Below are 72,089 nucleotides of genomic sequence, written 5' to 3' on the forward strand. Positions count from 1 at the left end.
GGCTATATGTTTAATCCAGTTACCAGTGTACCCTTATGTTGACTAATATCATACAGGGTTTTTAATAATATCATATTGTTTGGAATAAGTATATAGCGCTTTACCGTATATTTTTATATATACACCCGTTTCTTTATACCTGTATAAACCCTAAAATAGCTACAATGTAATTATTAATTACATTGTAGCTATCTTAGGGTTTATTTTATAGGTATTTAGATTTAAATAGGAATATTTTAATTAATAATATTAATATTAGATTTATTTTAATAAGAATTTAGTTAGGGATGTTAGAGTTAGATAGGGTTATTATACTTAATATATATATAATATAATAACGATATTAACTATATTAACCCTAATATAATTAGGGTTAATATATATAATAACTATATTAACTATATAAACCCTAATATAATTAGGGTTAATATAGTTAATATAGCTGGCGGCGGTGTAGGGGGATTAGATTAGGGGTTAATCTATTTAATATAGCTGGCGGCGGTGTAGGGAGATTAGATTAGGGGTTAATCTATTTAATATAGGTGGCGGCGGTGTAGGGGGATTAGATTAGGGGTTAATATATTTAATATAGTTGGCGGCAGTGTAGGGGGATTAGATTAGGGGGTAATACATTTATTATAGGTGGCGGCGGTGTAGGGGGATTTAGATTAGATGCAAAAGAGCTGATTACTTTGTGACAATGCCCCGCAAAAAGCCCTTTTAAGGGCTGGTAAAAGAGCTGATTACTTTGGGGAAATGCCCCGCAAAAAGCCCTTTTAAGGGCTGGCAATAGAGCTGTTACTTTGGGGCAATGTCACGCAAAAGGCCCTTTTAAGGGCTGGTAATAGAGGTGATTACTTTAGGGGGATTAGATTAGGGGTTAATGTATTTAATATAGCTGGCGGCGGTGTAGGGGGATTAGATTAGGGGTTAATTAATTTAATATAGCTGGCGGCGGTGTAGGGGGATTAAATTAGGGGTTAATTAATTTAATATAGCTGGCGGCGGTGTAGGGGGATTAGATTAGGGGTTAATTAATTTAATATAGCTGGCGGCGGTGTAGGGGGATTAAATTAGGGGTTAATAATTTTAATATAGCTGGCGGCGGGGTAGGAGCTCACATTAGGGGGTAGTTTAATGTAGCTGGCGGCGGGGTAGGAGCTCACATTAGGGGGTAGTTTAATGTAGCTGGCGGCGGTGTAAGGGGCTCACATTAGGGGGTAGTTTAATGTAGCTGGCGGCGGTGTAAGGGGCTCACATTAGGGGGTAGTTTAATATAGCTGGCGGCGGGGTAGGAGCTCACATTAGGGGGTATGTAATGTAGCTGGCGACGGTGTAGGGGGATCACATTAGGGGGTTATACTTTTAATGTAAGTGGAGGGGTTACATACTTTATTAGGGATTCCGGCGGGGGATCACGGTTGACAGGTAGATAGACATTGCTCATGCGTTAGGTGTTAGGTTTTATTTAGCAGTTCGCGGTTGACAGGTAGATAGACATTGCGCATGCGTTAGGTGTTAGGTTTTATTTTGCAGGTAGTTTAGGGAGTTACGGGGCTCCAATACACAGCGTAAGGCTTACTACGGCTGCAATTTGTGGCGAGGTGAAAATGGAGAAAGATTTCTCCATTTTCGCCATGTAAGTCCTTACGCTGTATATTGGATATCAAACTGCGCGGGTTTGGTATACCTGTCTATGGCCCAAAAACTACGGGCGAAGGCAGAAATATACGAGCGTAACTTCTAGGTTGCGCCGTATATGTGATACCAAACCCGCACAAAATTCGGCGTAGCCGGCTTTTGCGGGCGACGCTGCATATCGGATCGGGCCCCTAAGCTAAGGAGCCAGACAATTTTTGGTTGAGACCTGGACAGCACTTGTTTATTGGTGGGTTTATTCACCAATCAGCAAGAACAACACAGGTTGTTCACCAAAAATGGGCCAGCATCTAAACTTATATTCTTGCTTTTCAAATAAAGATATCAAGAGAATAAAGAAAATTTAATAATAGGAGTAAAATAGAAAGTTGCTTAAAATTGCATGCTCTATCGGAATCACAAAAGAAAAAATTTGGGTTCAGTGTCCCTTAAGTAGCTGTCTGGATACTTTGAACTTCCCCTTTTCTTAAAGATGTAGTAGTCTCTATTTTCTGAATATTACACTGACACTAAATACAATTATAAACCCCTAATCTCCCGTCCCCGACATTGCCGACACCTAAATAAAGTTATTAAAACCCTAATCTGCCATTCCCCAAAATCGCCGATGCTAAAACAAAGTGATTAACTACTAATCCGCCGCTCCCCGACATTGCCGACACTAAATAAACCTATTAACCCATAAACCACCAGCCCCCCACATCTCAACAAATAAATAAACCTATTAACTCCTAAACCGCCGGACCCCCACATCGCAAAACACTAAATTAAACTATTAATCCCTAAACCTAACACCCCCTAACTTTAAATTTAAAGTTACAATAAAACTATCTTAACATAAATAAAAAAAACTTACCTGTGGAAAAAAAAACAACTAACATTAAACTATAAATTAACCTAACATTACTATTCTAATAAAAAAATCTAACATTACAAAAAATAATAAGCAAAATTATAAAAAAATAAAAACAATTATACCTAATTTAATAGCCCAATAAAAATAAAAAAGCCCCCCCCCCAAATAAAAACACCCCTAACCTACAATAAACTACCAATAACCCTTAAAAGGGCCTTTTGTAGGGCATTGCCCTAAGTTAAAAAGCCCTTTTACCTAGAAACAGTATAACCCCCCACTCAACCAACCCCCCAAAATAAAAAACCTAAGTCTAAAAAACCCCAAAGCTACCCATTGCCCCTAAAGGGGCATTTGTATGGGCATTGCCTTTAAAAGGGCATTCAGCTCTTTTACAGTGCCCAAAGCCCTAATCTTAAACCCCCCCCCCCAAAAAAAAACTAACACTAACCCCAGAAAATCTACTCACAGTTCCTGAAGTCCGGACATCCATCTCCATCAAGGCAGTGAAAAGTCTTCATCCAGGCGGCGAGAAGTTATTATCCAGGCAGCGAAATCTTCATCCATCACGGGGGCGTCTGCTATCTTCATCCCGGCGGCGCAGAGCTATCCAGGACCGGCGATGATATCCTGCATGGGGCGTCCTCTTCATACGATCACCGCCGTACACTGAAGTTGAATGCAAGGTACCCGTTTAAAAATGGCGTACCTTACATTCCTATTGGCTGATTTGATTCTTCAAATTCAAATAAGCCAATATGATGAGAGCTACTGAAATCCTATTGGCTGATTTAGCTTAGTATTTTTTATTTCACAGGTAACTTTTTATTTAAAATTAGAGGGTGTTAGGTTTAGAGGTTAATAGTTTAATTTAGTGTTTTGCGATGTGGGGTGCCAGCGGTTTAGGGGTTAATAGGTTTAGTTTATTAGTTATGATGTGGGGGGGCTGGCGGTTTAGGGGTTAATAGGTTATTTAATGTCAGCTATGTCGAGGGGCGGTGGATTAGGAGTTACTAGATTTATTTAGTATTGACAATGTGGGTGGGCGGCGGATTAGGGGTTAATAGGTTTACTTAATAGTCGCAATGTGGGTGGGCGGCAGATTAGTGGTTAATAGGTGTAATATAGTATTTGCAGGAGGGTGGCGGTTTAGGGGTTAATAGGTAGTTTATGGGTGTTAGTGTACTTTGTAACATTTTAGTTATGAGTTTTGTGAATTATTTTTGTTTCGCAAAATCCATAACTACTGGTCTCAGTGGAATGGATCGTGTCGGTATAGGCTGTAACGCTAGCATTTTAGCCGGACCGCACAACCTGTAATACAGCGCTATGGAAAATCCTGCATTCAAATGTCATTTTTTGAGTGCAGAATGGACGTTGCATTACAAGCTAAAATGACTGTGGTATAGCTATACCGCTATGACTCGTAATATGCATTCCCGGCCATTCCACGTGCAATGGCCAGTTTTTCAGCGGTATAGCTGTAACGCACCGTAACGCAAAACTCGTCATCTAGGCCTTTGAGAATACATATTAAAATTGGAAATTATAGTGTGTATGGATGTCTGCATTGCAATAATGTGCTTGGCCACTAGATGGGGCTATCATACAACAAATTAAAGCTGCATAAAAAACTAAATTTATGCTTACCTGATAAATGTTTATTTCCGGTCCACGGCTTGAGTAATTACTGTTGGGAATATCACTCCTGGCCAGCAGGAGGAGGCAAAGAGCACCACAGTTAAACTGCTAAGTATCACTCCCTTACCCACAACCCCCAGTCATTCGACCGAAGGGAAATGGAGAAAAAGGAGTAACACAACGTGTAGAGGTGCCTGAGGTTATAGTCAAAAGAACAACTGTCTTAAAATGAAGGGTGGGGCCGTGGACTCACCATATCCGGAAAGAAAGAAATTTATCAGGTAAGCATAAATTTTGTTTTTCTTTCCTAAGATATGGTGAGTCCACGGCTTGAGTAATTACTGTTGGGAACCAATACCCAAGCTACAGGACACGGATAAATAGGGAGGGACAAGACATGCAGTCCTAAACAGAAGGCACCACCGCTTGAAGAACCTTTCTCACAAAAAAAAGCTTCAGCCAAGGCAAAAGTATCAAATTTGGAAAATTTGGAAAAAGTATGTAGAGAAGACCAAGTTGCAGCCTTGCAAATTTGTTCCACAGAAGCTTCATTTTTGAAAACCCAAGAAGAGGAAACATTTCTTGTGGAATGAGCCATAATTCTCTCAGGAGGCTGCTGTCCAGCAGTCTCATAAGCCAAACGAATTATACTTTGTAACCAAAAAGAAAGAGTAGTAGCAGTAGTTTTTTTACCTTTACGTTTCCCAGAGAAACAGACAAAGAGGGCAGAGGACTGGCGAAAATCCTTAGTCGCCTGTAAGTAGAATTTAAGAGCATGTAGAACATCCAAATTGTGTAACAAACGTTCTTTGGAAGAAGAAGGATTAGGACACAGAGAGGGAACAACAATTTCCTGATTGATATTTCTATTAGAAACAACCTTAGGAAGGAAACCTAACTTAGTACGAAGAACCGCCTTATCAGAATGAAAAATAAGATAAGGTGAATCACATTGCAGAGCTGAGAGTTTCGAGATAACAACTTTATGTCTATGGAAAGCAACGGCTCAAACAATGCCAGCTTTAAAACTTTAAGAACAAGGTTAAGGCTCCAAGGAGTAGCAACAGACTTAAAGACAGGCCTGATTTTGACCAAGGCCTGACAAAAAGATCGCACATCTGGCACATCTGCCAAACGTTTATGTAGTAAAACTGATAAAGCAGAAATCTGACCCTTCAGGGAACTCACTTACAATCCCTTCTCAAGGCCTTCCTGAAGAAAAGATAAAATTCTAGGAATTCTAATTCTACTCCAAGAGTAGCCCTTGGATTCACACCAATAAAGATACTTACGCCATATCTTATGGCAAATCTTTCTAGTAACAGACTTGCTAGCCTGAATCATGGTCTCAATGACCGACTCAGAAAAACCACGCTTAGACAGAATTAAGCATTCAATGTCCAAGCAGTCAGCTTCAGAGAAACGAGATTTGGATGAAGGGAGGGACCCTGATTCAGGAGGTCCTTCCTCAGAGGTAGTCTCCAAGGTGGGAGAGATGACATCTCCACTAGGTCTGCAAACCAGATCCTGCAAGGTCACAAAGGGGCTATTAGAATCAACAATGCCCTCTCCTGTTTGATACAAGCAATGATTCGTGGAAGGAGAGCAAACTGAGGAAACATGTATGCCAACTTGAAAACCCAAGGAACCGCCAGAGCATCTATCAGAACGACCTGCGGATCTCTTGACCTTGAACCGTACCTTGGAAGCTTGGCGTTCTGACGGGACGCCATCAGATCTAACTCCGGCACCCCCCATTTGAGGACTAAGCTGCAAAACACCTCCGGATGGAGTTCCCACTCCCCACGTCTCCCGGCGGTTACATAAACAATCATGCCGACCGGGAGATGACTGTTCTGTCTTCACTTTCAATGGCGCTTTATTTATTTAATTAGTTATTCTCCTTTCATACCCAGGAGATTATTATTTTTAGACATTGGGGCAATGTAACATTTGCAACTTCTCCTGGCGGTTACATAAACATCATGCCGACCGGGAGCTTTCCTTTATTGTTAATGCCCACGATGGGCGGTCCTTGGGGAGGCGGCATTTGCATAGTGCGCCTTTTTTCCCCTTCTCTTCCGAAGAGTTTTAAATTCCACTGCACAAGAGGAAGTTGTGCAGTTACCGGTCCTATTACGTGGTTTTACATACATTAAGCGTAATTAGGACCGGAGTCTGTCTTCCCTGTTGCGGTGCAGTTCCGGATCTGCATGTCCTACTCTGAGGGAGTTCACAATTCAGACAGGCACCTCAGCAGCTTCATGCTGAGGGATACTGTTAAATTGCACTTTTAGTTAGGAGGCTGTTTGGCCCTATTTACACAAGCATAATAAACGGAAAAGAGAATAGTTTCCTTTTTAAAATAAAGAGTTACGTTTATGATTTAAAGTGACAGAAACATTTTTTATGTGTACATTTTATTAAAAGAATTGCAGCTGTTTATTTGTTAATTCATCCTTTGTGACGTAGGATGGAATAAAAGCACACAAAATAAGGGGTTACTTTTAAGATTTAAAGAGACAGTAAAGTTTTTTCTGTGTACATTTTATTAAATGAATTTCAACTGTTTATTTGTTAATTCATCCTTTGTGACTTAGGATGAAACAAAAGTGCACAAGAATAGAGTTACTTTTCAGATTTAAAGGAGCAGTAACGTTTTTTATGTGAAAAATTTATTAAAATGTATTCCTACTCCCTCTAAGGCGATTGCTGTTTGGGAGTCTGTTAACAATGGTCAAGTTATGCCACAAATTTCTCCTATAGTGTCCCTCGAAATTTTATGGCCCACATGCAGTGCCCTGTGTTTCTTTCACACTACACTCAGAGTTATGATGCATTATATGTTTTTCCCACGAGGTAGAAAACTAAATTACAAGAGGAGTTGCTATTCCGAATGGTTCCTCCATGTTACTGAGGGAGGCAGATACTTTGGGATTATCGGAGAGAGAATTCTCAGTCTCAGATGGAATTGGTAGTTTAGGGGTTTTTAACTATCCTGGGCAACCCCGACATAGTACATCCAGTAAAGACACTTCCGGTGTAATCTATACTAGTGCGATTATAGGAATGGATGCATTTCCTATATTTACAAAATTGTTTTCCATTGCCGACTCAACTTAGCTAAGAGAACTACTAGACCCTTAGAGGATAGTTCGGTTTTTTAAAGGTCCTATGGACAAAATTTAGAAATGGGATGTACACCAGGGCTTACAATGGCAACCAACTGTGTACTTTGCTACCGTCCCTTGTGTGACGGTATATTGGTTTGATGCGTTGTCTGATGCTATTAAGTCAGAAACTTCTCTGGATAAAAGCTTTCAAATTGGCTAATTCCTTTTTTATCAAACTGGGAGCCTAGGTTGCTCTGTTCCAGATCATGGAACCTTATGGTTAGAGCCTTGTTCTACGGATATATGCTCTAAGCCTAAGCTTTGGTGATTCCTTACCAGGAGCAGACCTTGTTGGGACCTGGCTTGACGGAATTAAAAAAAACAAAAACAAAAAAACAAACACATAGCCTGCTGCTGAATCAAAGACAGCATGGAGGACATGCCCCCGATCCGGGATTGGATCTTGTTGGGGGCTGACTTTCCGTCTTCGCTCAAGTTGAGTTTCAAGCTCAAAAGTTTTCCTCCCAGAGGCAGGTTTCTGTTTTCAAGATTGTCTGCAGATCAGACAAAAGGAGAGGCGTTCTTACACTGCGTAGGAGACCTCTAAGACCTGGGAGTGATTGTTCCAGTTCCAATACAGATCTCAAGAGTCTACACAAAATTCTTAGTGTACCGTCCTTCAAGATGGAAACTATTCATTCGTTCCAGTCTTCCCTTGATCCAAGAGGGTCAATTTATGACAACAGCAAACGCTTCCTGTTCGTGGCTCTTCCTTTTGGTCTTGCCACAGCTCTGTGTTTTCACAAAGGCTCTGGAATCGCTGTTGGCGGTGCTTCAGTTACGGGGCATTGCAGTGACACCCTATCTGGATGATATACTAGTCCAGGCGTCATCCTTAAAGCAAGCAAGATTTACATGGACATGGTGTTATACTTCCCGCAATCTCACGGGTGGAAGGTGAATTTGAAAAAGTGTTCCTTAGTCCCAAGCACAAGGGTAACTTTCTTAGGAATCCTAACAAATTCCATATCAATTAAGATTTTTCTGACTGAGGTCAGGAAATCAAGGTCTATCAATACTGGTCTAGTCCTTCAGTCCACTTCTCGGCCTTCAGTGGTTCAGTGCATGGAAGTAATCGGACTGATGGTGACGGCAATGGACATCATCCCGTTTGTTTGGTTCCACCTCAGACCTCTGCAGTTAAGCATGCTCAGGCAATGGAACGGAGCCTATGCAGACTTGTCTCTTCAAATTACTCTGGGTCAGGAGACAAGGGACTCTCTTCTTTGGTGGTTGTCTCTGGATCACTTATCCCAGGGAACATGCTTGCAGACCATCCTGGGTGATAGTGATAACGGACACCAGCCTTCTAGGGTGGGGAGCTTTCTGGGGTTCTCTAAGGGCTCAGGGAGTGTGGACTCAGGCGGAGTCTGTTCTTCCTATAAACATCCTGGAATTGAGCGCAATCTTCAATGCTCTTCTGGTTTGGCCTCAGTTGGCTTCGACTCAGTTAATCAAATTTCAGAAGGACAACATAACGACAGTGGCTTACATCAATCATCAAGGAGGAACAAGGAGTTCCTTAGCGATGACCGAGGTAGCCAAGATAATACAGTGGGCAGAGGCCCATTCTTGCCATCTGTCAGCGATCCATATGCCAGGGGTAGACAATTGGGAGGCGGATTTTCTGAGCAGACAGACTTTTCATCTGGGAGAGTGGGAACTCCATCCGGAAGTATTCTCCAACCTGATTCTCAAATGGGGTCGGCCGGAGTTAGATCTCATGGCATCTCGCAGAATGCCAAGCTTCCGAGATATGGGTCAAGGTCCAGGTATCCCCAGGCAGAACTGACAGATGCTCTGGCGGTTCCTTGGTCATTAAATCTTGCATGCCTATTTCCTCCATTTGCGCTTCATTCTCGAGTCATTGCTCGAATAAAACAGGAGAGGGCATCAGTGATCCTCATTGCTCCTGCGTGGCCTCGCAGGATTTGGTATGCAGACCTGGTGGATGTCATTCAAGGGCCCTTTTTCACCTACATCTAGTTTCTTTGAAGCTGACTGCTTGGAGATTGAATGCTTAATCCTATCCAAGCGGGGGTCAGATTCGGTCATAGAGACCATGATCCAGGCTCGGAAGCCTGTGACTAGTAAGATTTACCATAAGATATGGCATGGATATCTTTTTTGGTGTGAATCCAAGGGCTACTCATGGAGTAGAGTTAGGATTCCTAGAATTTTGTTTTTTCTCCAAGATGGATTGGAGAAGGGTTTATCGGCAAGTTCCCTAAGGGGTCAGATCTCTGCCTTGTCTATTTTGTTACATAGAAACATAGAAACATAGAAACATAGATATTGACGGCAGATAAGAGCCATAGGCCCAGCAAGTCTGCCCCACCTTACCTAACAGTATAAACTTATCTAGTTCGTAGGATAGCCCTATGCTTGTCCCATGCATTTTTAAAGTCCCCCACAGTGTTTGTTGCTACTACCTCTTGAGGAAGTTTATTCCATAAATCAATCACTCTTTCTGTAAAGAAGTGCTTCCTCAAATTACTCCTGAATCTACTACCCTTTAGCTTGAGCTCATGACCCCTTGTTCTTGAATTTTCCATTTTATGTAAAATACCCACAGCCTCAGTTTTACTAAACCCTTTAATGTACTTGAAAGTTGCTATCATATCACCTCTTTCCCTTCTCTCCTCTAAGCTATACATATTTAGGTCATTGAGCCTATCCTGGTAAGTTTTATTTTTTAGACCATGTACCATTTTGGTAGCCCTCCTTTGCACAGATTCAAGTTTGTTAATATCCTTCTGAAGATATGGCCTCCAGAACTGCACACAATACTCAAGATGAGGCCTAACTAATGATCTATAAAGTGGCATAAGAACCTTACTATTTCTGCTGCAAATACCTCTACCAATACATCCAAGCATTCTGCTAGCCTTACTCGCTGCCTTACTACATTGTTTACTAAGTTTTAAATCATCTGAAATAATAATTCCCAAGTCCTGTTCCTCGTCTGTAACAGTCAGTAAAGTGTCATTGAGTCTGTAATTAACATTTGGATTTTTCTTCCCTAAATGCATTATTTTACACTTTGCTGTGTTAAACTTTAGATCCCAGTCGTTTGTCCAATCCTCCAATTGTTGTATATCACTTCTCATTTTGTCTACCCCCCCTGGAACATCCACTCTGTTGCAAATTTTTGTATCATCTGCAAAGAGACATACTTTCCCCTGTAGCCCTTTGCTGATATCGCAGATAAATATGTTAAACAAAACAGGCCCCAGAACTGACCCCTGAGGAACACCACTAGTAACAGCCCCCTCTGCTGAATGAACTCCATTTACTAAGACACTTTGTTTTCTGTCCTTAAGCCAGCATTCCACCCAGTTCACAATTTTTGAATCTAGACCAAGGAGATATAGTTTGTGAATAAGTTTATTGTGTGGGACGGTGTCAAATGCTTTGCTGAAATCTAGATATGCTACATCAACTGCTCCTCCCTTGTCTAATACTTTTGTTACATAATCAAAGAAGTCAATTAGATTAGTCTGACATGATCTCCCTGAAGTAAAACCATGCTGATTTTGGTCCTCTAAATTGTTTGTCTTTATGTAAGTCATAATTCTTTCCTTTAAGAGGCTTTCCATTAATTTCCCTACTACTGAAGTTAAACTAACTGGCCTGTAGTTGCCAGATTCTTCTCTACTGCCCTTTTTATGAAGAGGTATTACATTTGCTATTCTCCAATCATCTGGGACAGCTCCTGTTAATAGTGACTGATTAAACAGATCAGTTAATGGGACAGTTAGCACTGAACGAAGTTCTTTTAAAACCCTTGGATGAATATTATCAGGACCCACTGCCTTTGTAACATTTATTTTTGATAATGCTAACAAAACCTCATCCTCTGTAAAAAGATTACTGTTAAGCTTGTTTCTATTTTGCATAGCATCCCTTAATGTAGACATTGTATCTTCACAATCTTTAGTGAAAACAGAACAGAAGTAATCATTGAGACAGTCTGCAATCTGCTTATCTCCTTCTATTATTCTACCATCAACTGATTTCAATTTTACTATTCCTACCTTATTTTTTCTTCTTTCACTGATATATCTAAAGAATGTTTTGTCCCCATGTTTTACTGACTGTGCTATCTTCTCTTCTGCATCAGCTTTAACCTTCCTAATTAACTGCTTAGTCTTTTTTTGTTGGAGTCTCCATATTTTACCCGCATATTACAATACAATTCTCCTTCCCTTATTTTTCATTCGGATGAGGTAGTTTTACGTACTGACCTAGGGTTCATTCCTAAGGTTGTTTCAAACAGGAACATTAATCGGGAAATTGTGGTTCCTTCCTTGTGTCCTAATCCTTCTTCTCCAAAGGATCGTCTTTTGCACTATGTGGACGTGGTCTGTGCTTTAAGAGTGTATTTCTAAATGTGAAGCGCTGCTTTATATTTTTGTATGTCAGTTTAAACTTGAATTGTTTTGTCAAGTAAATATGTGTCAGAAAATAAAGCCTAAGAAAAACATTTTACCCTTTCTTTTTAAAAGAGTTTAAATATTAGTCTCACACATGCTACAGTGCCTGCTTCATGCCCCAGTGTAACCCATACAACAGGATTATCTATGTCCCAATAAAAAAGCAGTGTCTTTTAATTTGTTAAGTGCATGGTCTCCCCAACTGGAAGAAAAAGCACTTACCTGCTCTGCTGTCCGGCATGTAGACAGTTACAAGGTATAAGAAGACACAGTTCTTCACAGAGATCTTTGAAAAGAAAGAACAGAGTAGCCAACTCTGGCTTTCTAAACTAGGACAGCAATTGTTAGGAAAATGCAGTAAGTTCCTCTTTACAAGTTCCTAACTGCTTTAAAGCCACCACTACCTTACTGCAAGGAATGATGTGGAATACTGCTATACCCCAAAACTTGCTTGTAGATTAAATCAAAATGTTTCTTCAGACACCTAAACTTCACCGCCTCCATGCACCGAAGGCAAAGAGAATGACTGGGGGTTGTGGGTAAGGGGAGTGATACTTAGCAGTTTAACTGTGGTGCTCTTTGCCTCCTCCTGCTGGCCAGGAGTGATATTCCCAACAGTAATTACTCAAGCCATGGACTCACTATATCTTAGGAAAGAAAATAAGTTTTACTTTGTAAGTTGCGACCCCTATACTTTTTGCTGGAGCTGTTGTAATAGTAATTACAGTACCCTATGACAGTTGCTGTTATGTCTAGTAGCCCACATGGCTGCTGCAGGTCCTTCTGCTTTTAAATACAACTCAATGCAAAAGGTCATAAAGAAGTGATCATCTGTACTGCCTTAACATGCCAGCACAATAAACCCCTAACTGTTCCAAGCTGCTCATCACAAATAAAGTTAACCATGACTCCAACAGCGCAAGTAGCTTCTACGCCCATCATAAGTTAATGGTAACCATTACCCCATCAAATTAAACCCTAAATGTGTTAACCCAAAGCAAAAAGACCTATTACCCACCCAGCCCAAGTAACTCTAACATAGACAACCCGATGTTATCCCTAAATCTCAAGCCCATAACCAGAACCATAAAGTACAAATTAACCATAACAGTAAGCAAAACTTATCATAATTTGCCCCCTACAAAATAAGAAATACCCTAGATTGAAGGAGTTGATAGGCAAGCTGTGCAGCCAAATGAAAATAGAATAACATGATATGTAATTAACAACATAGGGCTAGATGTAGTGCTGTAGGTCGAGGTGTCGGGTTAGCTCGCAAGCGATAAGTGTTAGTTTTCTTCAGGGCGCTCCATTGAAGTCTATGGGGAAAAGAAGTTAACGCAGTTGCACTATCTGAAGTCCTGAAGATAGCGCGTATCGAGTTTTGCTTGCATGCAAACAATTTACTTTCAACTTGTAATACGTGTGCTAATATGCCCATGTTAAAAGTTTACATTGAGCGGTGTTTGCGCGTGAGGGGAAAAAATAAATAGAGCACTAAACGTTCTAGCGACTGCTAGTGTCTTCTCTTATAGGGACTGTTTTTTTTATTAGTTCAGTAGTACTAAGTTAATAGTTAAAAAACAAGTTTTCTGTTGTTCACAAAGTTATATTACTTGTAAGTTGAAAAAATTCTTCTTACCTTTTGTTGCATTACTGCTTGCAGCTTCTGGTGGACTGCATTAATTTGCACTTAGTGTCACTTAGAGTAGTTTCATGGAAATTGGGGTGGAGGAGTTCTTGAACATGTCTTCAGAAATGCCTTAATTTAAGAGGTAAATGTATAGTTATATGAACACAGTAGAATATGTTAGTGCATTGACAGCACAAAACTTCTTACGCTGCTATAGGAACAATGCTAAGTTTGTAAATGGGTAATTGTTTAAGGCACAACTCTCAGAGGTGATGGCATCTTGCTTTGCAGAGACATGTGTGACACACGCGACACTATCCACTATTTGTGTTTTCCAGAAGCCATCTACAGGGACAATAGGGTAATCATGCTGCATAGTGTTTCTCTCACTGAGTGATAGGTCCAAGTCATCGCTAGGCAGAAGTTCTATGTCTCTAGGTCCATCATCCTCATAAAAGGGTTGATGTTCTAGCTGGTCTGCTTCCAAAGAGAAGCCAGGGTGTGCTCCCTCAAAAGCTGCCATCATCAGTCATTCCAACTTTTTAAAAATATGTCAATGCTTTTATTTAGAGTAAGAAAAAGGTGTTATAATTTCAAATTGAATATCACAACAGGGGTGGGTTTTAAAGAGCTTATTATGTTATAAAGTTACGTTCAAGATACTGTTAAAATAAGTCATTGCACAATGTCCATATAATCATGAAAGTACTGCTAAACTGTAATCAGGAAACAGAACAACTCTCATGAAAGCATTATAACAATTTTAACTTAATGGGGAATATTTATCAAAGCTTTAACTATGCTGCATTCGCCGGCACCAATACGCTCGCCTAACATTGCGGCCGCGGACCTGAATACGATCTCCATATTTATAAAAAAAAGCCGGCAAAAAGCCGCGCACCAAGTACGGGGTGATGAGCATCGGACTGTTATTAACTAAGAGTCATCAATCTCGCTGCTATTCAGCTTTTTACCAACTTTATTTATACCCTGTCACTAAACGCTGCCACTACATTAAAATGTTTAACCCCTATCCTGCCTCTCCCGGACCCTGCCGCAACTTTAATAAAGTTATTAACCCCTATCCCGCCGCTCCTGGACCCCGCCGCAACTTTAATAAAGTTATTAACCCCTATCCCGCTGCTACCAGACACTGCTGAACCTAAATAAAATTTACTAACCCCTATCCCGCCGCCACTAAATAAACATATTAACCCCTAAACCTCTGGCCTCCCACATCACTACCATTAACTGAACCTATTAACCCCTTAACCGCCAGCCCCCCACATCGCCATAAACTAAATTAAGCTATTAACCCGTAAACCTAACATTCCGCTAACTTTACATTCCACCATGAAACTGTGAGTATAGTAAAGTTCTGTGTGCAATTCTTGAACCTCATCTTGCGAGATGTAATTAGTCATACCATTCTGGAATTGGAGTAGGTGTCTTGGTAAGCGAATAGGCAGACATCAACAAATATATGTAAGTTTAGGAAGGAAGCTCATCTTTAGTACTGCTATTCTGTCTAGCCAAGATATTGATGCAGTGGCGGTTCTAGACAAATTTTACTGGGGGGGGGGCAAGGTGGGGCCAGTGTTTAATCAGAGGGGCACATTAAAAAAACGGAAACAAACTACTAGAAGAAGAAAAACAACGTAGAGGCATACGTCCCATCCTTCCCTACTTAACACGGGCAGCTACTGTTGATTACTTTACTCAATAAATGTATTATTTATCGAAATGCAGTTTAAAATACTGGACATTTAACTGTCCATTATTTCTGTGAAGATTTTACTGGACAGCTGGCAACCCTAGCATCATATTGAGCCTTCCGAACAGCCTGGAGGCAAGCACCTCAAATCAGCTCTTCAGTCTTTAAAATATTTTATGGGCATAAAAAAATTGTCTGTGTGCATACCCACCCATGCAGGCTTCAGAATATTTTTTATGGGCATACAAGAGAGACCTGGAGGTAATTACGCTATATTAATCCACTTCAGCCTTCACAATAGTGGTATAAGGGTATAAAGGAATAACCTGTTGGATATCATATTATAAAATCCCACTATTTACATAGCATATGGTATATAGGAATACATTGAGAGCAGATCACATAAACCTAAACCATTATTAATATTTTCTAGTAATATTTAACCAGCATGGGGACAATCACCCCCTAGTTTAATATCTAGCCCACAAAAAAACTAACAAAACTGAAAACATTAATTGGAATGGTCCAAACTAAAACTTCTTGGAGACAATAAAAATGAAAGATAAAAAACATAAGAAATGCATCGTATAGATTTCAAATTAGTGAACTTAATTTCATTGCTGTTTGGTTTCATCTGCAGTAGGTAGAAGCGAGGATCAGTCTGGCTTATAACATTGCTGCAGACAATTATACACAGAATGTTATTCAAAGGGTGACTGTATAATGCTCATATATTCATAATATTTTTGAATGCGGCTTATTTTATTTATGAGGTAATATATTCCCTATAAGACACACAAATACACACAGATTTACCATTCATAAACGCTAACTCACCCGGGTCACCCCTGTTTTACGGGTACTCCCCTCATAGTGTGAGTCTTCTCGCTGACGTGACGTCACAGGCTCACAGCACGCATAGGTCAGGAAGCAAGCTGTGCCTGCTGTCTGCTAGACTAGTAGTCCAGACTCAGTCCTGCTCCAGCTGAGTAGCAGGCTAGAAGGGCTGTTGGTTGTGCGTGGAAGTGGAACACAGACTGGGTAGATTGGGTACTGCTAGATGTGGCCTGGTCCAGACGTAAAAAAGTTGAAACAAACTATGAATCCTGTTAAGAGCTATGTCCGTTTTTTTTTAATAGATATTACTGGGCAGCTCAGGGGGGGGGCCACAGGGGGGGGAGGGACATTTTTACAGGGGCACTGGCCCCTGTAGGCCCCAGTGCACAACCACCATTGTATAGATGTAAAGTTCCCTTTATTTTTAAGTGTTCTTTATTCTGCTAGGAGTGGGACGTAATTTTCCTAAATCCCTCTAGTAATGTCTTTGGATATAAAAACTCCAAGGTGTTTAAGTGAATTGCTGGACCATATTTGTCTTGAAGGGACTGGGTATATGCGTTTTGGAATCACCATATAAAGGCTTCAGTTTTGGTGTAGTTAAGCTTGTAAAAGGATAATTCCCCAAATGGTTTTAACATGTCAAATAAGTGCGGTAGAGTCTCTGATGGTTTGAAGAGAAGATAATAATATCATCAGCAAAAAGTGTGGTTTTATGGTTAGTACCAAATAATCACCTAAATTATAAGTTTTGTGGTATGGTGCGGTAAGGCTATACCACTGAAAATGTGGCAATTGCGTGTGAAATGGCAGGTCTTCCGTATTACAAGTCACGGCGGTATAGCTATCCCGCAACCATTTTAGCCTGTAACGCAATGATCCATTCCGCAAAAAATGACTTTTGAATGCAGGATTTCCATAATGCTGTATTACAGGTTGTGCGGTCCAGCTAAAATGCTTGCGTTATAGCCTATACCGCCATGATCCATATCGCGATCTGAGACCAGTAGTTATGGATTTTCTGAAACAAAAATGTTTCACAAAACTCATAACTAAAATGTTGAAATGCCATTCAGTTTCTCTGTCTCATTGCCCTAGTATTGAGTGTATCTTGTGGGTGTGCCTTGAACTATATTTTTGGATATTGAATTCTGGCTTGTGACCTGGACCTCCTTTTGACCATTCTTCTGCCTGCTGATTCCACTCTGTTTGTTTGTTCTGTCCTTGGATTTCCCTGACTAAGCTTTTAGACTCTGATTCTGTTTCCTATGACTGTTTGGTTTGACCCCTGGCTTCTCGACTCTGTTTTGACCTCACCGGTCACTCCCTGGTATTTAGCTCCTTGCTATTCTCCTGATACTAAGGCATCCTTCTACTGGATTCTTCCTCTACTATCCCAAAGATTTTTCGTTATCACTCCACTTGATAACAAGACTACTGGCCAGGATTGGTTTGATGGTGAAATATCTGAATGATTCTAACAGGCCTTTTACATAAGCAGTAGGGGAAGAGTAAATTGTTCTGAAATGTGTTCCTACAATATGACATTGCTTATTGTTATGTCCTTAACCTCTTAAGGACATATGACGGAATTTTTCCGTCATAAAACAATTGAGCAAACTGAAAGCTGTGTCCTTAAATAGCAAAGATGTATTTGTTATGATTATTTTCTTTATTGTTGTATCTTATTTAATTGAAAATAAAATAAAACATATTTAAAAAAAAAAAAATAGAGATATTGCTATGTAATCCTTCCTCCATGTCAGTTATAAAAATATTAAAAAGAACAGGGCCCTGTACTGATCATTGGGGGACCCCATTAATATTTTTTGTCCAATCTGAGTATGATTAATTTTCTATAACACATTGCTCCCTGTGGATTTTTCAGTCCTGAAAACTGATAAAGCACAAGACAGGCTTCAGAATCCCAATCTCTACCTAATTTGCAGTTTATATTATAATTTCTGTTGTAGTCAAACAATGGGGACTTTGTTAACAAAATGATAGTGGTAAGCCCTGTCATTTCCAGACTCAAGTCCAGGCTTGCTCTTCCAAATAAACAAATATGGAAAGTGGTGGGTAGAGTGTAACCATTTAAAAACATTTAAAGCAAACAAGATGTTAATCTGTATTAAAATAGTTAAGACTCTGTTGAAACGGGCAGTTCACAACTCCAAGAGCTGCTGAGCTGTGTATGTGGCCCAGTGCTCTGAATCGGACCATTGGGGCTTGAAGCGGCAGCCTCTTATAAAGCCTCAATACTCTCCCACATTACCCCCCCCCCCCAATTATCTGGGTAAAACAGCCAGCTTGGAGCTGGTAAATTCTATTGAAACATGCCACATGATTGTTTCTATTATCACAATATAGCTATCTATATATTCAAGCTTCACCTGATCTATTTGGGAAGAAAAATCCTACACATCCTAGATGTCCACTTTTTATATATTAGAATGACTGGGTGCGGAGCTAACCTCAAGATGGTAAGAGTGGATGCTCTGGAGCCTAAACAAGATGACTTAGTGGTAAATAACAATAACCTCCTTACTTACTCAGAATGTGTCGCAGAACAAATCAATCAACTAGAATTCAAACTTGCAGATTTAGAGGGCAGATCCCGGAGGAACAACATTGGATTCCGGGGAGTCCCTGAATCAGTCCTGGCTTCTGATCTCTCTGATTATCTCATAAGACTATTGAAAGAGCTATTTGGACAATTTGACAATAGTACTCATATAATTGAGAGAGCCCACAGGGCCTTAAGACCTAGATCCATTCCCTCTGACAAACCAAGAGAAGCCATTGTATGCTTTCACAGTTTCACCTTTAAAGGAAAGGCTTCTCCAATCAGCATTTACGAATCCTACCCTCTTATATTAGTTAGTCATTACAGTCTAGTTATGGTACAATTATTTTGAACAAGTCCATAATTGCTTCCTATATTGTTGATATTTTCTTTCTTTTTTTAGGAACTTGTTTTCTTTTTTTTTTCTTTTCAGATTACTGTTGGCTTGTCCATACCTTAGGCATTAATTCTTAAAAGAAATTAGTGTTAAGCTTGGGAAACCTTATATACTGAAGGATATACAAAGCTTTTGGGAGCAGGGTCATTTTTGTTGCATTAATCCTACCCAGCCAGGAGATGTTCTTGGGGAGCCAGGTGGATGTGAGGGTCTTAAATTCCGAAATTAAACTATCATAATTATGTAAGCGTAAATCTGCTTTATTTGGTGTGATGCGAATACCTAAGTATTTTAAATATTTTATCTGTTGTTTGAGTGGACAGAATAAGCAATATTTCTATTTTTGTAGACGATACAACCTTGCATAAGATGATTAGGTCAGAATAGGATGTAATTGCTTTGCAATGGGATTTACAAAAATTGGAGCAATGGGCTGGTAAATGGCAAATTAAATTTAATACTGGTAAATGTAAGGTTCTACATTTTGGAAGTAAAAATATGCAGGCTACCTATTATTTAGATGGTACTAGACCTATCAAAACAGAAGAGGAAAATGATTTAAGTGTACTTATAGATAACAAGCTAAGGTTGAGTGTGCAATGGAAGGCAGCAGCTTCTAAGACTAATAAGATACTAGCATGTATTAAAAAAAGGCACTGATGCAATGGAGGAAAGCAAAATTCTGTTGCTGTATAAATCCCTGGAGTGTATGAGTATGGAGAGCAGTTCTTGGGACCAATTTTAAAAAGGGACGTTGCAGAGTTAAAAAAAGTAAAGAGAAGGGCCACAAAACTAATAAGAGGAATGTAGGATTTAAACTTTGAAGAGAGGTTAGCCAAACTGGGTCTGTTTGAGACATGATATGATTACTTTATATAAATATATTTAAAGGGACAGTCAATCCAAAAAAAATTCTTACTCCTACAGATAAAGTTTACTAGGATAAATAGTTCAAACTGTAGCACAAATTTGCTAAATATATAGTTTTCAAGCAAAATTCATTTTACATGTCCCTCGGCTGTTTTGAAATGGCCGCCAGCCCCTCCTCTATTTCGTCATACCTATCTTCCTTCCTTCCTTCCTCTTCTGCCAGTAACTTTGCGATCCTCCGCATTCCCGTTTTTGGGTCATGCGCAATGCACCGATTTAAGTGAAGGGGCCTTTTGAAGCAGGAACTAAAAATAACCGCTCAGTATCCTAGCGTTCCTATATGCGGCGGACCAGTTGGCTTCTCTTCATCTACCACCACATATAGGAACCACTGGGATACTGAGCGGTACTGATGTTCCTGGATTCTGCAATATTTTCTAACTTTATACAAACTGAAGATTCAATGAAATAGTGCTCCATTGTGCTAATTTATATATACATACTATTGCTTGGCTTGACCATGTATAAGCAATGGAATGCTGAGACGGTTGGCTCTGCGCTCACTTATCCTGATTGGTATAAGAATACCATAACCATAATCTCATTAATAGTATCAAGTATGAGAAAATAACGTTTTAAATTTTACATCTATAATGTCGTTTATGAGTAGCCACAAGTTCTGTGCTACGGCACGATAAAAATATGTCAGAAAGTGGCCCTAAGATTATAATCTGCTAAATACAGAGAGACAGGGGATCAGATTGAACACTAAATAAAGACTATGAGGCCTATTTACTAAAGGTCTTGCGGACCTGATCTGACAGTGCGGATCAGGTCCGCAAGACCTCACTGAATGGGGAGAGCAATACGCTGTCCGTATTCCACATTGCACCAGCGGCTCACAAGAGCTGCTGGTGCAACACCACCCCCTGCAGACTCGCGGCCAATCGTTCCCTGCACCTGTTACTCTTTAACACACTCATATTAGCAAACTATGACTCAATTAGTATTTCCTGTGAGCTGCTGCAGTTAGTCATGTTCATTTCTTGCTACTGTTGTGCAGAGGGAGCGGCTCAGCTTTTTGCATCTGATCTTACACATTTACAGATTTTACATTTTACAGATTTAATCACTGCCTGAATTAATGTGTATGACACAGCTCTTTTTCAGGGTTGTGGTTATTGGAAATTGACACAGTTCAATCTCCTGCAGTGATTTCCTGTCCCTGCAGTGCGCGCAAGTGAGCTGGAGTGTGTGGTTCGGGAGCGTGCGCGCGAGAGAGACTCAGAGACAACGTATGGGAAGTCGGGAGAGGGAGGAGAAGGAGAGGCAGGGGGGTAATAAATGTTGGAAAAGTGTTCTGGGAGGGGGAAAGGTATTGAGGGGGAAGCAACACTACAGAAAATTGGGTTTGAAATAAAAAAAGAAAACTATTTTTTTTAGCAAACTGGGCACTGGCAGACAGCTGCCAGTACCCAATATGGCGGCAAATAGGTAGAGGGGGGAGGGTTAGAGAGCTGTTTGGGGGGGGATCAGGGAGGTTGGGGGCTAAGGGGAGATCCAACACTGCCTTTTATTTTAGTACTGGCAGACTTTCCCCAGTACTTAAGATGGCGTGACAATTGTGAGGTGGGGGAGGGAAGAGAGCTGTTTGAGGGGGGTCAGGGAGGGGAGGCTGATCTCTACACTAAAGCTAAAATTAACCCTACAAGCTACCTAATTAACCCCTTAACTGCTGGGCACAATACACGTGTGCAGCCTTCTAATTACCAAAAAGCAACGCCAAAGCCATATATGTCTGCTATTTCTGAACAAAGGGGATCCCAGAGAAACATTTACAACCATTTGTGCCATAATTGCGCAAGCTGTTTGTAAATAATTTCAGTGAAAAACCTAAAGTTAGTGAAAAAGTTAACAATTTTTTTTATTTGATCGCATTTGGCGGTGAAATGGTGGCATGAAATATACCAAAATGGACTTAGATCAATACTTTGGGTTGTCTACTACTCTACACTAAAGCTAAAATTAACTCTACAAGCTCCCTACAAGCTACCTAATTAACCCCTTCAGTGCTAGACATAATACAAGTGTGATGCACAGCGGCATTTAGCGACCTTCTAATTACCAAAAAGTAATGCCAAAGCCATATACAGGTAATGCAGAATTATTAGGCAAGTTGTATTTTTGAGGATTAATTTTATTATTGAACAACAACCATGTTCTCAATGAACCCAAAAAACTCATTAATATCAAAGCTGAATAGTTTTGGAAGTAGTTTTTAGTTTGTTTTTAGTTATAGCTATTTTAGGGGGATATCTGTGTGTGCAGGTGACTATTACTGTGCATAATTATTAGGCAACTTAACAAAAAAACAAACATATACCCATTTCAATTATTTATTTTTACTAGTGAAACCAATATAACATCTCAACATTCACAAATATACATTTCTGACATTCAAAAACAAAACAAAAACAAATCAGTGACCAATATAGCCACCTTTATTTGCAAGGACACTCAAAAGCCTGCCATCCATGGATTCTGTCAGTGTTTTGATCTGCTCACCATCAACATTGCGTGCAGCAGCAACCACAGCCTCCCAGACACTGTTCAGAGAGGTGTACTGTTTTCCCTCCTTGTAAATCTCACATTTGATGATGGACCACAGGTTCTCAATGGGGTTCAGATCAGGTGAACAAGGAGGCCATGACATTAGATTTTCTTCTTTTATACCCTTTCTTGCCAGCCACACTGTGGAGTACATGGACGCGTGTGATGGAGCATTGTCCTGCATGAAAATCATGTTTTTCTTGAAGGATGCAGACTTCTTCCTGTACCACTGCTTGAAGAAGGTGTCTTCCAGAAACTTGCAGTAGGACTGGGAGTTGAGCTTGACTCCATCCTCAACCCGAAAAGGCCCCACAAGCTCATCTTTGATGATACCAGCCCAAACCAGTACTCCACCTCCACCTTGCTGGCGTCTGAGTCGGACTGGAGCTCTCTGCCCTTTACCAATCCAGCCACAGGCCCATCCATCTGGCCCATCAAGACTCACTCTCATTTCATCAGTCCATAAAACCTTAGAAAAATCAGTCTTGAGATATTTCTTGGCCCAGTCTTGACATTTCAGCTTGTGTGTCTTGTTCAGTGGTGGTCGTCTTTCAGCCTTTCTTACCTTGGCCATGTCTCTGAGTATTGCACACCTTGTGCTTTTGGGCACTCCAGTCGTGTTGCAGCTCTAAAATATGGCCAAACTGGTGGCAAGTGGCATCTTGGCAGCTGCAAGCTTGACTTTTCTCAGTTCATGGGCAGTTATTTTGCGCCTTGGTTTTTCCACATGCTTTTTGCGACCCTGTTGACTATTTTGAATGAAACGCTTGATTGTTTGATGATCACGCTTCAGAAGCTTTGCAATTTTAAGAGTGCTGCATCCCTCTGCAAGATATCTCACTATTTTTGACTTTTCTGAGCCTGTCAAGTCCTTCTTTTGACCCATTTTGCCAAAGGAAAGGAAGTTGCCTAATAATTATGCACACCTGATATAGGGTGTTGATGTCATTAGACCACACCCCTTCTCATTACAGAGATGCACATCACCTAATATGCTTAATTGGTAGTAGGCTTTCGAGCCTATACAGCTTGGAGTAAGACAACATGCATAAAGAGGATGATGTGGTCAAAATACTAATTTGCCTAATAATTCTGCACTCCCTGTATGTCTGCTATTTCTGAAACGAGGGGATCTCAGAGAAGCATTTACAACAATGTGTGCCATAATTGCACAAGCTGTTTGTAAATTATTTCAGTGAGAAACCTAAAGTTTGTGAAAATGTTTGTGAAAAAGTGAACAATTTTTTTATTTGATCGCATTTGGCGGTGAAATGGTGGCATGAAATATACCAAAATGGACCTAGATCAATACTTTGGGTTGTCTACTAAAAAAATATATAGACATGTGAAGCGTTATTCAGGGATTCCTGACAGATATCAGTGTAACAATGTAACTATCACTAATTATGAAAAAAAAATGGTTTGGAAATAGCAACGTGCTACTTGTACTTATTGCCCTATAACTTGCAAACAAGCAAAGAACATGTAAACATTGGGTATTTTTAAATCTAGGACAAAATTTAGAAGCTATTCAGCATGGGTGTTTTTTGTTGGTTGTAGATGTGTAACAGATTTTGGGGGTCAAAGTTAGAAAAAGTGTGTTTTTTTCCATTTTTCATCATATTTTATATATTTTTTTATAATAAATTATAAGATATATGAAAATAATGGTATCTTTAGAAAAGCCATTTAATGGTGAGAAAAATAGTATATAATATGTGTGGGTAAATACGTAAGAGGAAAATTACAGCTAAACACAAACACCTCAGAAATGTAAAAATAGCCCTGGTCCCAAACGGTAAAAAAATGAAAAATGGTCTGGTCACTAAGGGGGTTAAACTCTGTTTATGTTGTTATGAAAAAAGGGCAACATAATAAATTAATTAATATTGCCAAGTTGTTTTACTATTTATAATTTAGTATTTTATATTACAGACTCACAGGACTAAAACTCTCGTCAACAAGATTAAAAAGTATTAAAATTGAGAAAAGTAGGAGGTGCCAGGGACTGTAAATAGGAATATGTGTTTTTATATATATATATATATATATATATATATATATACATATATGGAGAAATATATATGTGTTTCTCTATATCCAGTGGTGGCTGGTGAAGTTTGAAGTTGGGGGGGGCACTAGACCACACACCATGAAACAAAGCCCCACCCCTCCCTCAGATGGCTCCGCCCATGAATTGTTTTATATTTATATATATATATATATATATATATATATATAGTAATAAGGGAGGGAGAAATATGTATAATTTACTACCCATTTCATACAATTACATGTACCTTATAAATCTACACATTTATGCTCTCAATTCATTCACATATGCCTTGTGCCACAATGCATTATGCCTGTTTCCCTTTGTGAAGCAGAGTGCATAGAGCCAATTTAAATAAAAGCTGAAAAAATTATAAAAAGGTATATCCTGAAACACTTTTTATAACCCCATTATGAAACTTATTGCCAAATATGAAACTCATTGCCAAACATGAGTCAGAAAGTGCTTCCATAGGGAAATGGTTTTGCGTCTGCAGTTCTGCTCAAATTAAATGTACTAAAACAATTTTGTTCCTGATCATGAATAGTTAAACAAGGCAGCCAGAAAGGGCTCTAACCCCCCCCCCCCTTCCCCTGGAATGTATTAGTCTGCAGGGAGCTGCATTTCATATCACACAGATAGGAAGCTTTATGCTGTATAAGTTACTTAGCTGTTGTCTAAATCCTGCCTGTCAAGATAATATGCAGCCTGAGATAACTCACACAACATAAAGCTACTAAGCAGTCATTAGTGTATATTAAAAATAATGTTGTTATTTGCCCATCATATTGATGCTATTGCCCCCACCTATACTGCCAAATATATATACACCTACAGGACCTAGATGGAACAGGAGTCATTTAACAATAAAAAAACCTTGTTTATTGTGGTCACCTTTCACCTTGCTAAGTTCATTGCTATCCTGTATTGCGTTCCTCTGGCTCCTACCCATTCTCTTCTGACTCTGCAGCATTAACCTTGCTCTCCGGTTCGGCTCTACTCTAACCTCCCCCTTCACAACTTGCTCAAGTTAAGTTAAAATTAAACCTAACACTACACTATCATTAAATTAATTAAATAAATTAACTACAAATAACTACAATTAAATACAATTACATAAACTAACTAAAGTACAAAAAAAAAAAAAATCTAAGTTACAAAAAAAAAAAAAATAGGTTACAAACATTTAAAAAATATTACAACAATTTTAAGCCAATTACACATAATCTAAGCCCCCTAATAAAATAACAAAGCCCCCCAAAATAAAAAATTCCCTACCCTATTCTACATTAAAAAAGTTCAAAGCTCTTTTACCTTACCAGCCCTTAAAAGGGCCTTTTGTGGGGCATGCCCCAAAGAAAACTGCTCTTTTGCCTGTAAAAGAAAAATACAACCCACCCAACATTAAAACCCACCACCCACATACCCCTAATCTAACCCAACCCCCCCTTAAAATAACCTAACACTAATCCCCTGAAGATCATCCTACCTTGAGTCGTCTTCACTCAGCCGAGCAGCGATGGAACCGAAGAGGAGATCCGGAGCGGCAGAAGTTATCCTCCAAGGGGCGCTGAAGAAATTTTCCATCCGATGAAGTGATCCTCCAGTCGGCGCTGAAGAAGTCTTCCATCCGTGCGATGTCATCTTCCAATCGGCGCTGAAGAAGTCTTCCATCCGGGCGATGTCATCTTCCAAGCGGCGCTGAAGAAGTCTTCTATCCGGGCGATGTCATCTTCCAAGCGGGGTCTTCAATCTTCAATCTTCATCCCGCCGACGCGGAACATCCTTCCTTCCCGACGGACTACCGACGAATGAAGGCTCCTTTAAGGGACGTCATCCAAGATGGCGTCCCTTCAATTCCGATTGGCTGATAGGAATTGATAGGGGATTAGTGTTAGGTTATTTTAAGGGGGGGTTGGGTTAGATTAGGGGTATGTGGGTGGTGGGTTTTAATGTTGGGTGGGTTGTATTTTTCTTTTACAGGCAAAAGAGCAGTTTTCTTTGGGGCATGCCCCACAAAAGGCCCTTTTAAGGGCTGGTAAGGTAAAAGAGCTTTGAACTTTTTTAATGTAGAATAGGGTAGGGAATTTTTTTATTTTGGGGGGCTTTGTTATTTTATTAGGGGGCTTAGATTAGGTGTAATTGGCTTAAAATTGTTGTAATATTTTTTAAATGTTTGTAAGCTTTTTTTATTTTTTGTACTTTAGTTAGTTTATGTAATTGTATTTAATTGTAGTTATTTGTAGTTAATTTATTTAATTAATTTAATGATAGTGTAGTGTTAGGTTTAATTTTAACTTAGGTTAGGATTTATTTTACAGGTAATTTTGTATTTCTTTTAGCTAGGTAGTTATTAAATAGTTAATAACTATTTAATAACTATTCTAACTAGCTAAAATAAATACAAAGTTACCTGTAAAATAAATATAAATCCTAAGATAGCTACAATATAATTATAATTTATATTGTAGCTATATTAGGGTTTATTTTAAAGGTAAGTATTTAGTTTTAAATAGGATTAATTTAGTTAATAATAGAAATATTATTTAGATTTATTTAATTAATATTTAAGTTAGGGGGTCTTAGGGTTAGTGTTAGACTTAGGTTTAGGGGTTAATAATTTTATTACAGTGGCGGCGGTGTAGTGGGGGGCAGCATAGGGGTTAATAAATGTATTATAGGTGGCGACGGTGTAGGGGGGGCAGGATAGGGGTTAATAAATTTAATATAGGTTGCGGCAGGGTCCGGGAGCGGCGGTTTAGGGGTTAAACTATTTAGTTGCGGCGAGGTGCGGGATCAGCAGGATAGGGGTTAATAACTTTATTATAGAGGGCGACGGTGTAGGGGGGCAGGATAGGGGTTAATAAATGTAATATAGGTTGCGGCGGGGTCCGGGAGCGGCGGTTTAGGGGTTAATACATATATTATAGTTGCGGCGGGGTCAGGGAGCGGCGGTTTAGGAGTTAAACTATTTATTTAGTTGCGGCGAGGTGCGGGATCAGCAGGATAGGGGTTAGTAACTTTATTATAGAGGGCGGCGGTATAGGGGGGGCAGGATAGGGGTTACTAGGTATAATGTAGGTAGGTTATAAGAGTTGCGGCGGGGTCTAGGAGCGGCGGTTTAGGGGTTACTAACTTTATTTAGTTGCGGGGGGCTCCGGGGGCGCCGGTATAGGGGGTAGAACAGTGTAGTTTAGTGTGGGTGCTTAGTGACAGGCTAGCAAGAAAGCTGTAAAAAAGACGAAGAGCAGCGAGATCGGATGAGTGATAACTCTCACAGTCCGCTGCTCATCGCCCCGTACTTGGTGCGTGGCTTTTTGACAGCTTTTTTGATAACTTAGGCAAATTTTTGCAGGTCCGCGGCGGCTATGTGAGGCGAGCTTAGGCGGGCGTATTGGGCCGGTGAAGGCAGGTAAAGTAGACACGTTGATAACTACCCCCCTATGTATTGTGTGTATGTATCTGCATGTGTAAGTGTATGCTATGCAGTGTGTGTATGTATCTGCATGTGTAAGTGTATGCTATGTAGTGTGTATGTAGTGTGTTACTGTGCATTTTTGCTAACTTTAAAGGCCAGAATCTAGAATATTAATGAGGAAAGCAGAGAGCAGTTTTAAAGAATCTATTATTAAATGTCCAATTAGGATAAAAAATATTTAGCACTGTTTCTGCAAAGGTTAATTAAATTACAGAGCTCACATAGCTATACCAGTGGTTTGAGCTTGTGTTTGATTTGCTGCCTAAGAGTATTAATAGATATGACTTTATTTAGAATTTTATTTATATTACTTTGGTCTTATGATTTTTTTAAGCCCCGCCCCTGCTCCTGCCCACCACATTTCAGGGTGTCCCTCTTTTGAATTTTGAAATGTTGGGAGGTATGAAAAAGAGGGATATTAGTTGGCATGTAAAGTGATGTGTGTGATGTGCATGCAAAGGATACATAATGGTGTTAATACAGATCCTGTCTAAACTGTCAAAAGAAGTGCATGAAGACATGAATGTCTAATGAATGACAATAAGATGTGACAAAGCTATTAAAGAAATAAATGGCAATGTGCTAGAGCCTAGAGGATGAATTGTGATACACAGTTATAAATTAAATGATAATAGTTATAAATGAAATAATAATCAATGAAATAATAATATTATTGGTAATAATAGTAACACTACTAATACAACCTTGATAATGTGTGCCAGTGGAGTGGATGGCGTACTGGTAAAGTGTGTGCTGGTATACCATGATGATGTTCTTGTGCATGGTGCCTTGAAACACTTTGAGGCCCATTTATCAAGCTCCGGATGGAGCTTGAGGGCCCATGTTTCTGGCCCATGTTTCGCTGCTCCATAACCCTGTCCGCCTGCTCTGATGAGGCGTACAGAGATCATCACAATTCAACCCGATCGAGTACGATCGGGTTGATTGAAAACCCCCTGCTGGCAGCCAATTGGCAGCAAGTCTGCAGGGGGCGGTGTTGCACCAGCAGCTCACAATAGCTGCTGGTGCAATGCTGAATATGGAGAGCTTATTGCTCTCCGCATTCATCAAGTTATGTCGGACCTGATCCGGTCCGACAGACATTTGTTAAATAGGCCTCTGTGTATTATATTTTTGATATTTTTGAGGTGCTTGCTCCATCTGGTGCAGACCTTATGTATCGTATACCCTAAATACTGTAGGCTACAACCACAAGTCAGGACATATATTACAAATGAGGTGTTACAGGATAGCCGACCCTTGATGTGGACCAAATCTCCTGTGGTATTTACTAAAATGCTACTGGACCTATGTCTGATATACTTACACATCAGACATCTGCTATGTCCACACTTGAAGGCTCCTCCTAAATCTGTGGTTGCAGTACCCTTATTGATGCCCAAGTGTCTGGATATGACCACTTTGCTTGGTGCCAATTTCTGTTTCAAAGTTGGTGCTTTTCTAAATGTAGTATTAAATATATATAAAAATAAATCTTCAACTAGTCTTTTTTGTTATACCGCTTCTAGATTAACATGCTGCTTTAACTAGTCCTTCCCGCTAGTCACTACTGTTAAGTATTTCCTGTCAGTTCTCCGTTAACAAAAAATTAGCCCCCTCATCACTACAACCCCGATCATCAACTAACAATTTTCAAGTGAGGGGTCTATTAATTAGATGTGACAATGTTTCTTGATGGAGTTCTTGATGGCCCTATAATTTGACTTGTATTGGGTAACAAATCTAGGTTGATGTAACTTTTTCTCTTTCAGTTCTTCTATATCTTTCTTGTTGACATTTGATTTCAACATCTGTGCTCTATCTATGAGTCTAGCTCTCTCGCAGCTATTTTCTATGAGGGAGGGATGGTAACCCTTCTCGATAAACCTTTCAACTAATATAATAGATTGTGTATTGTAAGTTTCTAGAGAACTACAATTCCTCCTTATTCGACAGAATTGGCTGAATGGGATATTAATTTTCCAGCTTTTTAAAGGGACAGTCTAGTCCAAAATAAACTTTCATGATTCAGATAGGGCATGTAATTTTAAACAATTTTCCAATTTACTTTTATCACCAAATTTGCTTTGTTCTCTTGGTATTCTTAGTTGAAAGCTTAACCTAGGAGGTTCATATGCTAATTTCATAGACCTTGAAGGCCACCTCTTTTCAGAATGTATTTTAACAGTTTTTCACCACTAGAGGGTGTTAGTTCATGTTTTTCATATAGATAACACTGTGCTCATGCACGTGAAGTTATCTGGGAGCAGGCACTGATTGGCTAAACTGCAAGTCTGTCAAAAGAACTGAAACAAAGGGGCAGTTTGCAGAGGCTTAGATACAAGATAATCACAGAGGTTAAAAGTATATTAATATAACTGTGTTGGTTATGCAAAACTGGGGAATGGGTAATAAAGGGATTATCTATCTTTTAAAACAATACAAATTCAGGTTAGACTGTCCCTTTAAGTGGTTGCTTGTGAAGTGCAAGAAATTGTTACTGTCTACAGGCTTGAAATAGGTGGAAGTACTCAATTCTCCATTAAGTCCCCAAGCAAGTACCACATCAAGAAATTCTATCTGTTGTGTTTGCAAATTGTGAGTGAACCTGATACCCATATTGTTGTGATTGAGGTGTGACAAAAAGACTTCTGCCTCCTCTGCTGATCCCTACCATATAAATATCAAGTCATCTATGTAACGACCATAGAACACCAGATTTGCAGCCCATCTGCAGTTGTAGATGTATTGGTCTTCAAACACCCCTATAAACAAGTTAGCAAAACTCGGTGCAAACCTGGTGCCCATGTCCGTTCCTTTCACTTGCAGGTAGAACTCATCTAAAAATTGGAAGTAATTATGTTTAAGTTTATAATCAATCAAAGTGAGCAAATATTCTTTTTGAAAGTCTGGCATGTATATGTTTCTATTCAAATACATCTTGATGGCATCCATACCCAGATCATGGGTGATTAAAAAGTCTCATCATTACTGCAAGGTCCCTCAAAGAATTTTATAAAGGAAAAGTTTAGCTTGAAAGCTGTTTCTGTCACTGTGCATGTTCTGGATGCAAAGGAAGATACACATACGTATAATGCTCAACCACCCCCCACCCCCCTAAAAATAGATTTAGTGTTATTTCTTCCATGACAACAAGTTTTAGATCAACAGGCCCTAAGTGTTTACTGTTCCTTTAAGGATTTTTGGCTACTCTTGGTCATCTAAGATGATTATTCCAGTTTTACCTTTTTGTCTTTTTTTTTTGCATCCCTTTATCCAGGGGAGGATGTTACTGTAATCTAAAGAGTTATTATCAGAATTCTATTTCTGGACAACATGCACTGTTTTTGCCCCTTTACTTTGGTAAAATGAGCCTTATAGGATTTAATGCCCATGGCAAATTGTGTCAGATTACCTTCCTAAATGAAACTATTGTAAATATAGAAGACCAGAAATTAATTATAGTCTCATCTGAGAATATTAAGCATGAGTGTTAATGAGCTGTACCCTATGCTAAGCTGTATGACACATATTTCTATTCTTACCTGTTTGTTATACTCATTCACATTGAAAAATAATATTTCTTAGAAATCACTGGCAATCTGTTAAGTGGGCCCAGAGCTTCACACTTTCCTTGCATAGTGTAATTATCAGAAAATATAGTTAAGGGACAATCCTGCACATGTAACGTGTGACCCCAGGGACAAAGACGGACTATAAGAGATTAAGTGAGAATATAGTAAAAGGCTGTGAATCTCCAAATGATAACAAACCCATAGAGGATTAGGTGGTAAATTATGTAAAGCTTTATGGGAAAAGGGAGAGTCTATGGCTTGTTAGCAAGTATATATGTTTACCATAATGCATTTACGCATAACAATTGGAATGAGAGAGAGAAAGAGAGGTAGAGTGCCAAACACAGACGGATATTTAGCTAAAGGAATATAGATTATAGGTGTGTATGTAAAATAGGCAGGAAGGTTCATAAATTTCCTTAATGTCACATTTTATATTGTTTACAATTTGTGTCATGGTGTGGGATGGTTTCTGGCTGTATTAACAATAGTTTTAAGTTAATAAATAATAGTTTATATTTAAACTGAGATGCCAGTTTTAAAACTGATAAATATTGAAACACCATTTAGAAGTTGCATACAACAGGACCCTTTAATATCCAGCTTGCAAACTGCATGTAGAGTAGATCAATAAGGGTAGTGCTATCAGCTGGAGAAAGCAAGTGTGGGACAGACATTTGAAGATATGATAAACTCTGACTGAACACTTACGGGCGCATTGGTGACTGAGAATATGGAACCTTTTCTGCTTTCAGTGATGATTTATGGAATGCTCATTTATGGTAAGATTCCTAAACACTTCTACTTACCGCTCATATGTTGTTTTACAACACATATTTCATTTGACTTTTTTGATCAACAAAAGAAAACACAATACAGATTACATCAGAAACTATATGGTAAATAGGGGATTTGCAGGCCAGCGAAATTTTAAAAATATTTCATAGTGTGAATTATTTGTATATGTGGTGTTGCAGTAAGTGCCACCACAGAAATAAATCTAAATAAATAAATAGTTATCAATTTGAAGAATTTGAAAAGGTTTATATTATTAATAGTAAATAAACACGTGTTAGTAAAAAATAAAATAAAAAATATATTCTTAATAAATAAAAAACTAAACTAAATTTACAAAGGCTTATTTTGAAAACTAAAATGTTGTAACTGAGGTGGCATTAGATCTAAAAAATATACAATGCATATTTTGGTGCAGTGATAAATCTGTTTTACATAAATCATATTGTAATATTAAAATCTAAAAAAAAAAAAAAAAGGTTTATGAAAGCTTTTGGGCAAAGCTTTTTTTTACTTTTTATTTTATTTATTTCTGATGTGGCATCCTAATTCCTGTACATTATCTTGTTATCAAATAGCTCACTTTTAGTAACTATAAGCAGCTCTTTAGTATTGTAGGGCAAATGTGGTGTTTCTGAACATCTAATTTAAGAAATGCTCTACTCCTATGTTTATTTTATTTTTTGTTTTATAGATCATTTGAATGTGTAGTTAAAACGTGTATATTATGCTGACATTTGATGTTTATCTTGCAAAAAAAACTATTAAAAAACAAACAAAACAAAGTTTGTCAAATATAGTTTAGTAATATTTTTTTTTAAATGTCAGTAACATTTAGGGCTAGATTGCGAGTGGTGCACTAACAGTTGCGTGCAAGCAATAAGGGGTTTATCGATGCTCTTTGCGCGTTGGAAGTAGCGCGGGTATTACAAGTTGAAAGTCAACGCGTTTGCTTGAGCGCTCTTGAATTTAACATGTCAGGATAGCACGACTTCAGAGCTCTTGTTAACTGTTATGCGAGACAAAAAAGTTGCACAAAAACACTCTTATTAACACTATCTAATAAAAATTATTTAAAACAAAATTGCAATAGAAAGTTATAAGGGATATAAGGTCTCAGTTGTTAGGAAAAAAATTATGTATATGTATGTATATATTTATATGTTTATATTTGTGTATATGTATTTAAGTATCTATTTACAGACAAATATACACATATAAGCGCTTAAATACACACACACATATATATATATATATATATATATATATATATAGATAGATAGATAGATAGATAGATAGATAGATAGATATAGACATATATAAATACATTGGAGCCCTAAGCAATCAAGTAGCTGAAAACATGTAAAAAATCATATTTATGTAATATTCATATTTTATAAAGTGTTGACTATATATTTACTGTAAATATTTCACATTGCAATGTTCTCCAGGGGAATATGTTCTAAGTAGATATTCCTATATATGTCTTTATATATCTATATCTGTATCTATCTATCTATCTATCTATCTATCTATCTATCTATCTATCTATCATCTATCTATATATACTGTGTATATATATATATATATATATATATATATATATGTGTGTGGCAAGAAACTTGCACTCACTGGACTTTTTTCAAAACACCAAAATTTAATGTGACGTTTCAGAGATAGAGTATCCCCTTCCTCAGACAAAAAAAATAATATAGATAGATAGATAGATATAGGTATATATTTTACCAAACAAAAATCATATATATACATAGAAATATGTATGAATAAATGGAACAAATTCTTCTAAGTGAAGAATATTGGAATGTGAAATATTAATATTTTGTGTCGGGTTTTTACCACTTTTTTGCTCCATTGACTTCTATGGGGGAATACGTTATCACAGTTGAAATATTTGAAGTTCGGCTTTTTGCGTGTGTCGGATTAGCACGTGAGTGAAACTCTTTCAACATGTAATATGCACGCTACCCGACATGCAAAAAGCCAAAGTCTAGCAGACTTAATGCACCAGCAGGAGCGCAAACTACCACTCCACTTGTAATCTAGCCCTTAATGAATTTATGTTAGACCACCACAGTATTGAGGGCTGGACTGGGAATAAAAAGCAGCCCTGGAAAAATTGTTGAAGACCAGCCCACCAATCTGTCAAGGCCATATTATATATATATATATATATATATATATATATATATATATATATATATATATATATATAAATATATATTATATATAATGTTTGTTTAATATTTACATGTTTATGTGTGTCTATATATATATATATATATATATTTATTTATATACACACACACAATTGTAGTCATTGCAATTGTTGTATTGAGCCAAATGCTTAACACTAACGGTTAGACATTAGATATAAGATAGGAGTGCAACTACATATATTACTATTTGTTAAAAGTGTATGGCCAGGCGATACTGGTAGAGCAGCTAGGTAGTAAGCTAGGAGTAAGTTTGAGATTCTAAAGTGAGAGCAGGAGTTGGTCTACTATACGTTTGGAAGCAACTATATCAAGTAGGGTGGCAGTGAGTGGTATAAACACACAACACACAGTGGTGCGCAGGGTATCAGTCTTTACACTCTCAGATCCTGGGTGCCTCTCCCACTCTGTCTTCTAAAGCTTCTCTGTATGTGTCTCTGCTGACATCACCGAAATTTCTACCTGAATTGTCTTCTCCAGAGTTGGAAACCAAACTAAAAATACATGCAATGCATCATGGTATATGTAGTCATTGTGCAATACAATAGCACTAACTGTTGGCTACCTTAGCGTGCACCTCTATAAGTGACAATCGGATTCGGATAGGCTAGTCAATGTGCCTGACAGTGACATTTTAGTGCTCAAACTCGGCCATTTCGCTCTGCTCTCTAACTGTGTTGTGGCGCTGGTATTGCTGTGCTCTGTAACTGTTGCTCTCCAGCCCAGCCCACCGGGATTTTTCCTGGTATCCCGGTGGCCCAATCCAGCCCTGACAGCATTAGATATGACAAATGTAAATTTGTTGCAGATTTTAGAGACTGGGTGATCACCCAGAAAGAGATTTTCCACAATTTAAGTTTTCATTTCATTATGGGATTTTAGGAGGACAGACCTCATACAGCGTGTGACTTAAAAACTCTAGATATGACAGGTGAAAGGGGAATGACATACAAGTATAGAAACTATTTAGGAACCAGTTGTAACATACCTGTACCTTTGAATCCTAAATATCTTCCATTCTCCTCTCTCCCTTTAAATTCCCTGCTTATCCAAATTGCTTGATTATTGAGCATACCTTGTGCCTAGTATTGTTCTCTAACTCTGAGAGTTGCTTTTGCTTACTGAACTTTGTTACCATTGAATCCCTGGAAGTTACTTCATCTGCACACAGACACCGTCTGTGTACAACCAACTCTCTATTTCCTATTGTTACCAGCAGTCCGGAATTCATCTCCTCCTTTCACAGACTTACACAATGTTCAGTCTCTCACAGACGCTGTCTGTGCACCTCCCGCTCAAGTCATTTCACCTGCACGCTGTTCAGTCTCTCACATTTAGCTGCACGCTCTCTGGTCTTACCGCAAGTACTCTGTATAACAAACTGTCTTGTCAAACCTTTTACATATTATATTGAAACATCTAATAATGTACTGAGCTATATATACCTCGCAAATCAATGTGTTTAAACCTACCTACTCTAAACCGTTGCTTCACTACCAGAGTTATTTCACCTAACTATTATTTGATTATCAACTATAACGTTATTGTAAACCTGCTTCTTAAACTGAAAGTAACTTACTCTGACTCAACATTGTCAGTGAGTAGTTATCAAAGTGAAACTTTGTTTCATTTTGTTAAGTATCACTGCTACATTTCAGGCACTTGCTCATTAACCGATTCAATAGTGAGCAGAGTTCACCTGTATCCAGTAGCTACAAACTTACATTTATTCACTCACTGAATAGTTCTAGTCTAAAATAATATGTTGAATCGTGACACCAGTTAACAATTTCCCTTATTTTTTTCTTACCTCTGTAAATTGTGACTTGCTTTTCCAGGACCTGTGCAGAGTGCTGAGCTGCAATGTTCAGGATCTCAGTTGGGCCCTTCATATGAGTCCCTGCTGGATGTCTTTGCTAAGAAATCTTTCCGTCCAACTCTAAATTACAGTCATCCAACCAGTGTGAACATCTCCTTCACTATATATGCTGTTCTTGGTGTGGTGAGAGATGCAGCGTCAAGGCAAAAAGAGAGGGGCGGGATGTAGAACAAGCACAAAGAACTGTGGGCTACATTTTGAATATGCTATAAGTAATCAGGAAGAACACAGCAATATAATAATGATGTGTAATTCCATGTAACGTGTATTCAGTAACCTAGCAAATCATAGCCATTATATATTCCTGATATATTCCAATATATTCTTCTAAATATGTTGTTACAGTTACCTACATTACCTGCATACTACATTTTTTATAGTTTGTATTACTCTTTAAACTATATGATATAAAGAAATGCATTCTCCCTCCACAGTGACCCCTTATGCTTGTACAGCATCCTGTCTTCTCTTATATGTTTCCAGAATTGAAACAAAACTTCACCTCTTATATTTGTTATTCTGCCTTTTGTGTCTCTAAATTATATCTCTTCTGTTTAGAATGAGAAAAGCCAAATACTCACCACATTCATATGGCTGCGCCTGGTAAGTTGTGAATTCTACAGCAGCTAAATAAATACATATAACACAAACATCTTCCTGTCTATTAAATGAGTGAATCAATGCTTTCATTTAGAACATACAACAACAACAGCATTAGAACAAATGGAAGAGGAAATAACGAAGTAGGTATTTCTTGGCATTTATGAGCAAATACTTAAAGGATTACTTTCTGTTATAATTTTTAAGCTAAACAACTAACATATTAAAGTTAATAAACATTAATTAAAACCTACTGACTTATATTTTCTCCAAAACGAAGTTTCATAACGTTCTAAAAGTTATATCTTTTATTCGCCGATGATGTCACGTTATCCTGCCCACTATTTTCAGCACTGCATGTTCAAAATACTTAAACCAATAACTTTGTGTTTAAAGCGCCATTTTGAAACCTAGGTATTGTAAACGGATTGGTTCAGAGCAAAGGATACCCACTGAGTGGGTTTGGAAAACAATTAAATTTGCAGACAAGATTTCTGATATACGGTAGAGATATGTTAATGAAATGCTATTGATAAAAAGCGTATTTGGGGTAGTTAGTTAGTAACAGGCATAGAAAATATTTACTTACAGTGGCCCTTTAACAGAAAATCACAGCACTTGTGTTCAAGCCCAGTCCACAGAAATAAACCTTGCCTGCCATAGACAGATGCAATGAATAACAACTCTCTCTGTCAGTTACAGAATTCACAGAACACCTACAGTGGTAACAAATGAGGCAGTACTCATTGACTCCATCGTCACATTTAAAAATCATACTTGTGGGACTTTTATACCATTTAGTTATCATAAACCTTAAATTAACTCTCTTTATCTTAGTCAACAAGTCTATTTAGATTAGATAAAAGACAGGATATAGTATGACATAAATGTTCACATTTAACGGGACATTAAACTGCTGGGCGCAACTGCAATAACATGGTTACTACTCACAATGTTGTGGTGAGTTCAAAGCCATTCGCTGTATTAATAGAGAAAAAACAGCAATGCCAAGATGTTATATTTGACAATGCATTTTCAAAAGAAATGTGAGCAATTATATATATATATATAGTGACAGAGCTAAAGGGATTGTGTATAATGGAATCTCTGTTTCCCCCCCACAAATTCTAAAATGTTCTTGGTGATATTGAAAATGTACTATTAATTGCCAGCAATCCACTCCACAGTTTGGATGTGACAGAGAATTCCAGGTGAGGAATCCAGTTTGTAAGTTTGAAAATTGTTTGTTATTTTGCAGTTTAGTCAGGACTGCTTTATTTTGCTTAGTAAGCACTAGTGGGCAAGGATTTATTTTGTTTTTGCTTATGTTAAAACTGTATACCTGCAAATTGTCTCTGAATAAACAGTCCAAAGCTTTTACATCTATTAGCAGTATGTGTGGAGTACTTTCTGCTGTTCCCAGGGCAAAATCTCAGGTAGAGGGGTATTTTTGTCAATATATATATATATATAATTATTTTTTTATATATATAGCAGAAACACTGCAGAAGATGGTAGACATGTAATATGAAACACAGCAACTGCTCTTGCAAAAGATAAAACAACAAACATATGTATAAATGATACAGTGAAAACAGTGAAGCAAGGGGCCAATTAGCTGTCTGCACATGCACTAAGCTAAATAGCATCAAAACAAGCAAACATATACTTTGACTGTCTGGACATGTATATATAGCTCTTAAAGGGTTAAAGAATCTTTGCTGGAATCACAGAGTGGTCCTCACCTATTATTACTATTCTTATTATTATGAATTATTTGTAGAGTGCCAATAGATTCTGCAGTGCTCACCTTTCAATCCAATGCATTTATTGACCGTTATTATTCATTGTACAAAGGTATTAATATACTATTTGGGACTCAGTTTTGGCAGCACGAGTTCTTGACTTGGAAACCGGAGCAATGTGGGGGTGTGCAGAAAATTTCTCTGCCTGTGGAGGATATCTGGACCCCGGATATTATTGTCTATGAGTTGTAAGTGTTACACATGAATTGTGTTTTTTAGTGACATAAAAAATAGCCAATGCAGAACAAAGACCACAAACAATGTAGCATTAATATTATTTATATTTCAACAATAATTTTTATGGTTGAATAAATAGTATTTTTTGGTGCATACCCTTAAAGCAAGTATTTTTAGAAAAAAATCTCGGACAGGTACCATGATCATGAACACACAATGGCAAAGGGTTCAAAATAAAGACAGGGCTTTCAGCACATCTTTTAAATAAAGTTATAATATCATATGATATAACTTTATTTAAAAGATGTGCTGAAATCTCTGACTTTATTTTGAACACTTTTCCATTGTGTGTTCATGATCATGGTACCTGTCCGAGATTTTTTTCCTAAAAATTAATATTATTATTAATTATAATTTTATTATATATACTGTATATATATGTCTTCACATGTTTTAGCAATGTTTCTCAATTTCTCGATTCCAGTCCTCAAGGAGCTCAGAAAGAGCATGTAATTTAAAACAACTTTCCAATTTACTTCTATGATCAAATATGCTCTTTTTTCTTGGTATCCCCTGTTGAAATGTAAATTTAGGTAGGATGATAGGAGTTTAGGGGGTCCATTTATCATTGTGTGGACGGACATGATCCGATATAGCGAACCATGTCCGCCGCACATCGATAAATGCCGACAGCATACGCTGTCGGCATTTATCATTGCACCAGCAGTTCTTGTGAACTGCTGGTGCAATGCTGCCCCCTGCAGATTCGCAGCCAGTCGGCCACCAGCAGGGGGTGTCAATCAACCCGATCATTTTGGATCAGGTTGATTTCGGCGATGTCTGTCCGCCGCCTCTGAGCAGGCTGACAGGTTAAGGAGCAGCGGTCTTTAGACCGCTGCTTCATAACTTGTGTTTCTGGCGAGCCTGAAGGCTCGCCAGAAACACAGAGCATCAAGCTCCATTCAGAGCTTGATATATAGACCCCTAGGAGTGTCTTTGGAAATCTATGGAAGCAGTATTTGAAACATTGTATAACATTGCTATAAACATTGTTGCATATACTGCTACCAGATTGCTAAAGACTTGTGTTTTTGTATTATTGTACAACTAGACTAAGGGGTAGATTTACCAATGTCTGACCACCATGATACGCTGTAGTGTATCATGTCCGAAAGACATCGCTAAATGCCCACAGCATACACTGTCGGCATATATCATTGCACAAGCAGTTCACCAGAACTGCTTGTGCAATGCTGCCCCCTGCAGATTCAGGGGCCAATCAGCTGCTAGCAGGGGGTGTCAATGATTGAAGACCGCAGCCTCAAAGGCAGCGGACAAGTTATGGAGCAACAGTCTTTAGACCACTGCTTCATAACTGCTATTTCCGGCGAGCCTGAAGGCTTGCGCAGAAACAAGGAAAACAAGGGCCAAAGAAAAAATGGATATCTGTTGTATTAATTGTGGATTATGACCTGCGGTATTTTATACTACAATAAAGCTTACCTCTTTAATATGTTGCCCACAGCATAGATGAAGATAAATCTCAACGTACTCCCTTTGTGTACGTGAATCATACAGGCCGTATCCGCTATGACCGTATGCTCCGAGTGGTCAGCTCATGCAACCTTGGCATTTTCAACTTTCCTTTTGATGTTCAGAACTGCTCATTGACTTTTGGCTCCTACATGCACACAGGTATGACGGAGCAATGATATGGGCTTTATAAGAAGATTTCTTTTTTGGTCCATGAAGGCTAGTGTTCTAATAATATCAGTAATGTGAACAGCTGCCAGGGAACCATAAAGATAACCTAAATATGTCTATGAACGTGTTATATTTATATTAATATGGGGATATCAGAAACTTCAGTTGTGGCTGCAGCCCAAACTACTGAATAGTAGATAGATTAATCTCTTGATGGTTTCTGGTGCTTGTCATACACAAGCATATTACAATAAAGTTTATTGAAAATACACATTATTAATATATTAAGCTGCTGTATTTTAACAGATAAAATATATATAATGCATTTTATTCAGAATGCTAGGGAGAATAAAATATGTAATCTTACAATACTATGGTATATTTTACAATTAAACAACATTTTCATTTCAGAGAGGTATGTATGTTCTTAATTGTACCAAAACTACTTGCTTAGTGAATATATATATATATATATATATATATATGTGTGTGTGTGTTTAGTTTCAGAAGTCAAAATATGTGAGCTCAACAATCAAAGCGAAATGTTGCTAGCAGTTGCTGCACAGCTATAAGAACATGAAATTATTTATTTGAATGCAGATTCTCATGATATTCAGTTAGGATAGATAGAACATATTTAAAGCCATTCAAGGTCCCCAAATAAAAATAAAATAGAAATGCTGCAAAGTATTTGTCTTGCTGTTCAAGTGCTTGTCTACCTCTGCCACGCCTCTGTCATGGTGAATATATATGAATCCTTTGGTGTCTTACTCCATTTTCAAAAGAGGAATTCCTTGTTCTATTTTGGAGGTTTTAAAACCCAGACCATCCCCGAAAATGATATAATTGACAAGTGCTTACTTCTCCTCAATCAATCATATACTATCTAGTAGGACATGAGTACCCTTACTCCTCAATCAATCATATACTATCTAGTAGCACATGAGTACCCTTACTCCTCAATCAATCATATACTATCTAGTAGGACATGAGTACCCTTACTCCTCAATCAATCATATACTATCTAGTAGGACATGAGTACCCTTACTCCTCAATCAATTATATACTATCTAGTAGGACATGAGTACCCTTACTCCTCAATCAATCATATACTATCTAGTAGGACAGTACCCTTACTCCTCAATCAATCATATACTATCTAGTAGGACATGAGTACCCTTACTCCTCAATCAATCATATACTATCTAGTAGGACATGAGTACCCTTACTCCTCAATCAATCATATACTATCTAGTAGGACATGAGTACCCTTACTCCTCAATCAATCATATACTATCTAGTAGGACATGAGTACCCTTACTCCTCAATCAAACATATACTATCTAGTAGGACATAAGTACCCTTACTCCTCAATCAATTATATACTATCTAGTAGGACATGAGTACCCTTACTCATCAATCAATCATATACTATCTAGTAGGACATGAGTACCCTTACTCCTCAATCAATCATATACTATCTAGTAGGACATGAGTACCCTTACTCCTCAATCAATCATATACTATCTAGTAGGACATGAGTACCCTTACTCCTCAATCAATCATATACTATCTAGTAGGACATGAGTACCCTTACTCCTCAATCAATCATATACTATCTAGTAGGACATGAGTACCCTTACTCCTCAATCAATCATATACTATCTAGTAGGACATGAGTACCCTTACTTCTCAATCAATCATATACTATCTAGTAGGACATGAGTACCCTTACTCCTCAATCAATCATATACTATCTAGTAGGACATGAGTACCCTTACTCCTCAATCAATCATATACTATCTAGTAGGATATGAGTACCCTTACTCCTCAATCAATCATATACTATCTAGTAGGACATGAGTACCCTTATTTCAAGAAGGGGATTCATATCTTTTATACAAATAGCGCTGTATGCATATGCATGGTGTACACTGGTTATAGTGGACAAGAATGTATTGGGAGCTTGAATCTCCCACAGAGTAAATACTTACCAGGTGTCTACTTCTTAATATAATAAACATCCCCATTTCCTTTATTTTTTAGAAGACATATGACCCCTTATTCCAAAAGTTGAGGTTTTTGTTCTTAAAAGTGATCCTGGTGTCTTTAAGCGATTGCATGTCAAAGAGCAGAATCTCCAATTCTAAATAAGTGTTTGCTTTATAAGTGGAGCACAAAATCATCAAAATCGATATTTGCACTCCACTTTGTAATACCAGCGCAAGAAAATAATATGCGCAGGTATTACAAGTGATGTGCAATGCTAATGCAAGGTCGCATACACATTACACAGAAGCATTGCGCTCATGAGAGAGCGTTTCCTTAGGCTCCAATGGGAGCCTCATTCTCATGCCCTGAGACACTGGAGTTTGCAGAGTATCACTCAAGTCATAGATGTTTTCTACACAAATGATGTAAAGTGGAGGAATTCTCTGTAATAGATTTATCAAAGCGTCAATTGTAAATACGCTGGAATCAAATTCAACGCGAGATTAATCTGTCGTAGTTAACAAAGCGTCAAGATAATCAAATGTTGAAATGTGTGATGTAATATACGCTCCCGCAATATCAATCCGTTGCAGATTGATGCTTGCGTCATTCCAGATGTTAAGAATTAAAAATCGACTCTATGTGACCCTTTTCCCAATTTATCAAACATTCAACAGGTACACTCGCGTCAATTCCGACGCAGCATACCTATCGTTCAAACCGCCACCCTTGAGGCCGTAAATGCCATAAAAATTAATGGGAGTCTAAAAACAAAGAAAGGTTATGTTCGATGTTGCAAATAAATGAAGCATATTAGATAATAAAAGTAAATTAGAAACTTTATGAAAATTATATACTCTTTCTAAATCAAACAATATTATTGCTCCAAATTTGGTGCACTAGTAGATATAGGGATACAAATTAAATACATCACTACTTATGGATTATCTTACATCTTTGTCTCTCATTACAAAGCAAGGGGACAATAATATTGCTCTAAACTTGTTGCACTAGTAGATATAGAGATAAAAATGAAATAAATACATAACATAATATAGCTAACTTCCTTTTTTTTTTTTGATAAATCTATTTGCACCATGTTTAAGGCATGTAATACAAGTTCCACTCTCTATATTTGACGCAACACTTTTCACACCAAATTTGACTCAATACTTTTCACACCAAATTTGACGCAATACAACCCACAAACTAGTGTGAAATTACCCACTTTTGATTGGGAAATGCATAATCACATGATTTATGACATCAGCCAATCTGATTGAAATATACATTTTATATTATCACTAACAAATCAAATTTCTCGATACTTGTGTCATTGATCACTCATCGGAACTTTTAAGTTCCATTTGTTACATTGTGTATTCTACTTTGAAAGTATGTATATGTGAAATTAGTATTAAAGTTAAACATTGATGATGACGTTAGGACACACAGACAATGATTTTAAAATTTAGACAATGATTTTAAAATTTAAATGATGTTTGATTCAATATAATCTAAAGCTGATAGCTCAAAGGGATAGTTTACCTAACATTAAACTGTCATGATTAAGATATAGCAGAAATTAAAATCACATCTTTACTGGTATGCTATTTTCAGTGTTTTTCTTCCTTCTCTTGAATTTCATTTTCATTAAGAAATGTAATTTTATATGCCAGCCCATTTTATAACTCCTGTGTAGGGGTGGTGTTTAAAACTAGACTGCAATCAGGAGGGGTTACACAGGTGCAGAGATAAAACAGAATAATAATATATACATATATTATTATATATACATATAGTGGTATAAATAAACACAGAGGTATGAAGGACAGCATTGTTTAGAACAAAAAAAAGGAACATGTAAATATGTTTGCAAAAGATTTTGGACATAACACACAGATATATATATATATATATATATATATATATATATATATATATATGTACAAATTCCAGCATTAATAATCATTTTAAAAACAAAAAAAACATGAGATAGGCATATCATGATTTCTAGAAATACAAATACGCATGTGGAAATATCATATATCAGTTTTTTGTATAACAAATACATAGAAAATAACTTTCTATTAGATATTATTGTTTGTCCAGGTATAAATCTAGCTATTTTTTGGACATTAACAGATGAAAAATAAAAGATTAGCTTTAGAGAAATGTGCTTGTTCATGGACAGTAATGAAATAGTATAAATAAAGTTGGAAAAAAAATGAATATCCGCAACATCGATGACTCTTATTTATCAACAGTCCGATTCTCATCGCTCCGTACTTGCCGCGCGTGTTTTTGACAGACTTTTTAAAGCAGCGATGTCTGGCGAGTGTATTGACTCCATTGCGTCGAGATTGACGCAATGATAAATAGGCCCCTCTGAGTGGTCCTCTAAAACAAAAAGTTAAAGGGACATGTAACACAATTTTTTTCTTTTGCAATTCTGACAGAGCATTTGCTTTTTGAAAAGTTTCCAATTTATTTATATTATTAAATTTGCTTCATTCTCATAGTATTCTATGTTGAAGAGATACCTAGGTGGGCAGCATACACATCTGGAGCACTACATGGCAGGAAAAAGTGCTGCAAATATATAGCATTCTTGCAAAACTGTTGCCATATAGTGCTGTCGACATGTGCACACTCCTGAGCTTACCTCCCTGCTTTTCAACAAAAAATACCAAGAGAATGAAGAAAATCTGATAATGGAAGTAAATTGGAAAGTTTTTTAAAACTGCTCAGTCTGAATCATGTAAGAAAAATGTTGGGTTTCATGTCCCTTTAATACATAAGATGATCAAGAGAATCTTATCACCAATATCTTATCAAGTTAGGCAGTTTATCTATTATCTATGTTTTAGAAGTTTTATAATATTCCCATATGAGAAAAGATTTATTATTATTATTATTGTTGTTATTAACAACAACAATAATAATAATAATAATGATGATACATTGAAATCTCCAGAAATTTTCTGCTGATTTCATATAGACGTTTTAGTTTCCTCTGTGCAGGTAAAATGTATTTAGAAATACCTTCTATATGCATATCGCTTTATAGTAGAAGCAATAGTTTAATGTCAGTATAAACATACTGTTTTCAGTTGAAAATGTTGTGTGAATGACGCCAACATAATTGTACAAGATTTAAGAGATACATTTTGCTTATAGTATTTTGGAAGCATATTAATGTTGTGATGTATTCACTTCTTTATGACATATACTTTTGCAGTGAGGGATGTGCGTTTGGGGTTGGCTCTGCCTGTGGAACAAATTCTACAAAATTCACTGCAATATTTGGAGACAAGTGGAGAATGGGAGCTTTTGAGGATTGACGGGAATCCTGATATTCTGAAATTTGGCATTGATGAGTGGGATATAATCACATTTTGGGTGAGTAGGAAGAGAGATTACAGTAAACTGCAAATGGTGATTAATGATAAGTGTGAAATGATGCATTAGTCCTGCAAAACTTAATACCGAATACTTGTAGATACTTTACTGAACGGGGGATATTTATCAAGCCGTCAACCGCAAATACGCTGGAATTCCACAGCGTAATTGTGGCTAGCTTGATACGACCTAGTTATAAAAGCCTACAGACCGGCAAAAGTTGAAATCTGTGACGTAACATACGTTCCGCCGGTCTCAATCCGACACAGATCGATGCTTACATCATTACAGATGTTCCGAATACACATTCGGCACTATTTGACACTTTTAAAAAAAGTTATCAAATAGTTAACCGGTACGCTTGCGGCTATTCCAGCCCAGCGTACCTGGTTTTCAATCTGCCACCCTGGAGGCCACGAATGCCATAGGAATCAATGGGAGTCTGAAAGCAGCAAAAGCTTATGTTCGATGCTGCCAGATATCCCATTGATTTCAATGGTAGAAAACCAGTAACGTTTACACCTAACATCCTAACATAAGCCCAGAGTCTAAACACCCCTAATCTGCCGCCCGACATCGCCGCAACCTAAATAAAGTTATTAACCCCTAAACCGCTGGCCTCCCACATCCCTACCATTAACTAAACCTATTAACCCCTAAACCGCCAGCCCCCCACATCGCCATAAACTAAATTAAGCTATTAACCCCTAAACCTAACAACCCGCTAACTTTACATTAAAATTACAACATTCCTATCTTAAAATAAATTAAAACTTACCTGTAGAATTAAAATAAACTATATTAAACTATTAAGAATATAATTAAGTGTTAAGAGCGCCAAAGAGGTAATGGATTAAAACAATAATTTAATAACAATATAAAAATGTGTACACAAGTGTCTATGGGGGGTAGTTATCAAGCCGTCAACCTCAAATACGCTGGAATTCCGCAGCGTATTTGTGGCGAGGCTGATTCGCCTTAGTTATCAAAGGCTAGAGACCGGCAAAAGTAGAATTTTGTGACGTAAGCTTCGATCCGCCGGACTCAGTCCGACACAGATCGATTCTTACGTCACTCCAGATGTTCCGCACACAAGTGCGGCACATTCTCACTACTTTTGCTAGCTATCAAAAAACTAGCAGGTACGCTCGGCACTTTTACGGCCCAGCGTACCTGGTTTTCAATCCGCCACCCCTGGAGGCGGCGGATCCCATAGGAATCAATGGGAGTCTGACCATAGCGAAAGTACAAGTTCGCTGCTGACAGACATCCCATTGATTCCTATGAGAGCTGTCTACACCTAACACCCTAACATGTACCCCGAGTCTAAACACCACTAATCTGTCCCCCCCTACACCGCCGCAACTAAATAAAGTGTTTTCCCCCTAAACCGCCGCTCCCGGAGCCCACCGCAACTATAACAAATGTATTAACCCCTAAACCGCCACTCCCTGAACCCGCCGCAACCTATATTAAATGTATTAACCCCTAATCTGCCCCCCCTACACCGTCGCCACCTATAATAAATTTATTAACCCCTATCCTGCCCCCCACTACGCTGCCGCCACTGTAATAAAATTATTAACCCCTAAACCTAAGTCTAACCCTAACCCTAACGCCCCCTAACTTAAATATTAATTAAATACATCTAAATAAATTAACTCTTATTAACTAAATGCATCCTATTTAAAACTAAATACTTACCTTTAAAATAAACCCTAATATAGCTACAATATAAATAATAATTATATTCTAGCTATCTTAGGATTTATTTTTATTTTACAGGTACCTTTCAATTTATTTTAACCATGTACAATAACTATTAAATAGTTATTAACTATTTAATAGCTTACCTAGCTAAAATAAAGAGAAATGTACCTGTGAAATAAATCCTAACCTAAGTTACAATTACACCTAACACTACACTATACTTTAATAAATTATTCCTATTTAAAAATAAATACTTACCTGTAAAATAAACCCTAAGATAGCTACAATGTAATTAATACTTATATTATAGCTATCTTAGGATTTATATTTAGTTTACAGGTAACTTTGTATTTATTTTAGCTAGTTAGAATAGTTATTAAATAGTTATTAACTATTTAATAACTACCTAGCTAAAAGAAATACAAAATTACCTGTAAAATAAATCCTAACTTAAGTTACAATTAAACCTAATACTACACTATCATTAAATTAATTAAATAAACTACCTACAAATAACTACAATTAAATACAATTACATAAACTAACTAAAGTACAAAAAATAAAAAAAGCTAAGTTACAAAAAATAAAAAAGTAAGTTACAAACATGTTATATAAATATTACAACAATTTTAAGCTACTTACACCTAATCTAAGCCCCCTAATAAAATAACAAACCCCCCTCAAAATTAAAAAAATCCCTACCCTATTCTAAATTACATAAATTTCAAAGCTCTTTTACCTTACCAGCCCTTAAAAGGGCCATTTGTGGGGGCATGCCCCAAAAAGTTCAGCTCTTTTGCCTGTAAAAGAAAAATACAACCCCCCCCCAACATTAAAACCCACCACCCACATACCCCTAATCTAACCCAAACCCCCCTTACAAAAACCTAACACTAATCCCCTGAAGATCATCCTACCTTGAGTCGTCTTCACTCAGCCGAGCCACCGATGGAACTGAAGAGGACATCCGGAGCGGAAGAAGTTAATCCTCCAAGCGGCGCTGAAGAAATCTTCCATCCGATGAAGTCATCATCCAGGCGGCGCTGAAGAAGTCTTCGATCCGGCCGATGTCATCTTCAAAGAGGCGCTGAAGAGGTCTTCTATCCGGGCGAAGTCATCTTCCAAGCCGGGTCTTGAATCTTCCTTCCGCCGACGCGGAACCACCTTCTTCACCGACGGACTACGACGAATGACGGCTCCTTTAAGGGACGTCATCCAAGATGGCGTCCCCTCAATTCCGATTGGCTGATAGGATTCTATCAGCCAATCGGAATTAAGGTAGGAAAAATCTGATTGGCTGATGGAATCAGCCAATCAGATTGAGCTCGCATTCTATTGGCTGTTCCGATCAGCCAATAGAATGCGAGCTCAATCTGATTGGCTGATTGGATCAGCCAATCGGATTGAACTTGAATCTGATTGGCTGATTCCATCAGCCAATCAGATTTTCCTACCTTAATTCCGATTGGCTGATACAACCCTATCAGCCAATCGGAATTGAGGGGACGCCATCTTGGATGACGTCCCTTAAAGGAGCCGTCATTCGTCGTAGTCCGTCGGTGAAGAAGGTGGTTCCGCGTCGGCGGAAGGAAGATTCAAGACCCGGCTTGGAAGATGACTTCGCCCGGATAGAAGACCTCTTCAGCGCCTCTTTGAAGATGACATCGGCCGGATCGAAGACTTCTTCAGCGCCGCCTGGATGATGACTTCATCGGATGGAAGATTTCTTCAGCGCCGCTTGGAGGATTAACTTCTTCCGCTCCGGATGTCCTCTTCAGTTCCATCGGTGGCTCGGCTGAGTGAAAACGACTCAAGGTAGGATGATCTTCAGGGGATTAGTGTTAGGTTTTTCTAAGGGGGGTTTGGGTTAGATTAGGGGTATGTGGGTGGTGGGTTTTAATGTTGGGGGGGGGTTGTATTTTTCTTTTACAGGCAAAAGAGCTGAACTTTTTGGGGCATGCCCCCACAAATGTCCCTTTTAAGGGCTGGTAAGGTAAAAGAGCTTTGAAATTTATGTAATTTAGAATAGGGTAGGGATTTTTTTTATTTTGGGTGGGTTTGTTATTTTATTAGGGGGCTTAGATTAGGTGTAAGTAGCTTAAAATTGTTGTAATATTTTTAACATGTTTGTAACTTAATTTTTTATTTTTTGTAACTTAGCTTTTTTTATTTTTTGTACTTTAGTTAGTTTATGTAATTGTATTTCATTGTAGTTATTTGTAGGTAGTTTATTTAGTTAATTTAATGATAGTGTAGTATTAGGTTTAATTGTAACTTAGGTTAGGATTTATTTTACAGGTAATTTTGTATTTCTTTTAGCTAGGTAGTTATTAAATAGTTAATAACTATTTAATAACTATTCTAACTAGCTAAAAGAAATACAAAGTTACCTGTAAAATAAATATAAATCCTAAGATAGCTATAATATAAGTATTAATTACATTGTAGCTATCTTAGGGTTTATTTTACAGGTAAGTATTTATTTTTAAATAGGAATAATTTATTAAAGTATAGTGTAGTGTTAGGTGTAATTGTAACTTAGGTTAGGATTTATTTCACAGGTACATTTCTCTTTATTTTAGCTAGGTAGCTATTAAATAGTTAATAACTATTTAATAGTTATTGTACATGGTTAAAATAAATTGAAAGGTGCCTGTAAAATAAAAATAAATCCTAAGATAGCTAGAATATAATTATTATTTATATTGTAGCTATATTAGGGTTTATTTTATAAGTAAGTATTTAGTTTTAAATAGGATTCATTTAGTTAATAAGAGTTAATTTATTTAGATGTATTTAATTAATATTTAAGTTAGGGGGGCGTTATGGTTAGGGTTAGACTTAGGTTTAGGGGTTAATCATTTTATTACAGTGGCGGCGGCGTAGTGGGGGGCAGGATAGGGGTTAATAAATTTATTATAGGTTGCGGCGGGTTCATGGAGCGGCGGTTTAGGGGTTAAACTATTTATTTAGTTGCGGAGAGGTGCGGGATCAGCAGGATAGGGGTTAATAATTTTATAATAGAGGGCGACGGTATAGGGGGGGCAGGATAGGGGTTACTAGGTATAATGTAGGTGGCAGCGGTGTCCGGGAGCGGCGGTTTAGGGGTTAATACATTTATAAGACTTGCGGCGGGGTCTAGGAGCGGCGGTTTAGGGGTTAATACATTTATAAGACTTGCGGCGGGGTCTAGGAGCGGCGGTTTAGGGGTTAGTAACTTTATTTAGTTGCGGGGGCCTCCGGGGGCGCCGGTATAGGGGGTAGAACAGTGTAGTTTAGTGTGAGTGCTTAGTGACAGGCTAGCAATAAAGCTGGGAAAAAGCCGAAGGGCAGCAAGATCGGATGAGTGATAACTGTCACAGTCCGCTGCTCATCGCCCCGCGGCTTTTTGACAGCTTTATTTGATAACTTAGGCGAACGTATTCAAGGTCCGCGGCGGCGAAGGTAGGCGAGCTTAGGCGGACGTATTGGGCCGGCGAAGCCAGAAAAGTAGACGGCTTGATAACTACCCCCCTATAGGTCCCTGGTTAGGGGATAAAGTACATAGAGAATGATAAAATGTGCAATATAAAATAAACGGTACATCCAATGTTAAAAACAAAATAATGTGAATAAAATTAAATAAACTGAATGTCCTCTAAGAAAAGTTAAGCTACGTAAGGTGCACCTTATGAGAAAAAAAACACAACTAGAGCTCTATGTAGATCGGTGTGTGATAAAACAATATTTAGCATTCCAAATGTATGCTAAAGGCCCACTATTGCTAAAGGCCCACTATTGAGGGCCGAAACGCATTGACAGCAATTTGGTAAGCCTTATTCCATTTTTTGATCATTGTTTTAGCTATATTGCACTATTTTGCTATTTTTTACAGGTCACTAGCAAGAAAACAAGAATCATCACCTAAGAGATACCCACCACCCCACAGAGGGACTATTACCTAAAGTTAACCCTTACAATAACTTATTTTGGTTCCATCACTAAGAATTTACTTCTGATTTTTCATATATTTTTTCATATTTTTTTATTTTATCACCTTACACATTTTATTCTTTACATTTTTGGATATTTTTTTATATCTAATTTTTGATGATCACCTTTTTTCATTTTAAATTTTTGAGCACTTCATATTTCTTGAACACTATTATATCACAGTTCATCACCATCACCATTTGGAATACGCTACCTTTGGAATACTTCATATTGTTTTATCACACACCGATCTACATGGAGCTCTAGTTGTGGTTTTTTCTCATAAGGTGCACCATACAGAGCTTGACTTTTCTTAGAGGACATTCAATTTATTTAATTTTATTCACATTATTTTGTTTTTAATATTGTATGTACCGTTTATTTTATATTGCACATTTTATCATTCTCTATGTACTTTATCCCCTAACCAGGGACCTATAGACACTTGTGTACACATTTTTATATTGTTATTAAATTATTGTTTTAATCCATTACCTCTTTGGCGCTCTTAACACTTAATTATATTCTTAATTCCTAAATCTTAGGTGGGCTAGCACACCTGTGTTATAGAGCGACAGAGGTAATCTCCCTAAGCGCTTTTATCTCATTTTTCTTAAACTATTAATTAACCTACCCTAACTATTATACTAAAATTACATTAAATTAGCAATTAAATTAACTATATTACATATTAAAAAACCCTGACCCTACTCAAATTATTTAAATATACTATTAAAAATTACTAAATTACAAAAAAACCCGCTAAGTTACAAAAAATTAAAAACACTTAATTACGAAAAAAACACAGTATCAAAAATAAAAATGAATTACACCTAATCTAATAGCCCTATCAAAATAAAAAAGCCCCCCCAAAATAAAAAAAACCCTAGCCTACAATAAACTAACAATGGCCCTTAAAAGGGCCTTTTGCGGGGCATTGCCCGACAGAAATCAGCTCTTTTATCTGTAAAAAAAAATACAAACACCCCCCAACAGTAAAACCCACACCCACCCAACCAACCCCCCCAAATAAAAAGTCTATCTAAAAAATCTAAGCTCCCCATTGCCCTGAAAAGGGCATTGGTATGGGCATTGCCCTTAAAAGGGCATTTAGCTCTTTACTGCCCAAACCCTACTCTAAAAATAAAACCCACCCAAAAAATCCTTAAAAAACCTAACATTAACCCCCGACAATCCACTTACAGTTTTTGAAGTTCCGCTTGAAGGATCCATCCAGCCGACAAGAAGTCTTCATTCGGGCGGCAAGAAGTCTTCATCCAGGCAGCCTCTTCCATCTTCATCCATCTGGGGAAGTCTTCATCCAGACGGCATCTTCTATCTTCATCCATCCGGTGCAGAGCGGGTCCATCCTGAAGACATCCGGCATGGAGCTCCTCTTCAATACGCTCGCCATCCATGTCTTCAGGATGGACCAGCTCTGCGCTGGATGGATGAAGATAGAAGATGCCGTCTGGATGAAGACTTCGCGGGATGGATGAATATGGAAGAGGCTGCCCGGATGAAGACTTCTTGCCGGCTGGATGGATCCTTCAAGTGGAACTTCAAAAGTGGATCGCCGGGGGTTAGTGTTAGGTTTATTTAAGTTTTATTTGGTTGGGTTTTATTTTTAGAGTAGGGTCTGGGCAGTAAAAGAGCTAAATGCCCTTTTAAGGGCAATGTCCATACAAATGCCCTTTTCAGGGCAATGGGGAGCTTAGTTTTTTAGATAGGCTTTTTATTTGGGGGGGTTGGGTGGATGGGTTTTTTACAGGTAAAAGAGCTGATTTCTTTGGGGCAATGCCCCGCAAAAGGCCCTTTTAAGGGCCATTGGTAGTTTATTGTAGGCTAGGGTTTTTTTATTTTGGGGGGGCTTATTTATTTTGATAGGGCTATTAGATTAGGTGTAATTCGTTTTTATTTCTGATACTGTGGGGTTTTTTTCCTACATAATTTAGTGTTATTTTTGGTAACTTAGCGGGTTTTTTTTGTAATTTAGTAATTTTTAATAGCATATTTAAATAATTTGAGTAGGATTAGGGTTTTTTAATATGTAATATAGTTAATTACATTGCTGGTTTAATGTAATTTTAATATAATAGTTAGGGTAGGTTAATTAATAGTTTAATATAGTTTATTTTAATTCTACAGGTAAGTTTACATTTATTTTAAGATAGGAATGTTGTAATTTTAATGTAAAATTAGCGGGTTGTTAGGTTTAGGGGTTAATAGCTTAATTTAGTTTATGGCAATATGGGTGGCTGGTGGTTTAGGGGTTAATAGCTTTAGTTAATGGTAGGGATGTGGGAGGGCAGAGCTTTAGGGGTTAATAACTGTATTACAGTTGCGGCAGGGTCTGGGAGCGGCGGGATAAGGGTTAATAACTTTATTACAGTTGCGGCGGTGTCCGGGAGAGGCGGGATAGGGGTTAATAACTTTATTACAGTTGCGGCAAGGTCCGGGAGCGGTAGAATAGGGGTTAAACATTTTAATATAGTGGCAGCGTTTAGTGACAGGGTATAAATAAAGTTGGTAAAAAGCCGAATAGCAGCAAGATCGATGACTGTGAGGCCTATTTATCATAGGTCTTGCGGACCTGATCTGACAGTGCGGATCAGGTCCGCAAGACCTCGCTGAATGCGGAGAGCAATACGCTCTCCGTATTCAGCATTGCACCAGCAAGATCGTATTCAGGTCCGCGGCCGCGATGTTAGGCGATGTTAAGCGAGCGTATTGGTGCCGGCGAATGCAGCATAGTTGAGGCTTTGATAAATATCCCCTTACATGTCTATTTACACATATGATCTATGTACAAGCAGCATAAAACTGAATGAATAAAATAAGACCATTTTCCAAAAAAAGAACACTGATAAAATGAATCGCAAATGATTTAGTTCAAGGTGACAACTAGTGAAATATTTTACAAACATCTTTAAGAAGTCATAATATTTCACAGCTTTAGAAATTCCCTGTTTTTCCTCTTCAAGTTAAGACTATGGGGCCGAATTAACAAACCATCAAACGGCCCCAATGCATTTGTTTTCTCGCGAGCCTTCAGACTAGCAGGAAACAGGAGTTAAGAAGCAGCGGTCTTAAGATACGATCGGGTTGATTGACACCCCCTGCTAGGGGCCAATTGGCCGTGAATCTGCAGGGGGCGGAATTGCACAAGCAGTTCACCAGAACTGCTTGTGCAATGATAAATGCCGACAGCGTATGCTGTCGGCATTCTGCGATGTCTGTCGGACATGATCCGCTGAGCGGACCATGTCGAACAGACCTTTGTTAAATCGGTCCCTTGATATTAAATTAGTATTATTATACATGCCAAGCAGGGGCGGAACTACCTTGGTAGAGCAGGTGCAGAGGCACCAGGGCCCAAGAGCTGGAGGGTATATACATGGCATGAGCAGAATGTGTACAATCCTAATGCAGGAAAGCCATTTATTAGCGCAAGTTGCAGGTCCATCTATCTATCCTCAAAATCATTATATTGAGCAGAATGTATTTTATTACTTTTGCATATTATTGTTACCTATGGGGGGGGCCCAAAAAATCTTGCACTCTGTTGAGTAGGTCCACTACTGATGCCAAGAATTGCCTGTATTCATCTTCCTTTTTATCTTTATAGACTATTTTCTCTCTCATGCTCTTCATTCCCTTTTACCCTGCAGGTGGCGATCAGGCGACGCTCTGTCTTGTATGTAGTTAACCTGTTGATTCCCAGCGCCTTCTTGATGTTAATTGATATCCTGAGTTTCTACCTTCCCCCACATAGCACAGACCGATCTTCATTCAAAATGACCTTGCTCTTAGGGTACACAGTCTTTCTGCTCATCATGAATGACCTCTTGCCAAGTACTGCCAATGGGACACCACTAATTGGTGAGCTAACACACAGAAATAAAGCTCATGAATATGTCATTGGCTAGCTGATTCATACATGTATCTGTCATATGATAATTTGTATTACGCATGCTCTTTAATTTTCACATGAATGTCATATATCTCAAAACACATATCTATTATAGACTCATATGGCCAGCTGTTTCAAACATGTATCTGTTGTTTGGCTACTTGACTTACAATATCTGCCACCCAATACAATACTACCCACATATACATACCATATAAAAATAAAAGTGAACACTGAGTGCTTTGTTTTCGAAATACTTTTGACACAGCTAATATATATATATATATATATATATATATATATATATATATATAAAATATATTACAGTTGTTATATCATGTTTAAACATGATCATATGGTTAAATTGCCATTCTGCACATCTCTATCTGTCAGGTATTTACTTCTCGGTCTGCCTGGCTCTGCTCGTGCTAAGTCTACTGGAAACCGTTATAATCACACACATCCTGCATCGTGGCTCCCTGGATAGGGGTTCAGTTCCTCCTTGGCTAAAGAGTGTGGTGCTAGGATTTCTTGCCAGCCTGATCTGTTACCACAGAAACACTCCTCGTGCACAGCCTCCTCCATCTTCCAGCCATGCCTTGCCAACTGACATTGAAAATAATGAATCTAGTCCCCCACCTCCTAGTCCCCATCTTGATAAGGTCAGCAACTCAGGTAATGCCTAACAATATATAGGTTCAGATAATGTACTCAGGTAATGCCTAACAATATATAGGTTCAGATAATGTACTCAGGTAATGCCTAACAATACATAGGTTCAGATAATGTACTCAGGTAATGCCTAACAATATATAGGTTCAGATAATGTACTCAGGTAATGCCTAACAATATATAGGTTCAGATAATGTACTCAGGTAATGCCTAACAATATATAGGTTCAGATAATGTACTCAGGTAATGCCTAACAATATATAGGTTCAGATAATGTACTCAGGTAATGCCTAACAATATATAGGTTCATATAATGTACTCAGGTAATGCCTAACAATATATAGGTTCAGATAATGTACTCAGGTAATGCCTAATAATATATAGGTTCAGATAATGTACTCAGGTAATGCCTAACAATATATAGGTTCAGATAATGGACTCAGGTAATGCCTAACAATATATAGGTTCAGATAATGTACTCAGGTAATGCCTAACAATATATAGGTTCAGATAATGTACTCAGGTAATGCCTAACAATATATAGGTTCAGATAATGTACTCAGGTAATGCCTAACAATACATAGGTTCAGATAATGTACTCAGGTAATGCCTAACAATATATAGGTTCAGATAATGTACTCAGGTAATGCCTAACAATATATAGGTTCAGATAATGTACTCAGGTAATGCCTAACAATATATAGGTTCAGATAATGTACTCAGGTAATGCCTAACAATATATAGGTTCAGATAATGTACTCAGGTAATGCCTAACAATATATAGGTTCAGATAATGTACTCAGGTAATGCCTAACAATATATAGGTTCAGATAATGTACTCAGGTAATGCCTAATAATATATAGGTTCAGATAATGTACTCAGGTAATGCCTAACAATATATAGGTTCAGATAATGTACTCAGGTAATGCCTAACAATATATAGGTTCAGATAATGTACTCAGGTAATGCCTAAAAATATATAGGTTCAGATAATGTACTCAGGTAATGCCTAACAATATATAGGTTCAGATAATGTACTCAGGTAATGCCTAATAATATATAGGTTCAGATAATGTACTCAGGTAATGCCTAACAATATATAGGTTCAGATAATGTATTAAGGTAATGCCTAACAATATATAGGTTCAGATAATGTATTAAGGTAATGCCTAATAATATATAGGTTCAGATAATGTACTCAGGTAATGCCTAATAATATATAGGTTCAGATAATGTACTCAGGTAATGCCTAATAATATATAGGTTCAGATAATGTACTCAGGTAATGCCTAATAATATATAGGTTCAGATAATGTACTCAGGTAATGCCTAATAATATATAGGTTCAGATAATGTATTAAGGTAATGCCTAACAATATATAGGTTCAGATAATGTACTCAGGTAATGCCTAACAATATATAGCTTCAGATAATGTAGCAAATAAATGTTTACTGTAATCTAAGAAGCTGCAGGAACACCCTTTTCAAATGGTCTGGGCTCTCTCTCACCCTCAAGTTTCCAATTTACTTCTATTATCAAATTTAATTTGTTCCCATGATATTCTGTGTTAAAGAGGTCGGTGTCTGGAGCACTACATGACAGGAAATAGTGCTGCCATCTAGTGCTCTTGCAAATGGATAACACTCTCCAGAAATGGGCTTATGTCCCTGCTTTTCAACAAAATATACCAAGAAAAATGATAAATTGAAGTAATTAGAGAGTTGTTCTACCTGAATCATGAAAGAAAAACATTATGTTTCATATCCCTTTAAGCAAATACTATTAAAGATAAAAGCCACGGAGTGTGAAAATGATGTTTAGTTAAAGGACACAGCTAACAAGGGGATATTTAGAATTCCATTGCCCATCTTGTTATTCCTTTGGTCTGCTCAGAGTGCTCTGTTCTAATCAGAGCCTTGGGCGCCGCAACTGCCTCTGGGAACCTAACCATGGGTCACAGCCCGCATGTCTTGTAATTCTTTGTCTGGTAAATTATCTATCGAATCTATCTATTTATCTATCTATCGAATCTATGTATCGACTTTTAGAACTGTTTTCTTTGTTTTCATTGACTGAGCTGTCCTCTATCTACCCAGGTCACAAAGAGTTTCTGTTGAATGTGCCCGAACTGATCCTACCAGATGCTTTATGCCCTGGGCCTGAATGGCAGCTGGCGCTGATCAGTCAGAACCTCCGCAGGGTGAGAGAAATGCTGGAGAGCAGGTGCCAACTTCAGGAGCAGGAGGAGGAGTGGGTGCAGGTTGGGTACATCCTGGACTCCCTGCTCTATCGGCTTTACCTGATCTGCATTGGGTCATATGCTATTGTCATCACCAGCATGTGGTGTATCTGGTACAACAGATAAGAGGAAATGTACAAAAGAACTTTAAAAACAGACTGTATTTTCCCTTTGGCAGAGTGTGTCCTGCAAAAAGCTCTTGCTACAAGAAATCTATATTTCTATACTGAATAGTCACTCACCCACATTGTAAATAAAATGACATTGAGAAACAAAATAGGAGCTATCTAATGGCAACTAAATAAAGATGAAAGTTATTTTTACTGTCTAATATATATTGTTTAAGATTGTATAAAGCAAATGTTTACGTTGTAGGATATAAAAAAATATAAATCTACTCTAATATGCACAAGGAAAACACATGAACCTATAGAGAGGACAGCGACTGAGGCATATTTAGATCATTAGGGCCCGAATTATCAAGCTCCGAATGGAGCTTGATGCCACTGTTTCCTGAAAGCTCACACGAAACAGCCTTTATGAAGCAGCGGTATAAAGACCGCTGCTCCATAACTTGTTCGCCTGCTCTTAGGCTGCGGACATCAATCCGCCCGATCCTATACGATCGGGCTGATTGACACCCCCCGCTAGAGGCCAATCTGCAGGGGGCGGCATTGCACAAGCAGTTCACAAGAACTGCTTGTGCAATGATAAATGCCGACAGCATATGCTGTCGGCATTTATTGATGTGCGGTGGTCATGATACGCTACATTGTATCATGTCCGTCCGCACTTTAATAAATCGGCCCCTAAGTGAGAAGTTTCACTGCTTGAACATTCTAGTAAAATATAGTTATAAGATTTATCTCATAACCAATGGATATTAATTGCATGAAGACTGTACACAGCTGTGCTCACTTCTGACTGTGAGCTCAGGGACTACATTACACCTCATTAGCACATTACAACTAATCCCTATAGATATAATGCTGTGTGTATATGATGGAAGTAGCAGTGCAGGGAATGTATTTCTGCTTCTGGAGCAGCATTAAACATGTTGGTTCTTTTGCATTCTTAGGAACTTTCTTTCTTTTCTCTCTCTTTCTTTATTTCTTTTTTTCTTTCTCTCTTTCTTTCTTTCTTTCTTTCCCTGTTTCTTTCTTTTTTTTTCTTTCTCTCTTTCTTTTTCTCTCTCTTTCTTTCTTTCATGTTTCTTTCTATCTTTCTTTCTTTCTTTCTTTCTCTCGTTCTTTCTCTCTTTCTTTCCCTCTTTCTTTCCCAATATATATAGAGATTTTTGCTACATTATTGCTACTTATTGTTATACCTCTTATTTTGACTTGCAATTTCATAAAAATAATGTTATCATCAAATAATATGGTGGATATTCACCAGTTGGTTATTAGATGCACCTTTAGTATTAATATTATTATTATTAAACTATGTTTTATTATATATTATGTATTAGTATGTAAAAATGTAATAAAAATCTTTAAAAAAAAAAGGTCCTATTATCCATAGGTATGAGCAGCATTTAATCATGTAGCAAGTTATTGCTATTTACACTAAGTTTTTTATCCCAAACACCCCCACCCCACCCCCCTGCAAAAAAAGGGGCAATAACCGTCCCCTATAAATGTGACTTCTCTGGGCCTTGGTATTCCTAGAACTAGAATTTAAGTATTTAGCAATGAGAAGGACCAGTGCATCTATATGGTAGATACATTAGATGTGAAACATAGAGGCATATTTAAGAAATGTCTTGCGGACCTGATCCGACAGTGCAGATCAGGTCCGCGAGACATCGCTGAATGCGGAGAGCAATACGCTGTCCACATTTAACATTGCACCAGCAGCTCATAAGAGCTGCTGGTGCAACGCCGCCCCCTGCCGACTCGCGGCCAATGGGCCTCTAGCAGGGGGTGTCAATCAACCCGATCGTACTCGATCGGGTTGAATTGTTGCGATTCCTGTCCGCCTGCTCAGAGCAGGCAGACAGGGTTATAGAGCATTGGTCTTTGTGACCACTGCTTCATAACTGCTCTTTCTGGCGAGTCTGAAGACTCGCCAGAAACACGGGCCGTCAAGCTCCTTTCGGAGCTTGATATATAGGCCCCATAGTTTCAACTTAAAAACTTACTTTACAATTTATATCAGCCCAACAAATTTTCAGAATATAACTTTGTTAATATAATATATAGAGGACTACCATTTTTATTTGACCTTATGTGATTAACATTAACTATGCTTAACCTTGTAACTTATGACTTAATTATACAGCAAAGGCTTTTGTTGCCACTATCTAATAAAAAAAATCATTAAATGTTTCTAATCATAGGAGCCGTGTCTCCTTTATTGTATTTGCATATTATTTTATATTATTGGGACTGCATATTCCTTGTAAAGCTGTTAAAAATGATAATATTATGGTAGCATCAGTTTACTTTCTTTACCTATCTGTTAATGAGCATTTGCAGGGAGTGCTTATAAGCCTGTGAGCATAAGTAGGAGGTACATAACTGAAAAGCTATATTAGTTTTAATTTAAAGGGGTATGGTATCCGAGGGGTCAATTTATCAAGCTCTGTACGGAGCTTGATGCCCCGTGTGGCTCGCCGGAAACAGAAGTTATAAAGCAGCGGTCTAAAGACCTCTGCTCCATAACCTGTCTGCCTCCTCTGAGGCGGCGGACAGAAATCAACCCGATCGAATGCGATTGGGTTGATTGACACCCCCTGCTAGCGGCCAATTGGCTGCAAATCTGCAGCGGGCAGCATTGCACCAGCAGTTCACAAGAACTCCTGGTGGAATGATAAATGGCAACAGCATATCGATGTGTGGTGGACTTTATACGCTACATTGTATCATGTCCGTCCACACTATAATAAATAACCCCCAAATGTTGAATCATTTGAAAGTGATGCAGTATATATGTAAAAAAAATATATATATTTCTCTCCTCAGTATAAGGAAGTTTACTATGAAATGTCATGAGATTTTGATGAAATCCCACAGTAAAGCAAAGTGTGAGATCAGCACTGATTAAGCTGATTGGATGTGTTTTTTTCACCATGCATATAACAATAGCTGAAGAATAACAGGCCATTGAGCACTTACTCTAGGGAGATACAGACATTTTTAGCTAAAATATATTCCTTAAAGGGCATTATTGTTTCATCTGCATGATGGTATCATTTATTTATTTTATCTTTTCTTTAAAGATATCCATAGGTTTTGTTTAACAACATAGCTCTAGGAGACACCTGGATATAATTAATATAAGTTCACACTTCCTTATAAAATTGCAGTTTTTTGAAATGTAAAGACATACATAACACCAATGTAAATGTCATGAGTTTTCTACCTGTAATTTGATCTTCCAACAAACAAAAATTTGAATCCCCCCAAATAGTTAACCAATCACATTCTAAATTATGCTTGTAGGTAAATAGCATACACCTGCCACCAATTAAGGTAATTCTGATTAAACCCAAATTAAATGCAGCTGCTTGAATGTTTGGGGTTGGATCCTACTGGAAGAGCAAAGAATTGCCAAAGAAACTCTGAAAGCTAATTGTTCAAAAGTAGCAATCAGGACAGGGGTATAAAAGAATATTGAAGGCACTGTATGAACCATCATCAATAAGTGGAGAATATGTGGCACCACAGAAACATTGCAAAAATTAGGATGACCCTCCAAACCTGATGAGAGGACGAGGAGAGAAAATATCAAGGAGGCTACCAATAATCCAACAGCAACACTGAAGGATCTTCAGGAATTTCTGGCAGGTACTTGTAACTCCTTGCATGTGACCACCATCTCTCGTGTTCTGCACTTCTAAGTTATGGGGTAGGGAGGCAAGGCAGAAACTCCTTATTACAAAAAGGAACATCCAAACCCATATAAATTATGCTAAGATTCATTCAGTCACCCGAAACCATGTGGGAAAATGTGTTACGGTATGGAGAGACAAAGGTTGAACTTTTTGGTCTAATATCCAAGTCAACCAAAGCATGGCTGAATGGTCCAGTCAGAGCTCAGATCTCAAAGTCTAGACTTATCCACAAAACTTGCTGTTATATTAAATGAAGAAGGTTTTATCACAAAGTTTTTAGTTAGTAGAGATGTGCATTCAGCAGTTTTGTTCACTCCCAAGACAAACAGGATTACTTTAGAGACCATCCTGGAGTCATTTGATGATCATCAAACTACTTTAGAAGTCATTTGCACATCATTGGACATTATCAGGCTTGTAAAGTTATTAGCTAAGGTAAAACATTCTGGGTGATGCCTTAAGAAGGATTACGTGTTAAGCTGGGTTGGTGTAGGCAGGATTTGGGGGTTAATTTGGTGTCCCTTTATGTCCTTTGTAGAGATAAAGGTTTCAGGGAACAAGAAGCTGCATGCTATTAACCCCTTCATGCCCACACCCTCCCCATTGTGATGGTTGGGTGGAAAGGCTTAATCGTCACACAGATCTTAGTGTGTTTCACGTGCACTAGAGGATATTTGGCTCCGAAAAGAGATGAATACCAAAAGCAGCCTCCGACTTCCTCATTTGGCAGTAAATGAAACTGCCGAATTCACATCTCTATTAGTTAGGTAGATGTGCAGACTTATCAGGGTGTTGTAGTTTTTTTTATTTAAAATGTTCCTAATAATTAATTATTTGGTTTTGTTTCCCCTCTAGATTTTTATTTGTTGAAAAATCACATTGCAGATGGAAAAAGTCTGAGATTTACATTCTTGTTATTCCTGTCTTTACCATTTCAAAAACCTGCAATTTCATAGACTTTCTATATCTAATGTATGCAAGCATTTTTGATTCCTTATAGTTTTCAAGAGTATAAAGACATTGATCTACAAATAGGTCTCTAAGTGCTAACAAGTAGGTCACAAGACTGTTGTGTGAATTCCTATTTCATTCTAATGGCAGTGAGAGTCCACGAAAACCATTCATAAGCATGGGAAATACTTCACCTGGCCACCAGGAGGAGGCAAAGACACCCCAAACAAAGTATTAAATATCCCTCCCACTTCCCCTACCCTCCTAGTAGTTCTAGTAGTTCTTTGCCTCATTTCATGGAGGATGGCAGAGAGAGGTGCTCTGTTGAAGATTCTGATTTTTTGTCCTCAATGGATTGTTTCCTGCAAGAGAGGACTGACGAGTTGTTTAAAGCCATGTAATTCCCTTAGTATAGTTTTGGTGCATGTTAGCTCCTGGTGGTCGCAGGGAAGTTCTTATGCTTCCTCCAGTGTTATTATGCTATTCTCCCTTTTGAGGCAAACAGTCAGCTAGATTACAAGTTTTGCATTATGACTCAAATAGCATTGTTATGGGCCATAACGCCTCATTTTCCCTAACGCTGCTATTACAAGTAACACCACAAAAATTACCATCTACGCTCAAATCCAGAACGCTCTCCCAGACCAGTAGTTATTGATAGATCGTTACCAAAAACATTCACCAATCGCTTCAAAAATATTATGCAAAATACACTTACACTCATACAAATACTTGACAATTTTTATTTTTTTCATAATGTATTTTGAAAAAGAAATATAACGGATAAAAGATACGAGATCTCGGGTGTTAGAAAAAAAGGCACAAAAACCAATTTTACATTGACTTACATAGACATACATGAACATACACTCATCTAGCTACATCTACGTACAAATATAATCACATACATACATAATTAGATACATACAAACAATATACAGCACATTACGTACACAAAACATTTTTTTATTATGAAATTAACACGATTTAGATACTTTTTCACAGGATGACATGACGTCACTCACGTTACTCTCAACACAAGTGTTGGAAGGTTTTTTTTCTTGCAATTTCTCGCCTCCATTGACTTCTATGGGGAATACGTGCTTGTGCACGCGACTGGCAGATTTCCATAACGCATGCAATAATTTTCTCCTTTAAAACTCGTAATAGCAGCGTTAGAATTGTGGCGCTAATTCATTCATTCTTGCGTTGGTCCAGCTATGACAAATAGATCAAGAAATAGACTATTTGACACTGGAGTTATGGGTTTTACGTGTGTGAACATCACTACAACATCAAATTCTTTTACGAAATTACATTACATCAACTATAAATCACGATCAATTCTATCATCACCAATACAAAATCTGTTTCAAGAATTAAATCATATTTAAACGGACAGAAAAAATACTTTTTAAGATTTCATTATTCACAAACAGTAGACAATTTTAAACTCTTGTCTCATTTACGTCTATTGTAGCATTTCATGTATTCAAGTCATATGCTTGGATGAACAGCATATCTAGATGATATTTGATGGCTGCACATACATGACTTTTGTCATTGCCTCATACATGTGCATTGCTCTTTAGTCAACAAATGATATAGAAACCATGAACACATTTTTACATCATACAAGTACATTGGAAGGTTGGTTAACATTGGATTCTCTCTCTCTCTCTCTCTCAATCAGGAAAGAGAAATTATGGCTTTAGTGTCTCTTTAACATCACGATTTAACCATAATATAACATTAGGAATTCAGTGTAATTATGAGATATCCTTAGAAAATATTATAGTTGTCGCTTTTTTGGAAGGAACAACAATGCTTTATATACTGCTTTATATAAATGAAGAGATGTGGGAGAAAATCACAATACATACATAGATGTACATAACACACATCACACAACAGCAAAGTACACATTTATCTTTTTAATCACCACACAATAAGAATGTTGCAAAGTACAACAACAGAACGAAGATTTGCAAACTAGACAGGCATGTTGCTAATATGATGACATCATTCTAAGCTTCAACCATACAGATTACAGCATTAGGACTGTACCGCCCCTTTCATCAGTTTCTCACTCAATATTACTACATATAGAATATTATAGATGTCAGCCGTTACTTTATCCTTTTGCAACAATATTGCAGCAACATTGATCGATCAGATTCTATGCCATGTCTATGCACACATTATACACAAGTACGCACTTTCAATCAAGTTAGCGTAGACGTGTGGTTTTCACTATAACATCGCATTTAATATTATTTATTACGCATATGTACAAACATCACGAAGATGCACTGTATATGTTACATTTTACACTTTAACACTTTCACATTATGATTTATTGGGGGAAAACAAAATTTCATCAAACACCTCAAAAAAACGCCCACTTTGAAAGCATTCGCGCAGTTCACATACAATCAAGTTGATACAATCAGCAATCATTACGAACACGCTACCATCGGACATTTTGCACTATAAATCCCCCAAACAACATGGCCAAAGCATCCCTTGTGATCGACATTGTATCAATTCGCTTCTGTGTTTTTGCACACCTTGTTACTTTACTATTTGGCTTTATGGTGCTTGGCTGGGCAAATATGAATGATCCGCAGTTAACTTGTGCAGGTGCTGTTGGACAAGTTTTGTACAACAGAATCAGACGTGCTCTGCGTCTCCAAGAGAGGAGTAGGTAGGGAACGTCTGATCAGAGGTCCTCGTGTTGAAAGGGTGAGGCCCACCTTTAAGAACGTGAGCGACTTCAATGTTCATGACAAGTATAGGCTCAATCGAGAGCAACTCATGGGCCTTTACGAAGTACTTAAACTTCATCTGGAGCCATGTAAAAGTATGCGGACTGCAATCCCTGGCATGACCAAGATGCTATGCTGCATACATGTCCTGGCCTCAGAGGGGTACATGCATGGGTTGTCTCAGGGCACCTTCTTTGTGGTTTTTGACAAGTTTCTGAATGCGATGGTACGAGTTTGTAAGCTTTACATAAGATTCCCTCAAAATGAGGACAATTGAGGGAGACTCAAGAGTGAATTATATGCAATAGCTCAAATGCCCAATGTTTTGGGAGCAATAGATTGCACCCACATTACGCTGCGTGCTCCAGCAGAAGAGATCCCCTACCGAAATTGCAAACACTTTCATAGTCTGAACGTGCAGTTTGTTTGCGACGCACGGATGAGGATTATGCAGGTGTGTGCGGTATTTGTGGCTAGTCTGATTCCCCTTATTTATCAAACCCTACAGACCGGCAAAAGTAGAATTTTGTGACGTAACATACGATCCGCCGGACTCTGACACGGATCGATGCTTACGTCACTACAGATGTTCCAAACGCAAGTTTGGCACTATCTGACTACTTTTGCTAGTTATCAATTTTCTACCAGGTACACTCGGCATTATTCCGGCCCAGCGTAATTGGTTTTCAATCCGCCGCCGTGGAGGCAGCGGATGCCATAGGAATCAATGGGTGTCTGAAAGCAGCGAAAGCTTATGTTCGCTGCTGCCCGATATCCCATTGATTCCTATGGTAATGTTTACACCTAACACCCTAACATGTACCCTTAGTCTAAACACCCCTAATCTGCCGACCCTCTACACCGCCGCCACCTACATTATACTTATTAACCCCTAAACCGCCGCTCCCGGAGCCCACCGCCACCTACATTATATTTATTAACCCCTAATTTGTCCCCCCTACACCGCCGCCACCTACATTATATTTATTAACCCCTAATCTGCCCCCCTACACCACCGCCACCTACATTATATTTATTAACCCCTAATATGCCCCCCTACACCGCTGCCACTATATTAAATTTATTAACCCCTAACCCCCCCTAACTTAAATATAATTTACATAAATATTCCTAGCATTAAATAAATTATTCATTTTTAAAACTAAATACTTACCTATAAAATAAACCCCAAGATAGCTACAATATAACTAATAGTTACATTGTAGCTATCTTACGGCTAGATTTAGAGTTGGGCGGTAGCCGTGAAAACCAGCTTTAGAGGCTCCTAACGCTGGTTTTTACCGCCCTCTGGTATTTGGAGTCAGTCAGGAAAGGGTCTAACGCTCACTTTCCAGCCGTGACTTTTCCATACCGCAGATCCCCCTACGCCAATTGCGTATCCTATCTTTTCAATGGGATCTTTCTAACGCCGGTATTTAGAGTTGTGGCTGAAGTGAGCGTTAGAAATCTAACGACAAAACTCCAGCCGCAGAAAAAAGCCAGGAGTTAAGAGCTTTCTGGGCTAACGCCGGTTCATAAAGCTCTTAACTACTGTGCTCTAAAGTACACTAACACCCATAAACTACCTATGTACCATTAAACCGAGGTCCCCCCACATCGCCGCCACTCTATTAAAATTTTTTAACCCCTAATCTGCTGACCGCACGCCGCTGCCACCTACGTTATCCCTATCAACCCCTAATCTGCTGCCTCTAACACCGCCGACCCCTATATTATATTTATTAACCCCTAATCTGCCCCCCTCAACGTCGCCTCCACCTACCTACACTTATTAACCCCTAATCTGCCGACCGCACGCCGTTGCCACCTACGTTATCCCTATGAACCAATAATCTGCTGCCCCTAACCCTGCCGACCCCTATATTATATTTATTAACCCCTAATCTGCCCCCCTCAACGTCGCCTCCACCTGCCTACACTTATTAACCCCTAATCTGCCGACCGGACCGCGCCGCTATTATAATAAAGTTATTAACCCCTAATCCGCCTCACTCCCGCCTCAATAACCCTATAATAAATAGTATTAACCTCTAATCTGCGCTCCCTAACATCGCCGACACCTAACTTCAAGCATTAACCCCTAATCTGCCGACTGGAGCTCACCGCTACTATAATAAATTTTTTAACCCCTAAAGCTAATTCTAACCCTAATCCTAACACCCCCCTAACTTAAATATAATTTAAATCTAACGAAATAAATTAACTCTTATTAAATAAATTATTCCTATTTAAAGCTAAATACTTACCTGTAAAATAAACCCTAATATAGCTACAATATAAATTATAATTATATTGTAGCTATTTTAGGATTAATATTTATTTTACAGGTAACTTTGTAATTATTTTAAACAGGTACAATAGCTATTAAATAGTTAAAAACTATTTAATAGCTAAAATAGTTAAAATAATTACAAAATTACCTGTAAAATAAATCCTAACCTAAGTTACAATTAAACCTAACACTACACTATCAATAAATAAATTAAATAAAATACCTACAATTACCTACAATTAAACCTAACACTACACTATCAATAAATTAATTAAATACAATACCTACAAATAAATACAATTAAACCTAACACTACACTATCAATAAATTAATTAAATAAAATACCTACAAATAACTACAATGAAATAAACTAACTAAAGTACAAAAAATAAAAAACAACTAAGTTACAAAAAATAAAAAAATATTTACAAACATTAGAAAAATATTACAACAATTTTAAACTAATTACACCTACTCTAAGCCCCCTAATAAAATAACAAAGCCCCCCAAAATAAAAAAATGCCCTACCCTATTCTAAAATTAAAAAAGTTATTTTACCTTACCAGCCCTGAAAAGGGCCCTTTGCGGGGCATGCCCCAAATAATTCAGCTCTTTTGCCTGTAAAAAAAAAAAACATACAATACCCCCCCCAACATTACAACCCACCACCCACATACCCCTAATCTAACCCAAACCCCCCTTAAATAAACCTAACACTAAGCCCCTGAAGATCTTCCTACCTTGTCTTCACCTCACCGGGTTCACCGATCGGTCCAGAAGAGGGTCCGAAGTCTTGATCCAAGCGGCGGCTGAAGAACTCCATCATCGGGCTGAAGTCGGAAGTCCATCATCGGGATGAAGTCTTCTATCAAGCCGCATCTTCAATCTTCTTTCTTCCGGAGCGAAGCGGAGCCATCTTCTTCCCAGCCGACGCGGATCCAACCTCTTCAAGCGATGCCTACTCGCCGAATGACGGTTCCGTTAAATGACGTCATCCAAGATGGCGTCCCTCGAATTCCGATTGGCTGATAGGATTCTATCAGCCAATCGGAATTAAGGTAGGAAAAATCTGATTGGCTGATGGAATCAGCTAATCAGATTGAAGTTCAATCAGATTGGCTGATCCAATCAGCCAATCAGATTGAGCTCGCATTCTATTGGCTGATCGGAACAGCCAATAGAATGCGAGCTCAATCTGATTGGCTGATTGGATCAGCCAATCGGATTGAACTTGAATCTGATTGGCTGATTCCATCAGCCAATCAGAATATTCCTACCTTAATTCCGATTGGCTGATAGAATCCTATAAGCCAATCGGAATTCGAGGGACGCCATCTTGGATGACGTCATTTAAAGGAACCATCATTCGGTGAGTAGGCATCGCTTGAAGAGGTTGGATCCGCGTCGGCTGGGAAGAAGATTGCTCCGCTCCGCTCCGGAAGAAAGAAGATTGAAGATGCGGCTTGATAGAAGACTTCATCCCGATGATGGACTTCCGACTTCAGCCCGATGATGGAGTTCTTCAGCCGCCGCTTGGATCAAGACTTCGGACCCTCTTCTGGACCGATCGGTGAACCCGGTGAGGTGAAGACAAGGTAGGAAGATCTTCAGGGGCTTAGTGTTAGGTTTATTTAAGGGGGGTTTGGGTTAGATTAGGGGTATGTGGGTGGTGGGTTGTAATGTTGGGGAGGGTATTGTATGGTTTTTTTTTACAGGCAAAAGAGCTGAATTCTTTGGGGCATGCCCCGCAAAGGGCCCTTTTCAGGGCTGGTAAGGTAAAAGGTAAAAGAGCTTTGAACTTTTTTAATTTTAGAATAGGGTAGGGCATTTTGTTATTTTGGGGGGTTTTGTTATTTTATTAGGGGGCTTAGAGTAGGTGTAATTAGTTTAAAATTGTTGTAATATTTTTCTAATGTTTGTAAATATTTTTTTATTTTTTGTAACTTAGTTGTTTTTTATTTTTTGTACTTTAGTTAGTTTATTTCATTGTAGTTATTTGTAGGTATTTTATTTAATTAATTTATTGATAGTGTAGTGTTAGGTATAATTGTAGGTAATTGTAGGTAGTTTATTTAATTAATTTATTGATAGTGTAGTGTTAGGTTTAATTTTAACTTAGGTTAGGATTTATTTTACAGGTAATTTTGTAATTATTTTAACTATTTTAGCTATTAAATAGTTTTTAACTATTTAATAGCTATTGTACCTGTTTAAAATAATTACAAAGTTACCTGTAAAATAAATATTAATCCTAAAATAGCTACAATATAATTATAATTTATATTGTAGCTATATTAGGGTTTATTTTACAGGTAAGTATTTAGCTTTAAATAGGAATAATTTATATAATAAGAGTTAATTTATTTAGTTAGATTTAAATTATATTTAACTTAGGGGGTTGTTAGTGTTAGGGTTAGACTTAGCTTTAGGGGTTAATCCATTAATTAGACTAGCGGCGAGATCCGATCGGCAGATTAGGGGTTAATTATTGTAGGAGGCTGGCGGCGACGTTGTGGGGGGCAGATTAGGGGTTAATACATATAATATAGGGGTCGGCGGTGTTAGGGGCAGCAGATTAGGGGTACATAGGGATAACGTAGCTGGCGGCGGTATATGGAGCGGCAGATTAGGGGTTAAAAAAATATGCAGGTGTCAGCGATAGCGGGAGCGGCAGATTAGGGGCTAATAAATGTAAGGTTAGGGGTGTTTAGACTCGGGGTACATGTTAGAGTGTTAGGTGCAGACGTAGGAAGTGTTTCCCCATAGTAAACAATGGGGCTGCGTTAGGAGCTGAACGCTGCTTTTTTGCAGGTGTTAGGTTTTTTTTCAGCTCAAACGGCCCCATTGTTTCCTATGGGGGAATCGTGCACGAGCACGTTTTTTAAGCTGGCCGTAAGCACCGCTGGTATCGAGAGTTGCAGTGGCGTTAAAATATGCTCTACGCTCCTTTTTTTGGAGCCTAACGCAGCCATTCTGTGAACTCTAAATACCAGCGGTATTTAAAAGGTGCGGGGGAAAAAAAGCATGCGTAGCTAACGCACCCCTTTGGCCGCAGGACTCTAAATCTAGCCGTTAGGGTTTATTTTTATTTTACAGGCAAGTTTGTATTTATTTTAACTAGGTACAATAGTTATTAAATAGTTATTAACTATTTAACCCTTTGGCTGCTAAGCCATTTCCCACCTGGGTGCTAATATTTTCTTTTCTATTTTTTATTTTTTTTATTTTTGAAAAAAAACTTTTTAACTTCTTTTTTTTACAGACTCCCAAGACTTATACTGTTGGAAAGGTTAGGCGATTACCTTTCTAATAGTGGGTCTTGGTGGTCTGTAGCTGCTTAGATGCCTGAGATACAGGCTTCTAAGCAGCATGCCCCCTCCTCCTATACTTAACATTGTTAAGTATAAATAAAGTTGCGCAGTGTCATCACGTAATTGCGCATGACGTCACCGTGCATCACGTGAAGCCCGGCGATGCCTGTCACTCTACAGGCAGGATCGCCAGGGTAGGAGCAGTAAGGAGCCCCCAGATCTCCTTCAAGGTGGGAGAGTGCTCATTACGGCTCTGAGCCGTCATTAGCACCAGAGTGAGAAACTCTGTGATAGCTCAGAGCCGTCATTAGCACTGAAAGGGTTAATAACCAGTGTTAAT

At 38.1% G+C, this 72,089-nt stretch overlaps 1 protein-coding gene across 1 annotated transcript; it reads left to right on the forward strand.

Moving 5' to 3' along the window:
* The first annotated feature begins 18,426 nt into the window (after positions 1-18,426).
* On the forward strand, positions 18,427-58,717 carry LOC128657564 (5-hydroxytryptamine receptor 3A-like). The gene is made up of 9 exons (XM_053711939.1): positions 18,427-18,673; positions 36,363-36,526; positions 36,962-37,006; positions 38,887-38,996; positions 40,511-40,680; positions 45,923-46,083; positions 55,437-55,647; positions 56,072-56,353; positions 58,449-58,717. The coding sequence occupies exons 1-9, from the start codon at positions 18,427-18,429 to the stop codon at positions 58,715-58,717; spliced, it is 1,659 nt and encodes a 552-aa protein (XP_053567914.1).
* Positions 58,718-72,089: the final 13,372 nt, after the last annotated feature.

This window comes from Bombina bombina, chromosome 4 (assembly GCF_027579735.1).
Source record: "Bombina bombina isolate aBomBom1 chromosome 4, aBomBom1.pri, whole genome shotgun sequence".
NCBI classification, from domain to species: domain Eukaryota; kingdom Metazoa; phylum Chordata; class Amphibia; order Anura; family Bombinatoridae; genus Bombina; species Bombina bombina.

Bases quoted from the DNA above. Each gene is read 5' to 3' on its own strand.
- LOC128657564 (XM_053711939.1), top strand. From the start codon at position 18,427: ATGGTAAGAGTGGATGCTCTGGAGCCTAAACAAGATGACTTAGTGGTA. The intron at 36,527-36,961 runs GTGAGAGATGCA...TCTTCTGTTTAG, and splicing joins TATATGCTGTTCTTGGTGTG to AATGAGAAAAGCCAAATACT. The intron at 55,648-56,071 runs GTGAGCTAACAC...TCTATCTGTCAG, and splicing joins CAATGGGACACCACTAATTG to GTATTTACTTCTCGGTCTGC.